We start from the raw sequence: 72,089 nt of genomic DNA on the forward strand, positions 1-72,089 counted from the left end.
AAAGAATGAATTTTTTTTTTCATTTATAGATGTCAAAAATGAGTAATTTATTCTTACCCCGCTCACTTTTTAAATTTACAAAAAATACCATGTTTTTTGTAGCACCGTCCTCACTCTCTGGCCTATTTACATCCGTAATCTTTTTTTTTATTCAAACCTTCGATTAAATTCAAAATTTAAAAATTAAAAGTAAACTAATTGCTACATCAGTCTTTTGTCTTTCACATTTTTTATCTTTTAGTCTCAAAATCAAGATATGTCATTTTGTTTCCATCTTTAATAAATTATTTACACTTATATCTTCCTTTCATGTGCATTTATATCTTATATATTTAATGTCAATTATGCACTTTATTTTAATGTTTTATATTTATTCACACTTGTATAATTTTTATTTATTCTTATTTCGTCTTTATTTATTTCCTTGTCTATTTATATTATGTTTTTTTACGCATTCTCCTTACATACATTTTAATATTATTTGTTTATGTTACTTTGATTCTTTTATTGTATTATGAATAAGGTGTATTATTATTATCATTATCATCATAATGTCGAGGCCTTATTTATTTCATTTATTTAAGTTTTTTTATTGTCCTTTTGAAAGAGTTTTAATTTTTCATTAACTTTAGTCAATTTAATTAATTTTCTTATTTTATTACTATTCATTTTCAAAGAGGAACTTTAGGTCATTTTTCCATCTTATAAATGTTGACATGAAGTTAATTAAGTAGGTGTTACATTTTAATGAAATCATAAGGTTTTTACATTTGAATTTAGGTTAGTCTTTAAGTTCTTATCTACCATTTACCCTAGAAAATTATAAATAATATGTAGGATATTTTTAGGGTTTTAAACTAATTTTAAATATCGTATAGGATTCTATTTTAGAATCTTAAATTAATTTCTAAATATTCTTTAGGACTTTATTCAAGATTAAAACTAAAGATTTCGTTTAGGTGAATTGTAAATCATGAGTAAGTCTTTCTTAGTATTTTATTTTAGAAACTTTTAAGAAAGTTAATAAATGTTATTTAAGATATATTATTTTAGGATTTTGACAAATTTAAACATTAAATCAAGAATTTTAAAGTAAGATAAATCATAAACCCGACATAGGATATTTTCGTAAGATCTTGATAGGTTTAACATTATTAATTAAATCTTTTAAAAATAATAATAAAAGTAAAATCTCTAATTTAAGTTTCAAATTAGATAAGTTTGGTGAACCATCTTAATCGAGTTACAAGAAACTGAAGGCATTTTCTTTAGAGTTTTTATTTAAGATTTCCATAACATTTTAACCTAGATTAAGACATTAATATGTTTAAATAAAAAAAAAAAACTAGCTCCTAAGACCCCGTAGAACTATCTCCGGATAGGCCTTGTGGGGGTGTTATAACCTTCCCCACACGTAACCATACTCCCGAACCCAAAATTTGGTGATAAGATCGAGTCTAGACTTTTAGGATTTTTCCATAGTATTAATTCTAAACTTTTAGATGATAGGTGGCTAACCAACCTAGCTCTAATTGGTTAGGGGCGACTCTACGTTAATTTAGACCTTCCGTGTCTAGCTTTGCTTACTAAGCCCTTGTACTTTTATGTAGGCAATGTTATGACAACCCCTATGTTCAAAACTAACTATTTTCACTTTACAATGTAGTCCTTTTTCATTACTAAGCTTAAAATCTAACCAAATAACATAAAAAAATTTAATAAATCATTAATGATAACTTTTAAAAAGTTTAACAGTTTTGCAAAATAATACTTGGGCTAGTTAAATCAAGTTCCCAAAATCTCAAAAACATAAAAATTACAAGAAACAGACTAAAAATGGCTTACCAATTTTGAAGAACAAAACTCTGAAGTTGGGGAGGGGGGTTTCTTCTTCCTTTAGAACTAGTTTGGGTGAAAAAGATGATAGGCATAGGTTTTATTTTCTTTATAATTTCCTTTTATACTTTAATTAAAACTAAATAAACCTTAATTAATCTTAATCTATTCATCATTAAACTAAAACTAAGTAGATGATGGCATCATCATCCACCATTCACAACTCAAAATGGATCTAATTATTCAACTGGTCCTTAACTTAAATAAAAATCCATAGTGATTGAACTTTTACCACTTATATGATTTAGTCGTTATATCTTAATTAACTATCTAATTGAAAAAATTAAAGGAACAAACTTTAATTAAACTTTATACTAACCTCATAAATATTAATAATAATATTTACGGCTCACTCGTCGGAAATGAGATTTCGAAACCACTATTTTTTACACTATTGGAAAACGGATTGTTACAGAGTCAGTCCACTATAGTACTATAACTTAACTCTCTATTATTATATGCCATTACGAAAGTCATTCAATACGTGCTCGTCCAATGACCTTATCATAAGTGAGTTACCTTTATAGGATATCTTTAATCTCTTTGGGATAAAATTCGTTCGCCCAATTTGATCTTATTTTATCTCATGGTTTCGATTATATCTTCCGATATGACTAAGTTAATTACTAACATATAGTAATTAAATCATTCGTTTTATAACAAATGACTCGTAATCATGTTCCTTTTTCAATAATCATGTAATTCCAATGAGATGATATCATATATCTTTGTAGGGCTATGATTCCACTATTGCGGAATGATGCTACATCATGTAAAAGTCGTATACCCAACATAGCTTTAAGTTCCTTATCTATTTAAACTCAGGCTTTTAATACATCAAAGTATACGAGTCACACATACATAGTCAATCATCCACTCAGGAGTAATGTATACCACATTATGAATATCACAAGTGAATAAAGTAAGCCTGAGCAAAAAAATCGACCAAGCCAAGAAACCTAGTCGAACCAATAATTCAGTTAAGGTTTTTTATAGTTCAGTTTGGTTTCGATTAGATGATATCATTGAACCACATCAATTTAATTCAATTTTGATTTATTGTATTGGACATCGAAAAGTCCCCCAAAAACCGTTTAGAATTCCACAAAAAAAAGAGCCAAATATATAAACACCTTTAAAGCCCAAAACAAAACCCATTGCTTCTAAATTCTAAATATAGCTTTTATTATATTTTTACATATTCTATAAATAAAATAAAATATAAAATACAAATTCTAAATCTAATTTTAGTTTCAATCTCTCACTAATTCATTGCTTATTTATTATTGTTGTTAAAACTTCAAAGAATCCAAGTGTTCATATGTTTTTGCTTACTATGTACAATGTTCTTTTTCTATTATTATTAGTGTTAAAACTCATAAAATTTTGGTTATCATTATTAACATTTCCAACTTGGGTTTTTTTTTTTTTTTTTGTAATTACACCTTAAGAGTTGAAAAATATAAAGAATTTAACATTTAATTATGTCCAATGAAGATTGAAGGTGGTTAAATCAAAATTTAATTAGACTTTTAATAAACATTTATAATTATAGATTTTACAAATTATTTTTAGATAAATATATTAATTTAGATTTTAAGTATGATTGAAAAAATTAAATTGTAAAATAGTGTCTAAGAAACATAAAACAAAGATAATATTATCTAATAAAAGTTGAAAAGTCCAAACTCAAAGACAATTTTGTCTAAATAAAGTCCAAAAGCTCCAAACCCACAAACAATATGGAAACCCAAAACCTGAATTGAACCAATTTAGTACGGTTTGGTAACCATTGGTTTCTTATGTCCATTGGTTCAGTTTTAGTTTGAAAAATAGAAAATCAAATACCTTGGCTCGGTTAAAAGAAAACAAACGGAATCAATCTGATATCACCTCTAAAATAAATCCATAAATAGATCTAAGATAAATTCAACTTAGGTCTAAGTATTGTCAGTCCAGACAATCACATTTATGCCTCTATCTTCTAAGTGTCATCCGCTCTGATACCTAAGATAAGATATCTCCCAAATTGGACTTGATAGACGATATAATAGTCTTTCAATTAATTTGCTTAATTTTGATTAGACTATGAACTGTTTAGATTATCAACTAATATAAGTTTTCTTTTTGCATTATGATTTGACCACATAATGCAACCTAGTATTAGTTAAACATTAGATAATCAATGAGCCAATATTTACTTATATTTTGTTTTGCATGTGAAAACTGTTGAAAACAAATACAAATGATATTAACGAGTAATAGAAATTTTTTAAAACCAATCTATTTGAAAAATTACAAGTATGAAATGATAAATACAGTATACTTAAGGCATTAAATCCTAATAGTTAAAGGCCTCTATTTCTTACTCTAATAGGCTTAGGGACCCTAAAAACCTATGCTCATTTTAGATAGTATGAATAGGCCACTTATCTAGCTTGAAAGAAGTTGAATGGCCACAAAACCATATTTTCACTACCTCTTATCAATAAAAAAGTTGTTCAAAAGTTTAAGAGAAAGATGGTAGAGATAATAAGAAACTCCAAAGCCCTATTTCTCTTAATAAAATAAAATGCTAAAAAAAGACCTACGATGAGGGGAATGTTCAAGAGTTCGCAAAGCGTAATAATACTCATGATAATAATGCAAGAATTAGGTTGGAACTAGCTAATGGTGATGCTTATGATCTTGAGAAGTTTAACTATAAAAGAATGCAAAAAAAACCTAAAGTCAAACTTCAAGCAATCTACGCGAACAAAAAAGATCAGCCTTATGAGGATGCTAAGATACCATCTCATTGTAAGTAGGTTTTTAGAGGATTAATTAGTGGGAAACTTGAAAACTTGACAAATGTAGGGAATCAATGGGGGTGTAGCATATCAAATCTAGTTCCCCCAAACCATACCTGTTAGTTTACTTCACTTCCCCCAAAGCATTCTTATTAGTTTACTTCACTTCCCCCAAAGAATGCCTATTAGTTTACTTTACTATTTGCTAACTTAAGAAAAGAGAGACAATCTACATTCAAACTAGAGAAACCTTGATCAAACGATGTTTCCGCAATAGAGTATGACCCTAAAGGAATCATGACATAAAGTGAGCGTCCTTCAAGGCCTGTCACATTCCCTACAACTAACTTTAGATTTGATGAGATGTTGTGAGTGAAATGAACGGAGTTAGTGGAAGGGTCATATCAAGTGATGTCGCTGAAGCCATGATGATCAATTCCTTGTGGTGGTGACAACCTCTTTACAACTACTCCTATTGCCATCATCTACTTATCTCTTCACCTCTACCCTCTCCTTTTCTTGTTTCCTCCCTTTGCCCCTCCCCCTCCCCCTCCCCCTCCCCCATATAAACCTTCAACCTTTCCCTTTTTTTATTCTTTCTCGAGTTGTCAATTAGTCTATGTTAACATTTGTGTCACTTTTTATTTATCTTTTTTGTTAGTTCACACTATTTTTAAGTTTGAGAGACACTTTTTTCAGAATAATAAATCTCTCTCTCTAACCTATTATGATTTGAGTACTCTCAAATTCACATTAACTTAGTTTGTCTATGCTTAACTTATGATAAGAATGCTTAACTTTATGACATTTGGGTTCTTACAAATGTTTTCCTTGGACACTATAGTCTTGAGTGGAGCATATTTCTATTATAATTTGAGTTACGATTAGATGAGAATATCAATTTCTTTGATGTCTTTTACATATAAAAGATAATTTCTATTTGGAAAAAGAAATCATTATTAAATTATTGTTTTGTGGTAAAGCTTGGCAGATCATTTCTATTTGGGCAAAAGAAGATCAACATTAAATTATTCTTACAAAGACGCAGAAACATTGCATTACAGCGCTCTCTCTTTCTCTCTCATATGTTCCAAAATGGTCCAACATAGACCCACCACGTGCGTAACGTACTGCTCCCGAAATCATCGCCATCACATGTGAAGCAAATTTACCGCGTTACGCCCCATGTGTGCTTCTTTGATCTTTCTTTATTCAATGGCCGCCGCCGACTCTCATGAGATCCAGCTTCGCACCACTTACTAACATCCCTCTCTACTGTATTCCTCTGTTAGTAGTAAAATTTCGCCATTTTTAAAGTCACAGAAAAGAAAAACATATTTGGGCTATAAAAATCTCATCTTTCTTTGTTCACTCCCTCTTTTCTCTTCCTTTGTTTTGAGCAGCTAAAAATATTCCTAGTGTAGGACGGGAATGGATTTGTTCCTAAACGCCAAATCGGTGCGTCTACGCAGCCACCACGACAAGTATCTGGTCGCGGATGAAGACGAAGAATCCGTCACTCAAGACCGAAATGGATCCTCCAAGGCCGCTCGATGGACCGTCGAGTTCGTGCCTGGATCTCAAACCATTATCCGTCTAAAAAGCTCTTACAACAGGTATCTTACTGCTTCCAACCAGCCCTTTTTACTTGGGATGACGGGTCGAAAAGTGATTCAGACACTGCCTAGGAGGCTCGACTCGTCAGTCGAGTGGGAACCCATTAGAGAAGGGTGTGAAGTCAAGCTCAAGACTCGGTACGGGAACTTTTTGAGAGCTAATGGAGGGTTACCACCTTGGAGGAACTCGGTGACTCACGATATTCCTCATAGGACCGCTACTCAGGATTGGGTGTTGTGGGATGTGGATATTGTGGAGATTCAAGAGAAGCCCTCAGCGAATATTCAACACCCTCCTCCCATTCCTCACTCAGATTCATTGGACTTTGATTCACCTTCTTCAATTTCAGGCAAATCTGCCCACTTTTCAAGACAAGAGGTTTGAAGATCTCAACTTTAAAAAAAGAATCTAACTCTTGGATCATTTGGGTTGTTTTTAATGGTTTGATTCAATTTACATTTTTTTTATTTGTAGTCAAGTGATTCTTATGTGGGTTCCCCACCAAAATCCGAAGGAAGGACAATATACTTCCATGTTGCAGATGACAGTGGGGAGGTTGATGATGAGGCAATTGAAGGGTACTCTTTTAGTTTCAAGGGTAATGGTGTGGATGAACTGGCTCATAAATTAAAAGAAGAGTCTGGCCTTGAGGATGTTGTGGTGTGTACTCGGAGTCCTTTGAATGGGAAGCTCTTTCCTCTTCGCTTGCAACTTCCTCCCAACAATGCTGATATGCATGTTGTGTTAGTTCCATCAGCATCAAAAGGTTAGACGTCTCTTTCAGCTGCTCTGGTTTTTATATTCATCCTAATTGCATATGCATTCCTTTGGTTATTTCTTTTTCTGTTCATATAGCATTTGTGTTCTATTTGGTGATTGCAACTTGCAACGTCAAGAATTTGCAAATGTGATTTTTTTGTGTAGATCCAAATGCAACATCTTCTCAATCGTGTCACCAAATATATGATGTAGCATTAAGAGTTGAGGTTTTATAATCAGTACTCGAAACATTTCTAGCTCAAAATGAACTGCCTTTTCATTCTTGTCGTAAGCACACATTATCTGAAGTGATTTTTCATGTAAATGGAATTGTTGGACGTTGGACCTTTGCTAGTTTAAAATTTTGTTTTGGGGGTTTAATTTATGTACCTAGGATTCTTGATCTTGAGTTTTTGGTAGCTTGCCAAATTCGTAGTCGGCGTTGTTATCTTTGTGATTGATTTTATTGCTCATATACAATTAACCCTACTAAATGGAGGGTATTTTAATGCTATACGGCTAGTTTTTGAGAACAACATTTTGTGGGAGAATTAGCCCATATGATGTGCCATTAGGCATGCTAAACTGAGTTAATCTACTGCATAAACTAAACTCTGGTTTTGTCACCAGTATGATGTTGCACTAGTCTACTAAATAGAAAGTTAATATACTTCAAAAACTAAAATGAGTTGTTTCATCCTTTGGACAATTTTGTTTTTGGAAATTATTGTATGAAAGCCAATTATATAAACTTGTCATGATAAACCTAAATTTTGATCGGAATTAGCTCAATTGTATATAACCCTTGATGCAAGGGTCTGATATGAACATGCTTAACAGTTTTATTAATGAGCACTGTATCTCATTAGGTAAATATATCAAGTACCCCTATACCATTTTATTTATGGTTAAGTCTTTCGGTTTTGTTTCACATTACATGGTTTCTAATGATCTATGCGACTTATCTTTTGGTACATTTTTTTTCCAGTGGCAAGAGACTTTGTAAAACTAGGAATAAATCCATGAGCTACATTGAGGGAATGTCATAGGTGTTTCAGAATCAACATGCTTTGTACATCCTACTCAGACTCTTCAAATATAAGCTAGAAGTTTTCATCGAGTCTCCTAAATCCCACTGCGGTTTTTCTAACGATAAGTTGGGTAAAGTTAGTATCGAGTAATGTTCCTGCCATGAAAGAAGGTAATCATTTCAAGCTTTTCGAATTCAAGCTATAGATGATCTGATTGCTTCTGTTCTAACTTCTCGCAGTTTTTAATTTTGCTCCCTTATGGTCTTGTAGAGTTATTTTTGTTACAATTTGTTGCACGCTTCTTGAATTGAATTATTGAGGATGTTTTCAACTCCTTCTCTGTGAACTTGAAATAATTATGTTGTTATTGCCATCTGGAACATAAAACTTGTACAGCAGACTGCAGAAATCAAGTGGCCTCAAGCATTGTAAGAATGGCATCATCCATATGAAAACTTAATGTTGCCACAAATAATAAAAGGTGACAGATTTCATTGACATGTGCATTATGTAATTTACTTGTTACTAGCTATACACTTGGAACAATTATCACCAATAATCCGAGCATGAGCAGAAGCCATCTTTAAAGTGATGAAATCTGGCACGATCTCGTACTATAATCTCGACATTGAAAACTCTGGAGATCAGTTTCGTTACCTCATGACAGTCATTGCATACCCTAAGGTTTTTAAAAATACGTATTGGCATACCTGGTTGCAACTTCAAAAGCCCCAAAGCAATGGCTAGTCTTTCACTGTGCAGCTTAAGGGAATGTTGTTTAGTTTCATTAAGTTCGTCGATCATAGGTGCTTGTGAATAGTCAGGTGAATAACCAACCGATTCTACTTTTTCATCAATCACCTTTAGCATCTGGTATATTTCTTTAGTTTGAGGATGAGACGTATCTCCTGCAAAGAGTTCATGAGCAACACCATTGATCTCGATCGAGCTGCATCCAGGCTCTTTCTTTATGCCTTTATCGGTCATTAATTTCCTTACCAATCCAACATCATCCCACCTACTAGCTGATGCATATACTCTTGATAACAGCACATAAACACCACTGCCAATGTCTCCTTCCGATTCAACGACTTGCCTGGCCAACTCTTCACTTAGCTCAACACTTGTATTCTTCTTAGAACAAGCATCAAGAAGGCTTCTCCAGATGACTGCATCAGGTCTCATAGGCATCGTTGATACAAGGTCAAGTGCTTCATCAATAAACCCTGCACGGGCTAGAAGATCAACCAAACACCCATAGTGCTCTAATGCAGGTTTAATCTTGTAATCAATAACCATCATGTCAAAATACAGACGACCTTCAGAAACCATGCCTTTATGATTACAAGCACTCAAAACGCCAGTGAACGTAATGGAATTTGGTCTGAAACGCTCTGTCCTAATCATTTTATCAAAACATCTAATTGCTGCCTCAGCTCGACCATGCATTGCAAATCCTCGGATCATATGATTCCATGAAGTTAAATCACGTTTTGGCATCCTCTTAAAAACCTGGTGAGCTAATTCTAAAGACCCACATTTGCAATACATATCCACCAAAGAATTGTTGATGAAAACATCAATGGACAAATTAAAATCACACTTCTTCAACAAATAAGCGTGAACCCACGCACCCAAAGAGAAAGCCCCAAGACCAGCACAAGCAGTTAGAATACTTTGCAGTGTATACCCATCAGGATCGAACGTATTCCGCATTTCCCTGAACAGATTTAGAGCACTATTGAACTTACCAAACTGAACAAAACCTTCAAGCAACACATTCCAGGAAACCAAGCTTCTTTCAGGCATTTTAACAAACACTTTTTCAGCCAAGTCCAGAAACCCGCAACTTGCATAGAAATGAATCAAACTGTTATTTACATAAACATCGGAACCGAACCCATGTTTCAAAGCATGGGCATGAACTTGTATCCCTTCAGATACATCTAACAAGTAAGCACAACCTTTCAAAACAAATGGAAAAGTATGCTTATCAGGAGAAACCAGAGCTTGCTCTAGCATCTCGAAATAAAGCCTCATGGCTTGTTCTTTGTTGTTAACATCATTGGCACAGGCTCTTATAAGTGTGTTCCACATGAAGGAATTGGGGTTTTGAATTTGATTGAAAAGTTGAAGTGCGTAGTTTAAGTCAAGGAAGGAAGAGAAATGAAGAAGCTGAGAGTATAAAAAGAAGGTTTTTGGATGGTACGGTGAAGTGGAACGAAGGGTCAGGGCGTGGATTTGTTTGAGCTGAGAGATGTGGGTACATTGTTTCAAAGAATTGAGGATGCGACTGTGGGGGTCAAATGAAGGAGGGTTCGGGATGTTGATGGCTTTAGATGGAAGAAGCAGAGGAGGTGGACGTGGCGCTGTTGCAAGCGCCATATTTTGTCGTAAGAGTAGGTAGTTCAGTTCCAACTCGGAATTAAGAGCGGATGCTTTGAGTGGCTTTCTAATGGATGACAGGTTTCCGGGAACCCCCCAAAACAAAAACGAATCTTGATATTTCAGTGGTTGGGCTTGTTAGGCCAGATATGTAGTAATGGTGGATGAAAAGTGCCAAGTTGAAGGCCTAAGTTGAAAAACAAAATTCAAGAGTGTATCAACAATTGCAAACTTTAGGGTTTAATTTGAAAAAAAAAAAGTTGAGGTCGAATGTAAAAATAATTGTTAAATTCAAGCTCAAAAAGTGATTTGATCTTAAGATAAATTATATTGATTGATCATCTGAATCACCCATCTATTAATTAGTAATGGAAAAATTATGTGTCCCATTCTTAGTTAAATAAGACAATTTCAATTCATCTATATATAACATGGTAGGTTTGTTCGAGAACTGAGTTAGTTGCCCAATCTTGATGGTTCACTCAAACTTGAAGGGTTTAAAAAAAATATTAAGCTTGAAAAATGGGTTTGAGTAAAAAATTAAGTTTATTTTAAGTATTGGATAAGTTTAGACTCTAATATTCAACGCTCAAGCCTAACCCTACTCGACCCACTTTCAAGTTTATAATATATTATTATTTTCTTTTCTCTTATGTATTATGTGATTTATCATATATAAAAATAAATATACTATAATGTAAATATTAAAAAATATGGTAAATTGTTTTTTTAAATAATAAAATATTTATCTTAGTAAAGGCTGAGATCGTAAGTCCTTGGGTACCCAAATTCTAGACTTTTAACAACATGAAGTATATGTTTCCACCCCAGCATTTGAGGATCTAATGACAGAGTTGGTCGCATTGAAGCAAACAGGGCCTGTTGAACAATTCAATGAAGAATTTGCAAGTGTACTCAACCAGCTTTCCCTTTCTAATTCATATACCTTAAGCATTTTTCTTAGTACTTTAAGTTGCTTAAGCCAAAGAACTTAATTGATGCCCTTCACATGGCTAGGCAAGCAAAACCTGAAGTCCACACTAACTAGAAATGAAACTACACTACTTTGCATAAATCTGCTAGTAACTATCATGAATACTAACTCTAAATCACATTATAATCCTAGTCAGTTCTTTCAGAGTATAGCCAATCCTAAAACTAATTACTCTCCAAATCAGTCTTCTCAGAGTACAACTAAATTTTTTGGTTTTAATCATTCTCAAACTGTTACCAAACCTACCTTTACCAATGTTCCCATACCTAATACCAAATTTCCTAGCCTTACTAAAATTGAGGATCAAAAAATATGGTTATGCTTTTGTTTTAGGGTTCAATGCAGTTACGAATATACATGTACTAGATCCCAACTCTATTATATTTTGTTAAAAGAGAGGATAGGGAGAATGAGTCCGAGTCATTTGTAGATTGTTCAGATGATCTTGAACCTTGATGTCTGGGATGGTGGTACATGAAATAATTTGAGTCTGAGTACTTTGAGTTTGCTTGTTTGAAAATAATGTCAAACAATGATAGCCATAGTTAAAGGGGGGTTGAAGTTTTACTAGGGATTGAGTAAAGAATTCCTTAGCAATGTCAAAGAGGTTCACTTCTCTACTAATTTTTTGGTGTTACCTTTAAAGGGATGTGGTATTGTATTAAAGGTTCAATGGTTAGTGAAATTGGGACCCAGCGTGGGATTTTATTGCTCTCGTAATAAAATTTCAATTACACTATAGTCAGTGGAGTCAATTGAGCGGTATATAATTTAGTGCAATTAATTTGATGAAAGCTAGGTTGTGTTCGAAAATATTACAACTTATGACTATAAAGATAGAGTTATATCGTTTCTCTTATTTAATAACTATCCGCACACAATCAAAGGTTAAGGAGAATTTAACGAGGAAAAAAGGGTTGCTAGAGTTGTTGGTAGAATTTGAGGATATTTTTGCTAATTCTAGAGAGTTTCCACTTAAGAGAATCCTAGACCATAGGATTCCATTGAAGAATGAAAGTCTTGCTGTCAAAATAAAGTCATATAGATATCTTACTATCCAAAAGATTAAGGGCTAATTTAGTATTACTTTTGAAAAGTGTAGTGGAAAAACGTTTTTGAGAAGTTTGATTTAAAATTTAAGTGTTTAGTATTGCTGTCGACAAGTACTTTTAAGAAAAAAAAATGTCAATTTTAGACATGATAATATAAAGTAATAAATATACATTTAAATAATATTCAAATTAGTTAATATTATGATAATTTAGCAAGAATACAAAAAATAATTTATTATAACTTATTATTAATATTTTAATATATAATATTAATTTTAAATATTTCTAATTAATTAATATTAATTATTTATTAAATTTAATTAGAATATATAAACTTATTTTAAATATTTAAATATAATTATTAAACATTTGTAATTAAATATTAACATAGTTGTATTATTTAAAAAATAATTTTTTAATTTTTAAATTAATGATTTTAACACATTTTTATTATTTTATTTTAAAATATAATTTGAATATATAACCCATATTAGTTATTAAAATAACATAAAAAAACAAAAACCTAACAAATTAAAATATTACATGTATTTGGTTAAAGTTTCAAAAGGGATAATATTTATATATCAAATATAAATACTAAAAATTTTATATTAGCATTTACAATTCAAAGTAAAGTAATTAAACTAGAAGCTATATCATTTCTAGTTAATTCCATTTCAAAACCACTTGAATTGTTTGATTCACCATCATCATCATTATCACTTTCTCCATCATGCACATTTTCTAAATCAATAATATTCTCATATGCCCTGTTAATATTTTCATATTCCATAAAAACTACATCATTTCGACCAACATATTTTCAAATAGGTTTGTGTATCACCATTGTAGTAACAACGATCATCGTTTGCTTTTTAAAACTATAACTTGACCTTTCTGTCATAAAAAATGTCTTACAGAAATGAAATGCCAGCGTTTTAAGAATTTACATGACTTATCACTTGAAGAACATAGAGATGCATAACGTTTCCAGCTATTTGTTAGAACAGGAAAATATCTTCCAGAATTTGTTGAAAAATCAGTGAAATGAAAATAGTTAGTGGATTTCACAACTCACATGGAGTCAAATTTTTGAATGAGTTCATATTATTCCCTAAAGATTTTATGAAGGCATGTTTAAGAACACCAAGCTTTCTTAACATTTAAACAATTATTATAATCTCTAATAAGTTACTAACATCAATGTAGCAACAACTAAACAACATTATAATTGCAAATAACAACTGCTCAATTTTGAAATATAATTGATTCTTCATCTTAAAACAAAAGACCAGAAAAACTTCAATCAACTTCAGCGCAAGTCACTCTCTTTACAAAACACATGCCTAGTATATGTTCCTAAATCCACCTGCAAGCAGTACAATAGCATTTTAGAAACCTCATGTGTAGTACACCCAACTTTTTGAAAAATAACATTACTATTTTGTTCGTCAAAAAAACCTACGGCCAAATGAATGAACTAGAGATTATACCCAAAAAAACATTCATCGCTAAAACAGATACCATCATTTTAATAGTTAGTGATAGTCTTACTGCTAAACTTGCAAGTTACTTAGAATTTCTTTTCTAACTAAGCTGAATATCGACATATAAGACAACCCAATGTAACACAAAATGATATTTTCACCAAAAAGGAATGTTAACTAACCTCATAAGCATTTATATCCGAGAAAAAAACCTACAAAAGTACAGGAATTCTTTTAGATTGTATTAGAAGAATAATTACATACGAAAATGACAGCATTTTGATAGGCATCACTTAGCATGAGATTGCTCAAAAAATTCCAAAATTTGTTTACCTTATTTCTAGGCTCCACTTTTCCTACTTCGGCACCGACCGAAACTAACTGAAGTTGAAATCATAAAATGAACTAAGATATCTCAAGCATTCATTTGAAAAGGGGAAAAAGGTGTTTAATAGATTGTCATCGTACCTCCCCATCAGGTACCTCTCAAACTTGACAGCTGATTTGGGCAACAAAACTCCACCAGCTGATTTCTGTGGTATAAAAATTGCAATTCATTGTCTCAACAATTGACAACAATAGGGGGACAAAACAGAAGAAATTCATCACATGAGACTGGCACAAAGTAGATAATCTCTCAAAGGGAGCCTAATGAGTTACAAGTTTATACACCACAGCCTAGAAATGTGCATTCATCCACCAATAGGTCATAATGTAAATATACTTCTATGCTTAAAGTGTTTCACTGAGTTAATGTCCTGAGTTAACAAGATATAAACTTACTTCATGAAGCTACTTAACAATCTAAATATAAAGTAGTGAAACCAACATCAATTAAAAATAGCAAACTTATGAAACTCAATCATCATATAAACATAGAGAACAGAGAATGGAAATGAAAAACAATAAATATAAAAGAATAAAAATAAAAACCCTTCAACATCATCATTATCCTTTGAAGGTAAAAGTTTTGTCACAAGAAAAGCCACAAAAAAAATAATGATCCCCATCTCGTTTAAAAAAATCAAACAATCAATTGTTATAAGATTTTTTTTCTTGTTTCATCATAAGAGATTGAAATATCAATATCAAGAACTAAAAAACCTGATTCTTTCGCAAGCCAAAAAAGTCGCAGAAAACAACTACACTAAGCATAAGGAACAACTTGAAATGGGAAAAAAACAAAAAAATTAAATAGAGAGTTAAAATGAGAAGATAAGATTAGGGGAGTAGAAAGAAAAAAAGAGAGAGAGAGAGCAGCAATAATCTTGAAGAAAATGGAAGAATTGAGGAAAATAAAAGAGAAGACAACCAAAGAAAAAAAAGAATTGAAAGAGAAAAGGAAGAAAAAATTGGGATTCTACCGTGTGTTTTGAGAGAAGACTAATGGAGGATAAAAATGTAATAACCAGCTAAAAGCACTTTTAGCTTAGGAAAAGCTAAAAAATTCCATATGAAGAAAAACACTTTTTTTAAGTTAAAATTCTCACTCAACCAGTGTTTGTTTAGCAATGCTTTGGAGTGAAAAGTGCTTTTTGAGGAAAAACTCCTTCTTAAAACTTAAAAGCACAATTGGACGGGCTCTGGGCCCTAAGTTAGAAAAGATGATGCAATAGATGTTGGTTGCTAGTATCATTAGAATTTAAAAATAGTAGTAGCTCCTTTTCCTCACCAATTATGACGGTGAATAAGAAAGGTGGGTCTTAGAGATTATGTGTAGATTATAGACAACTAAGTCAACTAACTTAAAACGAAGTTCTCATCCCGATTATTGAAGAGCTAAAAGATGTTTTTTTTTTTTCTTCTTTTCTAAGTTAGACTTGAGGGATGATTATCATCAAATTAAGATGTGAAAGCCTGATATTCTCAAGACAACCTTTAAGACACATGAGGGGCATTATGAGTTTTTCATGATGCCTTTTGGTCTCATTAATGCTCTTTCTACTTTAAGGATTGATGAATGTGGTATTAAAGCCATTACTTAGGAAGAGTATCAAGGTATTTTTTTTATGATATTTTGGTGTTTTCTTAGGATTAAGACACATACTTGAAGCATTTAAGATAATTCGAGATCATCAGTTGTTTGCTAAGAAAAGTAGATGTCAATTTGGGACAAAGGAGATTTGAGTATTTAGGACATTCCATTTCTTAAGGAGGGGTTCCAATGGACAGGAGTAAAGTAGAAAGTGCCTATTGGCCTATTCCTAAGTTTGTTAAAGAACTTTGAGGATTTTTTAGACTGCCGGGTTATCGAAGAAGGTTTGTTAAGGGTTATGAGAGCATTGCTAAGCCCTTAACTAAGCTGTTAAAAAAATCCGAACGGCAATGGAGTGATAAGCCAAGCTCAGGCCATTTATGAAAAGATGTTAGCTGTGTCATTAGTAATTAAGGAATGGAATTGATATTTGGCGAGGAGACACTTAAAATCAAGATAGACCATACAAAGTTCGAAGCTTTTAGTTAGCAACCAGGCCACTACATCTTTTCAACAGTTATGGGTCACTAGAATGTTGGGGTATGATTATGAAGTGATCTATAGAAAAGGTACTACTATTACTGTGGCATATATGTTGCATAAAAACCTTAAATTCAGTAAACCACAATTGATGCAGATATCATTAGTGTCGCTGATTTGCTGTCTAGAATTAACTTGTCTTGGCAGTAGGATGCAAAGATCCATAAGATTGTGGTTGAGTTGAATGGGAATTTATATCCTAAATATTCTTAGGATGGCAGACTTTTGAAGGGGAATGGAAAGGTTGTGGTTGGGAATGATCTGAGTTGAAATGGGAATCATTTTTCATAACAAATCCACTGGGGTAATTTTGGGGTGGCAATAAAAAGTTGTGAAGAATTGAGTTTGTGACTGGCCAAAAGAACAAACCTGAAACACAAGCATTTGACATCTAAACAGCTAAAAGACCACCTATTGACGAATCTATAAGAACAGGCATTTCATCATCCCTCTGGAGACTCTTCACATAATATTATTGAACTAAACTACAAAAAAGTTATATGGGGTGTTTCGGATAATTAGATATCAACATCAACCCACATTCAGAATATGTTTCATGCAAAAAGAACAAAAAAAGTACATTTCTATCACTGATCTGGAAAAATGGACCTGGAGGACACGGTGTAATGTGGTCATGAGGCCACACCAACATCAGCAGAGGGGTTCCCGTCATGATTGTTGTAAGCATGGCCACCACCTCCTCTACCACCTCTGCCTCTATTGTTATAATGGTTCCTAGAATAATGATTGGCAGGCTGATCATAATATTGGTTGTGCCCATTCTGGTAGGTTACACCTCCCCTTCCACTGCTTCGACCTCCACGACCAACAAAATAACCCCTACGGCCACCTCTTTGGTTCTGATGTGGTCTTCGAGGCACATACAGTTGTTCCTTGGATTCTCCATTATCAACCTGTAGCTTGCCATGTTCTTCTTCTTGAACTGTAATATCCTCTTCCTGATTTTCTTTCTCCAAATTATCCTGGAGAGCAGGATCCTGTAACAATATTTTAAAACAAATCAAGTAAATAGAATCCTAAAGGAACAAATATAGTGTTAAAACTAACTGAACGCACCTTCCGGAGTTCCTCCGTAGTACTAAATTGATTGTCACCAGTTTCAGTTTCTTGATAATTTGATGCGTCTTCTGCCTGCATAAAATAAGAGAATAACTTGAAAGAAAAATACCAATTGGATAATAAAACTAATAGGTGAAAAGTTCCTAATGAAATTTAAACATTTATGTTAATGCCAAGACAAATAACTTGTACTGTAGCAATAGAATTCCCACTTACCTAAAAAAAAGTGAAGTAATCCTAAACAAGAAAACATCAAGTTCAAAAAAGGAGAACTAAGAGTCATCACATTTCATGTCATGCAATTACTACCTATGAAGTCATTCCCACTTCACAACCATATGATAATCTGTAAGCATAAAAGCACGGTCCAACAAAGCCTATTAAAACCAAGGCAGGAAGAACTACTAACTTGAGTTCTTTTATTCTCAAGACAAATTGACCAGAATCAAAGAATCATGAAATACCAAGGTACCAATCATCGAACCTCACTTCAAGATTCTCAACTACACTACATTTCTAATTTCACACAGTTTATTGGGACAATCCTCTGCACTTTTCTGCATTCCTTCTCAACAACTTGAATACCTTTGGCATTGTAGATTCAGTTGGGTTAGTATACCTTTAAGCCAAGGCATGAACTCATCCTACACAACCCAACCCATTATTCATTACCTTGTTGCATTGAAAAGAAATCATGGGATCAATTGCTTCAGCTAAATACGCTGCCTCACCAAAAGCTTTGGCCATCTATTCTTACTGAGTCAACTGCAGATTTCACAACTATAGAAGGCAAACTTGTAAACTTCTTTTTGGAAAAAAAAAAAAAAAATCTAAAACAAACTTGTCCTTTTCCAGATTTGTCTTATATGAAACATGCCTTCTTAGCACCGATTTTACCTCGAACTACCAAAGCACAGCATATCTCTTGGAAAACAATTCTAAGGGACAGGATGATCACTAAGCAAAAGTCATAAGTAAAAGAAATGTAAAGTATTTAAAGGGAAAATGAAAAGAATGAATTCAATCAAATATGCCATCCATTCCAACAATCAACTGAATGGAATGAATAAACTACAAGATAATAAGATTCCCACTGCTGGAGTTATACATGAAACAAATAGATATAGTTCATTATGCTTTATGGTCAAGCACTCAAGCTCCACACACAAAGAGGAATATAGTAGTACGTACAAAGAGACAATATGAATGAGCAAGAAATCCTATTGCCAAAACTTGGAGTTTGAAACATATTCAACTTGAAATTTATAAAAGAGCCAACCTTTGGATGACTTGGACATAGCACAGCCACCAATAACTTAGGTGAACCCAGCATCAATGATATTTCATAGCTACTACAAATCCTTAAATATACCACAATTAACAGTTTTGGAGAAAAATGGGCCAGTTGGTCCCAACGGCTTTTTGCTAGAGATTGAGAAACAATTTTCAAATGCAACACATATATGGTGTAAAACAACAAGGTACAAAGGGGAGTTAGGGCAACCCCTGTCAATGAAAATGGGCCATAGAAACAGCCAATGGGAAACTAACAAGATAAAACTGATCCTCAAAGGCACATGTAGCCAAAGTTCAGAGATCAATTCAGGATTGAATAATCCCCGAGTAGAAAACCCTTCTTATCATCCCAGCCTTGGAGCGTAAGCTTTTAACTGCACTTTTTAGGACTAGTTCTGAATCAAATTTGAAATAAGGAAGTAGAACATTGTAACTCTATTAATATGTGTACTACTTCTGTGCACTAATAAAAAACTATTTCATGAGATCTTTTAGCCATTCTGCCTGCAAGGTTGTTAACTACTTCAATCTTAGGTAATTTATACATTCTGTACCAACATTTTACAAATCTTGCCTCCCCAACCCCAAAACTTTCTCCTGTACCTCCATCTACAAATAATTCATGTTTAGCAGTCTTAGACTTGGTTTCATTCAACAATAAAAGAAACTTGCTTAAACAACCTCATTCCTTCCAAGAAAAAAAGGAGGACACTATACAAGGTAGATTTGCTAATACACTAGAAACATTTGTGTGTGTCTTATTCATAAGAAAAAGAAGACTAGACAGAGTTCACAATGTTGATGTCTAAAAAATCTAGCAACCAATGTGAGTTATTAATATTTTCCTCCAATTGCAAAGCATAAACGATTTATAATTTCATATAATACCAAAACAACAATGATATTAACCAACACATAAGGATCTACAGCAAGCACGATTATTCACTGTTTCAAAAATTTTATGTGCTGTTGCACATAGGGGGAAAAATTCTTTCTGAAGCAAGAAACACAGCTCCTCACTGTTTCAACATGTATTTGCTATGCACATAAGTACAATATTTCTTTCTGGACATAATGGCTAAATTCAAATTTAATGAGCTCATATTTAAACAACATTTTGTGCATAAAGGAATATAGATTGAGGGTCTAATTCTATTTGCAGGCTACAGATACAGAAACAAATAAAATTGATGTTGGATAGACAATTAGAAAATCCAAAATGCTATTAAGGAAATTAAACTCTCTAATCCCGCTGCAGTAACTCTTAACTTCACAATAAACAAAAATTAACAAATAATTTAGTGGGTTGCTGGCATAATAAATTTTGTTTCTCCAACTTTCGTTTACAATTAACTTATATATAAAGAAACTCTAAGAATTCTCTGATTTTCTTTCCCCCTCTCTAGGTTATATAGCTGAAAACCAAGACCTCAATGTATTTGCATCAAACAAAACAAATTAACAATCATTTCGGTAATGATAACTGTACAGAACAAAAGGGAAACCAAAGTTTTTATACTAAAACATATATCAGAAACAAAATGCAAAAGTAAAATACACTAACCACAAAACCCCACTCCTTTTATTTTGAACTAAAACAAAGTTAATACCTTCTGCTGGTACTGCCCAACCGAGTCTTCCACCTGAACAGGCACGGAAGTGGGCACAGCGTGCACCGGAACCTGGAAAGAAGTATAAGTCCCAGCAGCAGCAGCAGCCGCCACTTCAGCAGGATCCTTTATCTCCGGCGTGGTTGTAAAATAATCCAAAGCCATAATCTTGTTAAGCCTCTCTCTCAACCCAGCATCTGCAGCAAAGAACTCTCAAATCAGAAAAGCTAGAAATTGAACAATAAGTACATAATTATAAGAGCTACGAAAATGATTAGAGCGGATGAATACATGAAACGTCGGCATTGGGGTCAACAGGCTGGTCAGAGTTAGAAAGCCAAAGCATAGCATGCTGGATACAACGGTGCAAAGCGTTCTTATGAGACAAACTGGAATCAGCCGGCCGCGAAGTCAATAGTCCACTCAGCGTCGAAATCAAATCCAAATCTTTCTCGTTAAGCAGATCGGTAGCGTCGTCGGTAACGTAATCGTAAGTCAAGCAGCAGCCTCTCTCGTGGGTCCTCGTCAACATGGTGGAGGTAAAATCACTCTGAGACTTGACATCGAACAACGACCCGAAATAGAGAAGATTGAGGAGATCCTCAATGGCATGATCGGGGACATTGGGTAGTTGTTCTTGGGGTTCAGTCTTGTCAGGTTGGGCTTGAGAGGTTGTTTCTGATGATGAAACGGTTTGACGCTGTAAGGCGAGTGAGATTTCTTCGGAGACAGCGGAAGAAAGAGGCTGGCGAAGCTTCTCGAGTTCATCGATAAGGGCAGATACGGTGGGTTTGGAACGGAGGACATCTTCTTGTTCTTTGTTCAAAGTTTTGCCTTGGGAGACCGATTCTTCCATTTGGAGAATGCGGTTGTATTTCTTGCGTAGGGCACGGAGGCGTTTGTTGATGAAGCTAAGGACGGGGCCGTCCGAAACTGTGGCTAGAGAGTCGGAGGAAATAGTTGCTGCTGCGGCGGCCGCCATTGCAGGGTTGGTGTTGTTAGCGGTGGGTGATAAGAGTTCAGAGAGAGCACCACAGGGGAGGGGAGGTAGTGACGGGGGTGGAGCGGCAGGATGGGGTACTTTTGGAAAGGAAGCAAGTTAAACGGACCTTTTTATTTGAATATATATCTTTTAAGCTTAACTATACTCCATTTTCCATTATGATATATTAAATTTATGTATATAAAATTAAATGATTTTTACTAAATATTTCAATTATTAAAATATATTATCTTAAATTGTTAAAATTTATATAAATTTTCTAAACTTTCATAAATAATATTGTTAAAAATATAAATTTTAATTTTTATAAAGATAATTCAAATTCAAATTAATATAAATTAAGATAAAAAGAAAGTAATATTTAAAATAAACTTGAATGATTTGATAATAATTTTAGGGTTACCCATAAAAAAAAGTTAGAATATATATTAAAGATTAAAAGAGAAAAATATATTTATATATTTTTCATAACCTATGATTAAAATCAATTATAGTGGAGATTATTGACATTAGAGGTGTGCATGGCGGTGCGAAGGCCTTAGAAATGTGGGAGGTTTGGGAAAAATATTGGCCCAAAAAATGGGCTTGGGCAAAAAAATAAGGCTGTTTAAAAAAAGGGCTGGCATCTGTAAGGCATTTTTTTGCCTTACGTAATTAATTCACTAAATGAAAAAAAAATTAATATTATTTTCTCCCAATTTGCTACTATTTTACTATTATATTGCTATTATTTTGTTGTTATTATTTGGATATTATATAAAACTTATTTTATTGTTAATTTTTTATTATTTTAAAGACATTTGCTAATTTTGCTATTATTTTAGAGGCATTTGCTTGTTAAATTGTATCTATTTTAGTGTTATTTAAGTATACATATTTTTAAAATTTATTTTCAATTTGTTGAAAAATATTTATTTTGATATTTTTAGTATTTTGATGGTTTATATATATATTAAAATTATATAAAATAATATAAAAATTAATATGGTATGGTCGGGTTGGCTCGGGTTTTAACATTTTTATTAGGGCCGAACTTGGGTAAAATTTTACGCCTATTTTTTGGGTTGGGCCAGGCCTGGGCCTAGCAAACGGGCCTAAATTTTTAGTTGGGTCTGACCCGGCCCGACCCAGACACACACCTCTAATTGACATGTATGTTCTTTATTATATTAATGGGTATTTAATGTTGATATATTTTTATAAGGAGATTAGATTGAAATAATATTTATTTTAAACTTTAGTCAATAAAGTCACCTGACAAATGACTTGCGTGCCAAATGACCTTTTCTTGGCCGTGCCACATTGGAACGCTTTCTTTAATTGTAACTTTAAATTGCTATAGTATATATATATTAGACCTGTTCATAGGCCGAGTTCAAAAAGTGGGAGGGTTTGGGCAAAAATATAGGCCCGAAAAATAGGCTTGGACAAATATAAGGCTCGTTTTAAAAATGGGTCAGGCCTCAGGTAAGACATTTTTGGCCCGAGCCTAGCTTGAATTTACTAAATGCCAAAAAAAAATCTGTGTAACACCCCTAACCCGTATCCGCTGCCAGAACAGGGTTTCGGAGCATTACTACCATTTGCAGATCACTTAAAAAAAATTAAAATACTTACCGATCCAATGCATCATATAAAATAAACATATTACCATTCAATCAACAATTTGGCACTTGTATAAGCATCAAACAACAACATTGTTAGTATACTTGCACATATCTCATATAAATTCAACATTGATATATCTATTTTCTCGATATGTCGCACTTGAGTTTAATAATAGTCTCAATTACATAATTTCCTTGTATCAACATATCAAAGATAATCATATATGTACATGTCATGAAACATATCATGCTCTTACTGCTTTCTTCACAAGCATATATCATTCATTTCATTATATCAATATTTTATGCTTCATCATTTCCATATATTTTATGTATATTTATTCGGTAATAGCTTATATCAAACTTAACATAAATTATATTCCATGTACTTATACTTATTTCGTTTATCCATTTTCATAATTATTTCATACAACGCTTTTGTACATATATTTCCATATGACCAGTTCTTATAAACATTTCACACAACCATTTCATATAACCATTCGTCATCTGATACATTTTACCTGAATATCAATTGTTCAACAGATGTTATAGCGTCTCCCATCCACGGTCTTATTTATCTTTGACGTGATGCCATAGTGTCTTTCAACTATGGTCTTACTCATTTTCTGTCATGTTGCCATAGTATCTTTCAACCATGGTCTTATTCTTTTCATGTCACGGTGCCATGGTATCTTTCAACCAAGGTCTTACACATCTCATATCAGGTTGCCATGGTATCTTTCAACCATAGTCTTACACATTTCATATCAGGTTGCCATGGTATCTTTCAACCATAGTCTTACACACAGGTTGCCATGGTATCTTTCAACCATGGTCTTACACATTTCATATCAGGTTGCCATGGTATCTTTCAACCATGGTCTTACACACAGGTTGCCATGGTATCTTTCAACCATGGTTTTACACATTTCATATCGAGAGTACACTCCCATGAACCTCATCCTTACGGTGGGATAACCAGTCCGAGCTAAATCTCAGTAATATAAACTTATAGAGTATTGTCGGGATTACCGGTCAAAGCTAAATCCTCGCAACGACAATTACTCTAATGAGCTTGGATCCGAATTACAGTCAAAGCTAAATTCAGACCTAATTCGGATTACCCATCCGGCTAAATCCATTTTACACATATTCTTCTGGAGGGCTATATCAGATAGGATCACCCGTCGTGCTAGATCCTTTTTACCGTCAATTCATTTTCAGAGATCCATCGAATTTTCCTTTCATTCAACCGGGATTTCTTCTCCTTTTATCAAATTTATCAATGTTTCATAAATTTTCATACAATGAACATTCAAATCATATTCACATAAATAACATACAATCTCAAGCATTTAAGAATACAATTCAAGTTACACGAACTTACCTCATTGCTTGTTTGTGTTTATAATTTCATTAATCTTATATATTTTCTTTTCCACGATCAAGTCTCGTATTTGAGTCGTCCGGATCTTTATAAATAAATTTGATCATCATTTTCATTCATTTCATATTCTAATGCATTTAATTAATGCTCTAGGCAAAATTACCATTTTGCCCCTAAACTTTTAATTAATGACGATTTCATCCTTAGGGTCAGGAAAATAAAATTCTTGCAATTTAATCCTTATTTCCAGCTATTATTCTCATATATATTGATAACAATCCATGAACTCTATAAAATATCAGAATTTTTCATAATTTCAACACTTTTCAATTTAATCCCTAAAACATGTTTTCCCCCGATCTTGAACTAAATTAATAATTTCATTCAATTTTGTAATTTAAATAATAAAATAATCCATTTCATGCAATTTGGTCATTTCTGACATGTTTACAAAATTGCCCATAAAGTTTTACTTTTATTCAATTTAGTCCCTGAGCCTAAAATATGCAAATTAGCCATGCTAGATGAATATTCATACATATTTTTCCTCCTCCTCCTCTCCATTCCACATCCTTAATGTAGGTAACACACTTGTAAGTAACATTATCCATAATTTTTATTATTTACTTTTATGAATATTCAAGCTGTCTATCTGCATCATAGTCACTAAATTATTTATATCTGGATCTATAGAACTCCAAATTAATATCCAATAATTTTCCCTGAATCTAGACTCATATATATTCTTACCATAAAAATTTAAGAATTTTGGTTTAGCCAATAAGTACAGTTTATTCTTTAAAGTTACCCCTGTTCTGCTGTCTGACAGTTCTGACCCCTCTTCACCAAAAATTAATTATCTCCTCATACAGGATTCAAATGATGTTCTTGTTTGTTTCTCTTAAAAATAGACTCATTCAGGATTTTTATAAATATAAATTTAAGCCCATAATTATTTTTATTCAATTTTTTATGATTTTTCAAAGTTAGAACAGGGGAACCCGAATTCATTCTGACCTTGTCTCACAAAATTCATTATATATCAAAATTTACAAATCCATTGCTTACAATATTTCTTCTATGAGAAACTATACTCAACAAGATTTAATTCCATATTTTTTTCATCTTCTAATTCGATTTCTAAAATTTATGGTGATTTTTCAAAGTTAGTCTACTGCTGCTGTCCAAACTGTTTTTGTGCAAGCTATTAATTACCATGTTATAACACCCTTATTTTCTTTTTCTACACCATTTCTCATCACTTTCTCTTATTTTCTCTTCACTAACATACCAAAAACATAGGACCTTATGTAAGAAAACTCTACTATAACATTATTTCCATGCTTTGTCAATAATAACAAACTTAAAAACATATTGAAATCTTGATATACTTACCTTGTTCTATTGATACTAATCTTTAACTTGATTTTCTCTCTCCTTCAGCTTCTATTTCTTGAATTCAACTTGATATTCTAACTCCCCATGCTCTCCTTAACATTTTTGTCTCTTGGTAGCTATGGAAATTCATTTGATTTTTGGGTGAAAATGGTGAATTTTTGGTAAAAGGACCAAATTGTAAAGAAAGCAAAACTTTCTTTCTTCCTCTCTTTCTCTTACGTTAGTGCATGGGAAAATATGGATGAGAATATCTCTTCTTTCTTTCTTTATATACTAATAAAATAATAATAAAATATCTTATTAAAGTATTAATAAAATAATATTTATCTAATTAAATAATTATAAAATATCAAAATATCTCTAGCATCATTATTACTTTCTAGATTTCTCTCTCTTCCAATTGACCATTTTGCCCTTCATTATTTTTTAAAATTCCATCCTTGAGTCATCATTTAATTTGGTAAAATTATAATTTAATCCCTCATAGTTCTTTATCTATTCAATTTGGTCCTAATTCATCCATTTTCCTTAGTTTCTAGATCATTCCACTCTTAAATTATTTACACTATTGGTCCTTCAAATTTTTCATATTTACACTTTAACCCCTCAAATTATGAATATTTACTCTTGTGCAACAAAACTTTTCTCACTTTTACAATTTAGTCCTTTCTTGAATTAATATATCATAATATACTTCTCAATATTGACATAACTCAAAATTTTCCTTTTGTCCCTTTATTTCCTTATTTACTATATCAAGGATAATATCTTCTTGTAAAAATTTTCGAGGTATTACAATCGCTAATTTTTTGTTATTTTAATGATATTTTCTTATTGTTTTCTCCATATTTTGCTACCATTTCACTATTATATTACTACTAGTTTGTTACTATTTTGATATTATATAAAACTTGTTTTATTGTTAATTTTTATTATTTTAGAGACATTTTCTTGTTAAGTTGCATCTATTTTAGTATTACTTAAGTATATATTTTTAAAATTTATTTTTAATTTGTTCAAAAATATTTATTTTACTATTTTTATTATTTTTATTATTATATATATTTAAAAGTTATGCAAAAAATAATATAATATAAAAAATTAATATGGCGGGCGGGTTAGGCTTGAATTTTAGCATTTTATCCTGGTCGGGCTTGAACAAATTTTTTAATTTGGGCCCGAGGTTAACAAATGGGCCTTAATTTTTGGCTTGTGCCCAACCTAAATCCGACCCACCCATGATCACCTCTAATATATATAATTTATTGTGTCACCAATTTAAATATTACTATGATTAAGTTTTTATCTTATATAAAAATATAAAAAAAACACCTTTATAATAACATAACTTATTTTGTATATAAAAAGTATTTTAATAATTCATCATTGATTAATCCATAACATTAACTCAAGAAAGGGTTTAAATATAAGTACAAATAAATTTTTTGTCCCTTTAACATTTGAACTATCCTTTTCATTTCAATTTACTTCAAACTAAAAAAAAATCAATAAAAATATGGTACGTGGTGATGTTTTTATTAGATTCAATAATTTTTGAATAAAATAAGACAAAATGATATTTTAGATATTGAAATAAAAAAATTAATACTAAAATAAGAAAAAAAAATAACTTAAAGGCCCTTTGTCACCATATTTATTTGTCATGGGTATAGAGCGCTTGGGACATAAGATTGATGAGGCAGTTCAGTGGGCGTTGGCATCCTTTTCGCTTTGTAAGAAATGAGTTCTGTATTTTCCTTTTTTCCTTTGCAAATGATTTACTGTTGATTTGTGAGGCTAGCCTTGGCAATTCATTGGTCGTCGAGGACATTCTTCAGGAATTCTATTGTTTTTTTGGGCACTGTGTGAATGCTAGGAAATCAAAAATATTTTTTGCCCTTAAGACGCATCAGTATATCGTGAGGAGATGAGTTGTCAGCTTAGTTTTCAAGTACTAAATGATAGGTGTCGAGTTCGCAAAAAATAATATTATTGTGCTTAAATAGTAAATAAATAGTAATATAGGGAGTAGGATCGATTCCACAAAAGCTGGGATATTTAAAATTATTGTTTCGATTTAATTAAGTTGCGTGTCTAGACAGCTGTTGTGCCCACAACGTCTGACGGTCTATGCAAAAATAAAAAGAGGAATTTAAATCTAATAAAAGAAAAAAAAATAGAAGTAGTTGAAATCAAAAGAACAGTGAAAATAGACAGAAACAAAATAAAATTAAATAAATCGAGGTTCGATTTTGCTCCAGTTCTGAACCGGTCCTTGATAACAAACCTTTTCTTTCAACCAATAAGTTAGTTATAGTGATCAAGGATGCCTCAAACCACCAACCCTTCCATATGTAGATTAATTGCGAGAACACCCAGCAACTAACTCTTACCAAACGAACAACTACGAAACACGCATCCATGATTTTGCTCTTCGGTAGCCTTATGATTTAGAAAGGTCCAACTTGAACCAACGACCTGAACTGTGTAGGTCTTTTAGACTCGATTTAGCTCTTTGATAGTCTAGTGTTCATTTTTTTTAGTTTTTTTTTCAAAAATTAAAAAGCTTATCTAGAGTGTCACTAAATCTTTTTATGCGAATAAGGATGACAACCCAAGCATCTTACCCCGATTACTCGATCCATCACATCACTAAATGGCTACTAGCTCTACTCATAATTATTGAGATCAGTGGACTAAGCGAATAACTTAGAATTTTGCTCAATCTTTTGACGCGAAGACAAATGATAACCGAAGCTCCTAACTCCGGTTACTCAATTGATCACGATTCAAAGACTTTACTCATAATCTAAATAACTAGTGGAGTATTTATTGACATTTTTCCTTTTTATTTTAATTTTAAATTTTAAATCGTTTTCCTACACAAGATAAAACAAAAGCTTATTTATGGAAAAAGGAATTCATGCAAATAAGGTATCTTAATCAATTTTAACACAAAACAACATTATAGAGTATTCAAAGTGTTTTCTTGTTAGAATCAAATGATAAAATCAAAATTTTCCTAGTGTTTAAATGTTTAAAGAATTGAGAAAGTAGTCATTGAATTTTTCTTTTCAAATGAAAGTAGCATGCAAGGGCAAAAACATAATTAATACTCAGGACAAAGCAAACAACAACACAATTTACCACAAATAATTAAAAAAATATAAATTAACAATTCAGTACAAACGCTCCCCCACTTAATCCATACATTGCCCTCAGTGTATCACAATAAAATTAAATGAATGAATTAAGTATGAAGAGGAAACTTCTCTATGGCTGTGCAATGCAATAAGTCGTTGATGCAAGGGACCACAAGAGTCCAATCCTATTGAAGAAAAACAAAATAAATTAGAAATAACTAGAATTAAAAATAAAAATAAAGACAAAGAAAATTACTAAAACAAATAAGAAAATAAAATAAAATTGGGTTGTTTCCCAAAAACCACATTTGTTTAATGTCATTTGCTCGACAATTTTCATTGTTCGGCTCAAGGCAGATATTTAGTTTGAATTTCTTCCATATCTTGAGGGGGAATCTTTCAATGGTCTCTTGATAAGAGGTAGTTGAGGAGACCATGACGATCAAATAGCGGTTCCGATTCCCACATCAGTGCTTACAAAATAGGCGGCCAAAGTTCAAAATAAACGAGTGGTTGGTTCGTATTGTCGATGACTTCCTTTAGAGGCTTCAGTACCTCTGCCTTTTGCATTAAGTCCTACAATTTTTCTTCAACCATAGTGTTAGAATTAAGTGACCCAAATTCTTATTTAAATAAAATACGATGGAAAATAAAATAAAAGTAAAATCCATATAGAACTAGACTTCTTTTATTTTATTTTAGAATAAGGTTTTTAAACCTTATTAAACTCCATCTATTTTATATTGATTAGGATAAGGTGTTTCAATCCTACTAGAATATGGCTTTGCAAGCCTATAAATAGACATAGTCTATTCCTCTTGTATTTGAGTAAAAATTTTTCGACATAGTGAATTTTCTTCTCCTCGCCCGTGGTTTTTTTCCGAAAGGGTTTCACGTAAAATTTATGTGTTCTTTATTTTATTTATTTTATTCTATTTATTTTTCACAAATTGGTATCGAGCTTAGGGTTATTCATCTCGATCACGGTAATGGCGTCTTTGAAGTATGAAATTCATTGTTGGATCGCAACACAGATTTGCGTTGTGGCAAATTAAGATGCAAGCGTTCTTGCAGATGGATCTAGAGGATGCCCGCTAGGATAGATAAGATGCCTTCGACATTAACAGATGAAGAGAAGAAGCGTAAGGATCGAAAGGCATTAACACAATTACATCGCATTTGTCCAACGAAATTTTGCGAGGATGTGATGAAAGAGAAAACGCCATTGCATTATGGAAGAGGCTAGAACAAATATGTATGTCGAAAACTCTAACAAGCAAGTTGCATATGAAGCGGCGTCTTTATGCTCATCGTTTGGAGGAAGGTGCGTCGTACACGAACACTTAATGATGTTTAAAGAAATTCTCTCAAACTTGGAGGCCATGGAGGTTCAAGATGATAAGGAAGATCTAGGGTTGATTCTACTTTGTTCGTTGCCCGTCTTATTAACCTTTAGAGACACGATTTTATATAGCCGCGAGTCTCTCACGGTTGATGAGGTTTATGATTCTTTAACCTCGTATGATAAGATGAAGCATCTTGTGGTTAAACCCAACTCTCGGGAGAGGGTCTCATTGTTCGTGGGAGACAAGACCGGAATGTTGATGATGATCGTGGTAGAACACGAGAACGGAATCCTCGTGGTAAATCTAAGGGTAGATCGAAATCTTCAAACAGAGGTAAAACTTGCAACTTCGCAAGAAGAAAGGGCACATTAAATCTGAGTGCTATAAGCTACAAAATAAGATTAAAAGGGAGGCTGCGAATCAAAAGGAAAACAACGAGAAAATTCGGTGAAGTCGATGTTGTAGAAGACTACAACGATGGTGAACTTCTAGTTGCTTCATCAATGATTCTAAAGTAAGCGAGGAGTGGATACTTGATTCAGTCTGCACCTTCCACATGAGTCCCAATCGGGATTGGTTTACAACTTATGAAACGAAGATCTGAAGGTGTTGTTTTGATGGGAAATAATGCTTCATGTAAAATCGCGGTGTTGGAACAATTAAAGTTAAGATGTTTGATGGAGTTGTCGAACACTTAGTGACGTCGGCATGTTCCGAATTGAAAAGAAATTTAATTTCGTTGAGTACTCTTGATTCAAAAGGGTGCGGATACGGTGAAAGTGGGGTTTTAAAGATTTCCAAAGGGTCCCTTGTTGTGATGAAAGGCTAAAGAAAGATTGCCAAGTTATATGTTTCTGTGGTTCTATCATATGGTGATGCAATTGCCGCTTCCTCTTCCTTGTCGATGATGATATTACTAAACTTTGGCATATCGCCTAGGGCATATGAGTGAGAATGGCATGGCGAATTAAGCAAAGAGGACTTCTTAATGGGCAAGGAATTTGCAAACTGAATTTCTGTGAAACCTTGTGTTTTTGGGAAGCAAAAGAGAGTTCGATTCACTAGAGGAATCCATAACACGAAGGAAACATTGGAGTATATCCATTACGACCGTGGGGGCCGTCCAGAGTGCCTTCGAGAGGTGGAGCTAATTATATGCTAACCTTTATTGATGATTTTTCCGAAAAGTTTGGGCGTTCTTCCGAAGCGTAAAAGCGATGTGTTTTCCACATTTAAGTCTTGGAAAATTATGATTGAAAAAGCAGACGGGAAAGCAGATAAAATACCTCCGCATGCACAATGGCTTAGAGTTACATTCGATGAGTTTAATAGATTGTGCAAGTCGGAAGGATCATGAGACACTTGACGATTCGTCATACTCCACAAACAAAAGCGGCGTTGCGAGCGAATGAACGAACGATCATGGAGAAGGTTCGATGTATGTTGTCAAATGCCAAGTTACCGAAGTCATTTTGGGCGAAGACCTCATCGCATGTTTTTGATCAACCGATCTCCATCCGCTGCCATTGAGAAAAAGACTCCACAAGAGGTATGGTCGGTAATCCCGCTAATTATTACGATTTAAAGATTTTTGGGTGTCCTGCGTATGCTCATGTTGATAATGGAAAATTGGAACCGAGATCTATTAAATGCGTTTTCTTGGTTATAAAGTGGTGTAAAAGGCTATAAGTTATGGTGTCCTGAAAATAGAAAAGTTGTGATTAACAGAGATGTTGTTTTGATGAAACCGCTATGCTACCTAACTTATCTCTTAAAGACTCTTCCAATAAAGAAAACCAAAAGCGGTGGAGCATCGATTAATACGTAATCAACTCCTCAAGCCAAGACAAAAATTGAGAATAGAGTTGCTTCTTCACCGCAATACTCTATCGCCAAAAACAGACAAGAAGAGAAATTAAACCTCCAAAGAAGTATGCCGAGGTTGATCTAGTTGCTTATGCTTTAAATGTGGTGAAGATATAGATGCGAATCAAGAGCCATTTAATTATTCGAGGCGATTAGCTGTGAAGACTCGTAAAAGTGGATGTTTGCTATGCAAGAGGAGATGGAATCACTCCACAAAAACAGAACATGGGATCTTGTAAAACTTCCTAAAGGTAAAAAGGCATTCGTTGTAAATGGGTGTTTAAAAGAAAGAAGGGACTCCGGAGTTGAAGAACCCGGATATAAAGCAAGGCTTGTTGCAAAGGGTTCTGATCAAATTCGAGTGGACTTCACAGATGTGTTCTCTCCGGTTGTTAAGCATAGTTCGATTCGAGCTTTGCTTGGTATTGTTGCCATGCATGATTTGGAGCTTGAGCGGTTAGATGTAAAACCGCATTTTGCATGGAGAACTTGAGGAAGATATTTACATGCAACAACCGGAGGGTTTTATAGTCTCGAAAAAGAGGACTATGTTTGCTTTTTGAAAAAGTCCCTTTACGGTTTGAAACGATCGCCAAGACAGTGGTACAAGAGGTTTGATTCCTTTATGACTTCTCATGATTTCAAAAGAAGTAGTTTTGATTGTGTCTACTTTAAGAAAAATGTTGATGGTTCTTTTGTGTATCTACTTCTTTATGTTGATGACATGTTGATAGCAAAGAAAAGATAAAGAGAGATAAGAAAGGTTAAAGCCCAACTAAGTGAAGAATTTGAGATGAAAGATTTAGGACCAGCAAAGAAGATACTTGGTATAGAGATTCTCGAGATAGAAAAGCAAGTAAATTGTACCTAAGTCGGAAGGGTACATTGAGAAAGTTCTTTTGAGTTCAATATGCAGAGTGCTAAGCTGTTAGTACTCCTTTAGCGACCCATTTCGGACTTTCATCGGCCTTATCTCCTCAATCGATAATGAGATTGAGTACATGTCACATGTTCCATACTCTAGTGCAGAGGATCTCTCATGTATGCTATGGTTTGTTCACGCCCGATTTATCATATGCGATCGGTCAGATTAGCGAGATACATGGCGAATCTGGTAAAGAACACCTGAAAGCGATTCGATGGATTTTAAGATACTTACGAGGCACTACTAATGTTTGCTTACAGTTTGGAAGAACTAAAGATGGAGTTATAGGGTATGTTGATGCTGATTTTGCTGGAGACCTTGATAGAAGAAGATCTCTCACGAGTTACGTCTTTACAATCGGAGGTTGTGCAATTAGTTGGAAAGCCACTTTGCAAACTACGATCGCTTTGTCTACCAATCGGGTTTGAGTACATGGCGATTCTTGAGGCTTGTAAAGAAGCTATTTGGTTGAAGGGACTATTTAGTGAACTCAATGAAGACCTTCAAATCAAAGACATGATTTTGTGATGATCGAGTGCCATCTTTCTTACAAAAGATCAAATGTTTCATGAGAGAACAAAACACATTGATATTCGGTATCATTTTGTTCGTGATATTATTGCTCGTGGTGATATTGTTGTGAGCAAAATTAGCACTCATGAAAATCCTGCAGATATGATGACTAAGTCACTTCCTATAACCAAGTTTGAGCATTGCTTAGACTTGGTTGGTGTTCATTGTTGAAGTTAAACCCTTAAGGGGTTTTTTGGAAGAGGTGAAGAACTTGTTTATTGAAAGTTCGCGATGAAGAACTTGTTCATTGAGAATTTGTGTCAAGGTGGAGATTGTTAGAATTAAGTGACCCAAATTCTTATTTAAATAAAATACGATGGAAAATAAAATAAAAGTAAAATCCATATAGAACTAGACTTCTTTTATTTTATTTTAGAATAAGGTTTTAGACCTTATTAAACTCCATCTATTTTATATTGATTAGGATAAGGTGTTTCAATCCTACTAGAATATGGCTTTGCAAGCCTATAAATAGACATAGTCTATTCCTCTTGTATTTGAGTAAAAATTTTTCGACATAGTGAATTTTCTTCTCCTCTGCCCGTGGTTTTTTTCCCGAAAAGGTTTCCACGTAAAATTTATGTGTTCTTTATTTTTATTTATTTTATTCTATTTATTTTTCACACATAGGATGTTCTCCAAATTGACTCAATTTTCCTCATTGACATTCCTACAGGGCAATAACATTGATTAGGTTTCATCGTGTATGTCCAAAGAATCTTGTGTCATAAAATCAATCGTATCCTCACTGCATACCTCAAACACTTTATTAGCATGTTCTAACGAATCATAAAAATTAAATTTAATAACCTTAGCATTAAACTCCATAGTAAGTGTACTGTTAAAAAAGTTTATTTGGGTTCTTGCAATCTAAGGAACAGTTGTCCCAATAGAATGTCGAAAGCATCCAAAGAGTCGTCATCCTCCCTATATACAATATAGATATTTGCAGGAAATATTAAGTCATTAACCTTAACCAAAACATTTTCCAACACTTTATTTAAGTAGACTATAGAGCTATCCGCCAAATGGAGGCTAATCTTATTCACAATTTTTATTTGAATGGGGCTCTGGAACTGTTCTACTTTTTTGAGTCATCAAACTCATGTTTTGGCCTAGGTTAAGCTTTACTTGGATTGACAAATTCTCTTAGGAGTCACATTCACTCATTGGGATAGTAAGCTGAATCATTAGGCTCTTTAGTTTCGCCATTCTTGCCTTTTTTTCTTGATGGAATTCAAGAGTGTCAGCGATTAAAACATTGAGGAGTCTTTCTAAAGACATACCTGAAAACCATGATTGTTGCATTTGTGGACTAGGTTGATAATATGGATCGAATTGAAGTCTCAATCCATAGCCTAAATCAGAGTGATCTCTCCACCCATAATTGTATGCCTTAAAGAATGAGTCGTATCACCCTTGAGGTGGGCCATGAAAACTTCCTACGATGCTACAATGCTAAATTGTCTTGGATAATAATCCTCCTAGACAGGACACGCTTCTGCTGCATGGCTAGGTGTAGTACATATACCATATACCGTGGTCGGCATTGTATTTCCTGTACTAATGTGATTAACAATATTAGCAATATCATTAAACTTACTTTCCATAGAAGATATATTTACCTCTTGTGCTTTTATATAGAAGATATATTTACCTCTTGTGCTCTTATTGGGTAATTAGACATAAACCCAAACAATTAATAATTTGTGGCTATAACGACATACATTCAAATGCTTATAATTTTTTCACAACCAGTCTTCTCTACTTCTAGATTGTGCTCAAGTGGTTGGTATGTCCAGACTAAGTAAAAAAAAACACAAAATAGCCAGAAATGAAATGAAATGAAATTAATCGATATGATGAAATTCATGCTTCAAGCTCGATTTTGCTCTGATTTTGAAATGATCTTTGATAACAAATCTTCCCGTTCAATTGATAAATTAGTTATAGTGATTGACGACACCTTAGACCATCAACCCTTCTGTGTGTAGATTAATTGCAAGAATGCCCAACAACTAACCCTTATCGAAGGAACAAACACACTTACTGAAAGAACAACCACGAAACACGTGTCCACGATTTAGCTATTAGGTAGCCTTACGAACTACAAAGGCCCAACTCGAACAAATGACCTCAACCACGTGGGTTGTTTATATTCAATTGCTATTTTCCTTAATGGATCCAACTAACTACTTAATTAGACATGTCAATGTGTTCTTCGGTAGACCAAATATAAAAGACGATCGATTTGGTACTTCCAACTGTACGTCTATAAATATCAAATCAACGAGTTTGTAACACCCCTTATCCGTATCCCACGCCGGGACAGGCTACGAGGCATTACTGGACTTATACACATGCATACAAACAATTTTGGGTCATTGAATTTTGCTCAAATTTAAAAATTTCAAACTTCCTCTTAACGCCCCTAATATGAACCTACGAGGCCCAAAAACACGCTTTGGAAACGATTCGGGAAATAACTGAACACTTTGAAAACTTTGAATAATTTCAATCAAACAAGGGCACAAGCACGTGTGTCCTTTTAACATGGCTATGTTGAAGGCCCGTGTAACTCACACGGCCTGAACATATTGGGACACGTCCGTGTCCCTATCCCGTGCAAATTTATTTCTCAATTAGACCTTACAGGGGTTTTCACATAGCTTGACACACACCCGTGTCCATGGCCCATGTCCCTCACACAGCCATGACATGCCCATGTCTCAGCCCGTGTACAAAAACCTTGACATTCTGTTTCTGACATCATCAACCATTTAGGGTCACACGGCAAAGGCACATGCCCATGTGCTAGGCCGTGTCCTCCACACAGTTGAGACACACGACTGTGTCTCCGCTCATGTGGTTACTACTAGGCATTCTGTTTTGCCAAATTTAGGTACAGGGGATACACAGCCTGACTACACGCCCATAGGGCAAACCGTGTGTCACATACGGTCTAGACACACGCCCGTGTGTCTACCCGTGTGGACAAAAAACAAGGTTATTTACCAAGCCTTTTTGTCACCTTTACTTTTACCCACCTACAAAAACATCAAACAATACCAATGCCACATAAACACATGACCATTTCAGCTAATACCTAGCATCCATACATCATTTCCAAGCTATTTCCTATCACATACAACATCTCCTACTTATCAACACAAACCATACAACAAACACATCCATGAGAATTTTCATCAAATGCATTTAATAATAATCAGTATTAACCAACATCAATAGCCTATACAAAATGAATATCACATGCATATGAGCCAACACTTGTGGCTAAACCAACATGAAACTAAACAAAAAGTCCAAGTTCTTATACATGCTACGCTCAAAACATTTAAACTAACTATACCAAAAACTTTAGGTGATAGTGTGATCAATGCCTCTGACGTCCCTTGATTCCGAGCTGGCTTGGCGACACTATAAGAAAAATAGAGAAGAGAGGAAGTAAGCATAAAACTTAGTAAGTTACTAGTAAATAATTAACATCATTTTACCAAATAACATCATACTTATAACATATCATACACTTGCACAAGATTCTCAAATGACTATAGACATAACTTACTCATTTTCATCCTTACTATTCATATGCATAACCCGAGCTCATTCTTATGAGTTTCGTGTAGATACCTGTACCACTTGCAACATAATCATAACTTTTCTCAATCATGATATAATCTTTAAATTACTCATTGAACCAGTTGGAAAAATAAATAGATACCCGATAAGCCTTATACGAAAGGGTAAAATACCAATGCCATGTCCCAGACATGGTCTTACACTAGCTCTCATATATCAGTGTCGATGCCATGTTCCAAACATGGCCTTACACTAGCCCACATGACGAAGCCGATGCCATGTCCCAGACATGGTCTTACACTGGCTCTCATATATCGGTGCTGATGCTATGTTCCAAACATGATCTTACACTAGCCCACATGTCGAAGCTGATGCCATGTCCCAGACATGTTCTTACACTAGCTCTCATATAAATGTCGATGCCATGTTGGAAACATGGTCTTACACTAGCCCACATAACCCTAGTATCACGGCATGGATATCTGATCTATTCCTACGATTCAACCGGGAGTTTTTACCACATCAAATCTCGTCATCCATATTCGTAACAAAATCAAACATTTCATGCAATATCAATTATTTAATGCATAATAACAATAGAATTATGATATTTACATGCAACTTACCTCGATATACAAAATATGAGCGACTAGTTGAATTAGTCTACTAGCTTGGTCTTCCCCCGGTCTAGGTCCGGATTTCGTATTTCTTGATCTAAAATGATAAAATTCGCTAATTTAATCATCACATTAATCAAGATATTTCATAATTCTTATTTTGGAAAAATGACCGTTTTGCCCTTAAACTTTTACAAAATTATGATTTTGCCTTTAGGCTCATAAAATGATTTTAATCGAATTTCCACATTAACCTAGCCTAGCTGAAACTACTTTAAGCCTATAGCATCTCACAATTTCAATTATTTCACACATTTACTGTAACGACCCATATTTCACGGGCATCGAAAAAGTGAGTTTAGGGCCTCCATCTTAGGAAAACGAGTCTGTAAATATTTATTAAAAATATTTATGAAGTTAGTTATGGGTTGAATTAGATTTTGATTAGGTGAATTTAGTTTAATTAGAAATAATTATTAAAAAGGATTAAATTGAATAGAGTGTAAAAGATTAATTATAAAATAGAGAAAATGACAAAAGACTAAATTAGTAATTAAACCAAATTAGTGACATGTGTAAGATAGAGAATAAATACATGTGTATTTAAATTATTAGTACAAATGTATGTTATATATATATTTACTTATTTATTAAGTAAAAGATATTTACTTATTATTATTATTATTATTATTATTATTATTATTATTATTATTATTATTATTATATTTTATCTATTAATTGAGATAATGACAAATGTATGGTGATAAATAACACATGTGTACATGTGTGTATAAATACACATGTATTATTTTTATTTGTTATTATATAGATATTTTATAATTAAATATTAATTAAGTAAATAAAATGAAATAAAGAATAAATAAAATAAAGAAACAAAAGAAAAGAGAAATAGTTACAAAGAATCAAACGAAATAGAAAGAAAGAAAGAAGAAAAGAAAAGAAAAAGGAGAAATTAGGGTTTGAAAGCTTGGAAGTTAAATTGGTAAGTCAATTAAGTCCATTTCTTTGTGATTTTGATGTTTTTGGAGTCTTAGAGTAAAGTACTCTTGAATTTGTGTGGAAATATTAAAAGTTGATAGACTTTTGAGTAGGGTTTATGTTGAATAAATGATGAAATTAGGGATCAAATTGATAGAATTGTTGATTAAAATTGATTAAAGGACTAATTTGTGAACTAGCCTATAAGTTTTGAATTTTAGGGGTTAAATTGGAAAAAGTTTGAAATTATGGTAAAATGATGAAAATTTGATGGTTATATTGAAGTTTTGATGGAAATTGAATAAGAAAATGATGTGAATTGTAAAAAGGAAGAAGATGAAAATGGTTAGGACAAATTTAGGATTTAGGTAAAAGTTGCATGAAAAGTTAGGATTTTATATAAAATATGTATGTTATTAATTAATTGTACTTATGCTAATTTTCGTATCAAACAAGGAAATCGAGACGTCGAATACGAAGGGAAAGGAAAAAGTGATCGAGGAATAGCTCGAGAAAAATATCGGTTTGTATTATCATAATTCAAGTTATTTCTTATTAAATGTTTAATTTTAAAATAATGTGTATGGAATTTGAATGTGAGGTAAGTAGTGGTATTTGAATTGAATGAGAATTGGATTGGATTGATGAATGTATACATGTGTGAAATTGAATTGTATAATGATTTGTGGTGAAATTAAAATTGTGATTGAATTGTTATTGCGATGGATTTGAATTCGGATGATTACGATCAACTGAAAGTGAAAGTGATATGAATATGTGATTTTGATATCCTATTAACTAGTCGGGCTAGGGTGGATATAGTTGGCATGCCATAGGATAGGAAGAGTTCAGGGATTCTTCAACCTCGAGTCGATGAGACACTTGGTGTGTCATATTTACTTCAGATAGATTCGATGAGGCGTTGGTCGCCACTTTGCTTCGGCTTAGCCGATGAGACGTTGGTCGTCATTTATTTGCTTCGAACTATCCGATGAGGCGTTGGTCACCATTCTGGTGTGTTGGTCAGATCCGTGTATCCGCCAAAGTCTGAGTCATGTTAATAGGGGAAAATAAGTGAAATAATAAAATCAAATGAATTTGGTTAATTGAGCTATTGAATGAAAATAGAAAGTGATATCGTAAGAGGGAGTGTGAAATGAAATTTGTAAAGAGATTGAAGGCATGAACCAAAGGTTCATGAAATGTTCAGATTTGAAATGTGAATTGAATAATTATATGTGGTTGAGAGATGAATCAAAGGTTCATGAGTTAATTGAAATCTCATTGATGATTTATTGGATCTAACATTAGAAATGATATAATGGAAATATGATAGTTTGGTATGAATTTATATGTATGATTTGTATGTATGATTTGCTAATTATCTATATATGTTATGATATTTTATTGTTGTTATAATTTGAATTATGATAATACCACTGAGTATTTCCAATACTCAACGTACAGGTTAGGTAAAGTTGAAGTTCAATCAAGCATCCGAGTCAATCCCACCTCAGCTCAATTTTGGTGATACATCTATCTTTTAGATATGTGGCATGTACTAGGTTTGGTGTTTTTCACTTGTAAATGTTTTATATTTTGAATGTAAATGTGGTGCATAATCCTTAAGAGGTAATGAAATGAATGAATGAAAATTTGCTAAGTTTGAAAGGTTTGATGAATGTTATTTGATCAAGATTTATAAGTAAATATTTTGGTTATGAATTAGGTGTGTTTAGTATGTGAAAATACCTTAAAAATGGTGAAAAATCATGTTTTCACATGGCCAAGTCACATGGGAGTGTGTCCAGGCCGTGTGGAAAGGTCAGACTTGGCCACAGGTTAGTCCCACGGCCGTGTGAATAAGTCAGAATCTGCCCACGGGTAGGCCACATGGGCGTGTGCCCCTATTCTGAAGGAAGAGTTTCCAAAGTTCCCGGTTTAATCCCAGAACACTTCCTAAGTGTATTTTGGGCTTCGTAGGTCCATATTAGGGTCTTAAAGATGGAATTTAAGAAATTTTAAATTGAATTATAGATTTATAACTCGGTGTTGTTTGTTATTAGTGTTTAATTCTGATAATGCCTCGTAACCCTGTTTCGGTGACGGGTTAGGGTTAAGGGGTGTTACATTTTTATTGGTATCAGAGCTATCAGGTTTAGCTGATTCTCGGACTAAATTGGGCTCGTAAGTGAGTCTAGAAGTACATTGCCACAGTCAAGTCAAAACTGAGTCGGGATTTTTGGATGCTGACCTATCTAATTGATTTTGTTTTTATAGATTAAAGATGTTTGATGAACACCTTGATGAAATAAATAAAGAAATGTTCACTGGGGATGAAGAGTCGTATGATTTAGATGAAACAGAGTCAGCTACTCCCAGTATAAATCTAGTTAGAAAGCAACCCCCTAATGTAGAAAGAGATGAAGAAGGTAGAAATGAATCTGAATTAGTAAAAATATTAGCTGATGCACTTCAACGAGTAGTGGAGTCTATACCTGCTACTACGACTGTATCTGTTCCTAGACGGGCCCCAATTAAGGAACTAAGAAAATACGGTACCATAGAATTCTCGAGTCTAAAAAGAGTTGAACCTTCCATAGCTGAAAATTAGATGTAGTCGACTAAGAGAGTATTGCAACAACTAGAATGCACCCCTCTGGAAAGTCTGTTATATGTTGTATTATTACTGCAAGGGGAAGCTTACGTATGGTGGGAATCACTGGTTCGACATTTACCCGAGAATCAGATAACTTGGGATCTATTTCAGAAAGAGTTTCAAAAGAAATATATCGGAGATATGTATATCGAAGACAAGAAGTAAGAGTTTTTGGCGTTGAAACAGGGTGACATGTTAGTAATAGATTATGAGAGGGAATTCTTGAGACTCAACAGATACACCTCAGAGTTTATTCCAACTGAAGCTGACAGTTGTAAGAGATTTTTACGAGGTCTACGAGATGAGATCAAATTACAGTTGGTATCTCAACGTATCACTGAATTTGTTGATTTGATTGAACGAGCCAAGATGGAAAAGCAAGTTTTAGAATTTGACAAAAAGTCCGAAACTTCTAAATTGGTTGGGAAATGTATGGGAACTGCAAGTTCAAACCCTTTACCTAAAAGATCCAGAGATTCTTGAAGTGGATAGAGATCTAGTTTTAGATCAGATAAAAGAGAAAAGAGTCAAGGGAAACAAACTATAGTATCCATCGGAAGTGTAAGAGGTCCGTCCTGAGATGTTAATATTCCAGATTGTGAGCATTACGGGAAAAAGCACAGAGGTGAATGCTGGAGATTGACCAGAGGGTGTTTTAAATGTGGATCTATAGACCATTATATTAAAATTTCCTCGAAGAATGATAATGCTACACCTGTGACACCACAGAGATTGGTCTCTACTGCTAGAGGCAGAGGATTGGATAGAGGTGGATCAGTATCTAGAGGAGGAGGTACGAGAAGAGGGAATGACATAGTAACGTAGCAGTCTGAAGCTAGGGTGCCGGCTAGAGCATATGTGGTCAGAACCCGCGAAGAAGGTGATGCTCATGATGTGGTAACATATATATTTCTATTATATTCTAAGCTTGTTCATGCTTTAATTGATCCTGGATCTTCGCATTCCTATATTAATTCAAAATTAGTTGAATCGGGAAAATTAAAATCTGAAATATCTAGAGTGTCTATTGAGGTGTCGAGTCTGTTGGGGCAAACAGTGTTAGTGAACTAGGTTTGTCCAAGATGCTTGTTGATTATACAGAATAAAACTTTTCCGGTTGACTTGTTGATTATGCCATTTGGAGATTTTGATGTAATATTGGGAATGGATTGGTTATCTAAACATGGAGTGATTTTTGATTGCTATAAAAAGAAATTCAGTATTCAGACAGTGAGTGAAGGTCGGGTTGAAGTAAATGGTATTCGTACTAGTAGACCAGCACGAATTGTTTCTGCAATGAAGGCTAGTAAATTACTTCAGTAGGGTTGTTCAACATATTTGGCATATGTTATTAATTCAGATTCAGTTGGAAGCCAGTGCAGTAAAATTCAGACAATTTGTGAGTTTCCTGATGTATTTCTTAAAGAATTACCTGGTTTACCGCCAGATAGGGAGGTCGAGTTTACTATTGAGGTTTATCCGAGCACAGCTCCAATCTCTATACCTTCGTATCGGATGTCACCTACAGAGTTAAAAGAGATAAAGATACAGTTGCAAGACTTATTAGATTGTGATTTTATTCGATTAAGCATATCACCGTAGGAAGCTCCGGTATTATTTGTTAGAAGAAAGATGGCTTGATGCGACTCTGCATTGACTATAGACAGTTGAGTAAAGTAACAATCAAGAACAAGTATCCACTTGCTCGCATTGATGATTTGTTTGATCAGTTGAGAGGAGCTTCTGTATTTTCGAAGATTGACTTCAGATCAGGCTACTACCAGTTGAAAGTAAAAGGAAGCGACGTTCCAAGGATAACTTTCCATACAAGGTATGGTCACTATGAGTTCTTAGTAATGCCATTCGGATTAACAAAGGCTCTAGCTGCTTTTATGGATCTCATGAATCATATCTTTCAACCATATTTAGACCAGTTTGTAATAGTTTTTATTGATGATATACTAGTCTATTCGAAGTCAGATTCAGAGCATGATCAGCATATTAAGATTGTACTACAGATATTACGGGAAAAACGATTGTATGGAAAGCTTAGCAAATGTGAATTTTGGTTGTCAGAGGTTGTATTCCTGGGTCATGTAGTATCTGCAGATGGAATCCGAGTTGATCCAAAGAACATTGAAGCGATTGTACAGTGGAAACCACCAAGAAATGTATTAGAGGTACGTAGTTTTCTTGGTTTAGCTGGGTATTGTAGAAGATTTGTAAATGGATTTTCAAAGATAGCTCTGCCGATGACCAAACTGCTACAAAAGAATGTACCATTTGTATAGGATGATCAGTGTCAAGAAAGTTTTGAAAAGTTGAAGCAAATGTTGACAGAAGAACCAATTTTGACGTTACCAGAATCAGAAAAAGATTTTATTGTATACAGTGACGCTTCATTAAGTGGTTTGGGCTGTGTACTAATGCAAGAGAGGCAAGTAATAGCTTATGCATCTCGTCAGTTGAAACCACATGAGCGTAACTATCCAACTCATGATTTGGAGCTAGCAGCAGTGATTTTTGCCTTGAAGATTTGGAGACACTACTTATACAGTGAAAATTGCTATGTTTATACAGATCATAAAAGTTTGAAATATCTACTTTCCTAAAAAGAATTGAATTTGAGACAGAGCCTATGGGTCGAGCTTTTAAAAGATTATGATTGTGTCATAGATTATCATCCAGGAAAAACTAATGTAGTGGCTGACGCTTTAAGTAGAAAAGCCGCAATTGATTTGAGAGCAATGTTTGCACGGCTCAGTATCTGTGATGATGGGAGTTTGATAGCTGAATTGAAAGTTAAACTAGTGATGTTCGACCAGATTAAATCAGCTCAAATGAAAGACGACAAATTGTTGAAGAAAAGAGAGATGATACAGACTGGTACGGTAGAAAATTTCTACATTGATGCACATGGATGTTTAAGGTACCGAGATCCAGTTTGTGTTCCTGCTAAATCTGAATTGAAAGAGTTAATACTCCGAGAGGCATATGATGGTTCATTTACTTTACACCCGAGAGGCACAAAAAAGTATCGTGATCTACGAGATCTGTATTGGTGGCCCAGAATGAAAAGAGATATAGTTGAATGTATTGGTAAATGTCTTACATGTCAGCGAGTAAAGGTAGAACATCAAGTTCCTACTGGGTTACTTCAGCCGATAAGTATTTCTGAGTGGAAATAGGATCGCATCACTATGGATTTTGTTACGGAATTACCACTGTCGGCGAGCAAAAAGAATGCTATTTGGGTAATAGTTGATCGGCTTACAAAATCAGCTCACTTTATAGCAGTCAGAATAGATTGGTCATTGCAGAAGCTTACAGAAGTGTATATTCGGGAAATTTTTAGATTGCATAGTATTCCAACATCTATAATTTCAGATCGGGATCCTCGATTTACATCAAGATTTGGAGACAGTTACATGAGTCACTAGGCACACGACTTAATTTCAGCACAACATTTCATCTGCAGGCTGACGGACAATCCGAACGGGTAATTCAAATATTAGAAGATATGATTCCGGCTTGCATCATTGATTTTGAATCAGGTTGGGAACGTTATTTACCTTTAGCTGAATTTGTGTATAATAATGGTTTCCAATCAAGTATTCAGATGGCTCCGTATGAAGCATTGTATGGACGAAGATGTAGATCACCTGTGTGTTGGACCGAACTGAGTGAAAGAAAAGTGATTGGACCGGAATTGATTCAAGAAACAGAAGAGATAGTCAAGAAAGTACAAGAAAGATTAAAAGCTGCATTTGATAGACAAAAGTCCTACATTGATTTGAAACGACGGGACATTGAGTATTCAGTTGGGGATAAAGTATTTCTTAAAGTTTCTCCATGGAAGAAAGTGTTGAGATTTGGTCGGAAAGGTAAATTGAGTCCATGATACATTGGACCGTATGAAATTGTAGAGAGAATCGGACCAGTTGCTTATTGATTAGCTTTACCTCTGGAATTACAGAAGATACACGATGTTTTCCATGTTTCAATGCTACGCAGATATAGATCAGATCCTTCTCATGTCATTTCTATTGAAGATATTGAGATTCATCCGGATTTGTCTTATGAAGAAGAACCAATTGAGATTCTAGCACGAGAGATAAAAGAATTAAGAAATAAAAGAGTTCCTCTAGTGAAAGTGCTATGGAAAAGTCATAAGGTGGAAGAAGCGACTTGGGAACCAGAAGAAACTATGAGAGCTCAGTACCCCCATCTATTCTCATGTAAATTTCAAGGACGAAATTTATTAAGGGGGAAGAAATGTAACGACCCATATTTCACGGGCACCGAAAAAGTGAGTTTAGGGCCTCCGTCTTAGGAAAACGAGTCCGTAAATATTTATTAAAAATATTTACGAAGTTAGTTATGGGTTGAACTAGATTTTGATTAGGTGAATTTAGTTTAATTAGAAATATTTTTTAAAAAGGATTAAATTGAATAGAGTGTAAAAGATTAATTATAAAATAGAAAAAATGACAAAGGACTAAATTAGTAATTAAACCAAATTAGTGACATGTGTAAGATAGAGAATAAATACATGTGTATTTAAATTATTAGTACAAATGTATGTTATATATATTTACTTATTTATTAAGTTAAAGATATTTACTTATTATTATTATTATTATTATTATTATTATTATTATTATTATTATTATATTTTATCTATTAATTGAGATAATGACAAATGTATGGTGATAAATAACACATGTGTACATGTGTGTATAAATACACATATATTATTTTTATTTGTTATTATATAGATATTTTATAATTAAATATTAATTAAGTAAATAAAATGAAATAAAGAATAAATAAAATAAAGAAACAAAAGAAAAGAGAAATAGTTACAGAGAATCAAACGAAATAGAAAGAAAGAAAGAATAAAAGAAAAGAAAAAGGAGAAATTAGGGTTTGAAAGCTTGGAAGTTAAATTGGTAAGTTAATTAAGTCCATTTCTTTGTGATTTTGATGTTTTTGGAGTCTTAGAGTAAAGTACTCTTGAATTTGTGTGGAAATATTGAAAGTTGATAAACTTTTGAGTAGGGTTTATGTTGAATAAATGATGAAATTAGGGATCAAATTGATAGAATTGTTGATTAAAATTGATTAAAGGACTAATTTGTGAACTAGCCTATAAGTTTTGAATTTTAGGGGTTAAATTGGAAGAAATTTGAAATTATGGTAAATTGATGGTTATATTGAAGTTTTGGTGGAAATTGAATAAGAAAATGATGTGATTTGTAAAAAGGAAGAAGATGAAAATGGTTAGGACAAATTTGGTATTTAGGTAAAAGTTGCATGAAAAGTTAGTATTTTATATAAAATATGTGTGTTATTAATTAATTGTACTTATGCTAATTTTTGTAGCAAACAAAGAAACCGAGACGTCGAATACGAAGGGAAAGGAAAAAGTGATCAATGAATAGCTCGAGAAAAATATCGGTTTGTATTATCATAATTCAAGTTATTTCTTATTAAATGTTTAATTTTAAAATAATGTGTATAGAATTTGAATGTGAGGTAAGTAGTGATATTTGAATTGAATGAGAATTGGATTCGATTGATGAATGTATACTTATGTGAAATTGAATTGTATAATGATTTGCGGTGAAATTGAAATTGTGATTGAATTGTTATTGCGATGGATTTGAATTCGAAAGATTACGATCAACTGAAAGTGAAAGTGATATGAATATGTGATTTTGATACCCTATTAACTAGTCGGGCTAGGGTGGATATAGTTGGCATGCCATAGGATAGGAAGAGTTCAGGGATTCTTCAACCTCGAGTCGATGAGACACTTGGTGTGTCATATTTACTTCGGATAGATTCGATGAGGCGTTGGTCGCCACTTTGCTTCGGCTTAGCCGATGAGACGTTGGTCTTCACTTATTTACTTCGAACTATCCGATGAGGCGTTGGTCGCCATTCTGGTGTGTTGGTTGGATCTGTGTATCCGCCAAAGTCTGAGTCATGTTAATAGGGGAAAATAAGTGAAATAATAAAATCGAATGAATTTGGTTAATTGAGCTATTGAATGAAAAGAGAAAGTGATATCGTAAGAGGGAATGTGAAATGAAATTTGTAAAGAGATTGAAGGCATGAACCAAAAGTTCATGAAGTGTTCAAATTTGAAATGTGAATTGAATAATTATATGTGGTTGAGAGATGAATCAAAGGTTCATGAGTTAATTGAAATCTCATGGATGATTTATTGGATCTAACATTGGAAATGATATAATGGAAATATGATAGTTTGGTATGAATTTATATGTATGATTTGTATGTATGATTTGCTAATTATCTATGTATCTTATGATATTTTATTGTTGTTATAATTTGAATTATGATAATACCACTGAGTATTTCCAATACTCAGTGTACGGTTGTTTCCCGTGTGCAGGTTAGGTAAAGTTGAAGTTCAATCAAGTATCCGAGTCAATCCCGACCTCAGCTCAATTTTGGTGATGCATCTATCTTTTAGATATGTGGCATGTACTAGGTTTGGTGTTTGTCACTTGTAAATGTTTTATATTTTGAATGTAAATGTGGTGCATAATCCTTAAGAGGTAATGAAATGAATGGATGAAAATTTGCTAAGTTTGAAAGGTTTGATGAATGTTATTTATCAAGATTTATAAGTAAATGTTTTGGGCATGAATTAGGTGTGTTTAGTATGTGAAAATACCTTAAAATGGTGAAAAATCATGTTTTCACACGGCCACGTCACATGGGCGTGTGCCCAGGCTGTGTGGAAAAGTCAGACTTGGCCACTGGTTAGTCCCACGGTTGTGTGAATAAGTCAGAATCTGCCTACGGGTAGGCCACACAGGCATGTCCCAGGCCACACGGGCGTGTACTGCTATTCTGAAGGAAAAGTTTCCAAAGTTCCCGGTTTAATCTCAGAACATTTCTTAAGTATATTTTGGGCTTCGTAGTTCCATATTAGGGTCTTAAAGATGGAATTTAAGAACATTTAAATTGAAATATAGATTTATAACTCGATGTTGTTCGTTATTAGTGTTTAATTCTGGTAACGCCTCGTAACCCTGTTCCAGTGACGGGTTGGGGTTAAGGGTTGTTACATTTACTACTCATTTTGTAACTTTTACAAAATGGTCCCTTTTTGGTGTTTTCATGAAAACCCCTTTCACTAAAGTTGTTTATTTAACAACCATGATTCATTTTATTCTATAAAAATTTAGCAACCAACATGAGTACTCTCATGTAAAAACCCTAATCTCTCAACTATTTTGCAAAATAGTCCCTCCCATTAGTTAGCTTAAACTACAAGGGCCCTAAAAATACAAAAATCATTAAGAAAGACCATGAAAATCACTTACTTGCAAGAGTCTAAAGTTGCTAAAAATTTCTAGCTCCCATGGCCTTCTTTCTTAGAGAAAATCGGTGGAGAAGAAAGAGAGAATGGAAAAGATGAAAGCTTCTCCTTATTTTATTATTTTCTAGTCAAATTAGTCACCAAATTTCACCGAACTTTGACCCTACAAATTCTTTGTCTCCATGTTCAGCCACTAACACATTTGTGGTCTATTTACTCAATAAAGACCTCTAATTTAATGTTCCATAGCTATTTGATACCTTTAGCTAGTAGAACAAAATTTTTACACTTTATGTGATTTAGTCCTTGTTCAAAATTAAGCATGCAATCACTGAAATTAATTCACCAAAAATTTTGAACATTCATATAATCATACTATAACACATAAAATAATATTAAAATAATTTCTCCGACCTCAAATTTGTGGTTTCAAAACCACTGTTCCGACTAGGCCCAAAATCGGGCTGCTAAAGAGTTGTTTTGACTTGATGCCGATTCAACTTTGTGAGACAATAATGTCTATCTCCTAAATCAGAGAAACAACAAATATCACAATTAATATTTTTAAGTGTAGGTTTAGATCTCATAGCTTTTTACTGAATTGTTTACCAACCTAAAGCTAGATGGAAACTTAGCTACTAACCACTCAACGAAAATTTTTAAAAATATTAATTAAAACTAAAAAAATAAAATTGAAAAGAAAATGCACAATGTTGTGCAGGCCAAAGAAAGGCAAAAAAAAAAAATGAAGAAATTGGAATTGAAATTCAATTTAAAGTACAGGGGCTCCCCCTCTTCTTTTGCCCGCGTATATATATATATATGTAATATAATATAATATAATATAAAAATCCTAATTTATGCTTAAAATCATCAATCTAATATTGTGGAGTTATCAAAAAATAAAATAAACAAAATGAAAGATAAAATACTAAAGTATGGAAATATTATCCTGAAGATAAAATACTAGAAATAAAGTATGAAAAATTAAGAATATTGATTTTAAAAATAAATTCAAAAATAAAAGCTTCCAATATAAATCATTATACATCAACTTTGTTCTTTGGTCCAAAACTTTTAAGACAGTCGACATCTTCGACTATTTTTGACTTTTTGATTTTTGCCTTTGCACCTAATAAAAAAACTAAATATTAAAATCAAAATTAATGACATTTCATTCAATAATTTATCAAAATTAAGTATAATAAACACTTAAAAGCGTATTATTAGTGGACGATTTGGGCATTTACTGCGGGTGTCGCTTTTTCACAAACTAGTTGGTCGTGGTACGTACCAGTTCGAAATTGATAAGGTGCACCAGAAGTTTAATGGTTACAATGCAAGTTTGCTTTGTATGGCTGGAAGACTCACTCTGGCTAAGTCTATCATTCTAACTATTCCAAATTACTTTATGCAGAAATATTTGTTGCTTCTTTGGATCTGTAAGGAGATTGAGAAGATAGTCTAGGATTTCATTTACGGCACGATGAATAGGACTGAGCGTATAAATCTAGTGAGTTGGGAAGCTTGTTGTCAACCTTTGAAAAATGGTGGCTTGGGGATTTGGAATCTAGTTAGTCAGAATAAGGCATTTTTATTAAGCTTAGGTATGGTTTGATTTTGAAAACCAAGGCCCTTCGGGTTTGATTGTTACGAAAGAAGTATGAAGTTTATGACTTGGTCCCATGAACATTGATAAATCGAGGAGCTACTATGTTTGGTGATCACTTTTACAAGTGTGGAAAGAGGTGTACGATAGTGTCATTTGATTGGTGGGTAATAATCGCACTTGTTGATTCTAGTTGGATAGATGGATCATTACTTTTAATTCGCTTGTTAACTGTGTTGAGGGTCAGGTTAGTAGGGTGAATGATACCACAGTTGCGGACATAGTGGGCTTAAATGGTAAGTGGTGGATAGATATGCTCTTAAGTATTTTGGGGCGAAACATACTTGATCGAGTACAGGTATGTTCGGTTTCGTCTGACGTACTTGGAAGAGATATGATTAGTTAGGGCAATACCACATCAGGCAACTCTTTTTACCTTACTCATATTAGGCCTTTGCTAGTAACAACTAGAGGATAGATCGATTTGGAAGTAAGTTCAGAAACTGGTTGTGCCGCAATGAGTGCGAGAATCCTTATTAATGAGGAGTGTCATTATTTCAGGTTGACGGATAACCAATACTGTAGCCTACGCTAACAGTCTGCCAAGTCGGTATTATATGCCATTCGTGACTACAAGTTTGCCAGGGTGGTTTGGCGTTTGGTTGTCCCGGTTGATTAGCTCAACATGTTTTTTTACTAGGCTAGCAGCTTGCTTAGATAGAGGAGAACATTAGTGAAGCGGCTCACATTGTTTCCCATAATGTCTTGTGGGGGTCTTTATTTGGAATAATGATGTGACAGATTTGGAAGAGGCGAAATAGGTGTACTTTTTAGAATGAAAGCAAGCTAGAGTATGTGGTTGTTAGGCATTGCTGTGTAGAGGTAATGTCTTATGGGGTGGCCATGGTACAAGTTAAACCTATTGATGGGGACGTGAGCGGAGCTAGTTGGTGTGTACTGTCGAGCGGTTGGTTCAAGGTGAACATTGATGCTGTTGTGGATGCTGCTTCAGTTGCGACTGTTGTAGGGGACTGATTCGGGACTTTTATGGGAATTGGTTGTCAAGGTTTGAGCAAAATAGTAGATAGATCCTTATATTATGGGAGGAGCTTTAGGCAATGCTTGATAGCCTGCGAGTAGCAAGAGGTAAAGGGTACCATTGAGTGATCTTGGAGAACGATAAGTTGAAAGCTACACGGGTGATAACAAATGATTTTGTTGGTGTCACTGCTTGTAGTTTGATGTGACACATTCAAGGTTTGTTGGCATTGCAATGGGAGGTTTTGGTGTGGCATATTGATTGTGGGAATAACACGGCTGCAGACTATGTAGCCAAGGCATTTCGCAGAAAAGGCATTGTCTTTCACCAATTTCACAATCCTATACCAGGGTGTTGGTGTAACGACCCGATTGCTAGAGGTGTCGAAAAGTGCATTTTCGAGACTCCATTTTTCGTAAATTAGGCTTGTAAATATTTTTAGTTGTGTAGTTAATTAGGTTTTGGTTAAGTGAATTTGCATGAATTGATAGTAATTAGGTATAATGACTAAATTGCATATAGGGTGAAAGTTGAATTATAGATTAAAGAATAATTAAAGGGACTAAAGAAGCAATTATGCCATTTTTCTTTAATGAGGAGGCATAAGGTGTAAAATTATTATATATATTATTAATAAATTAAAGTTAATATATATATTATAATATGTTTTACTTAATATTTAAGTAAATATATATTATAGTAATAAAAGAAAAAAAAGAAAGACAAAAGCAAAACGAAACAGAAAGAAAGAAAAACAAAAAGAGAAAAAAAGAAGATTGGTTAGTCAATTTAGCCCTATTTTCTTGTAATCTTTATGTTTTTAGAATCCTAGTGTTAAGTACTATTTGACTCATGTCGAAATTTTAGCAATTATTAAGTTTTTAAATGTTGTCGATGTTGAATAATTTTAGTATTAGGGATTAAATTGATAGATTTTTAAGTTAGAAATGAAAAGGATTAAATTTTAGAATGAATCGTAAATTTTGAGAAATAGGGACTAAATTGTGAAAAATTCAAAATTTAGGGATTTAAATGAAAATAGGGAGTTAAATTTAGTTTAAAGTGAAAATTTTATGAAAATATAGAATTAATTGTGAAGAATAAAAATTAGTCTCGGTTTAGGGACTAAATTGGAATTTAGGCAAATATTGAATAAAAATTGAAATATTCAATATGAAATTGAATTGTGTTGTATTGATGAATTTTAATCTAAAATCCTCAACTAAAAAGGGGAAAGATAAAGTTGACGTGGAATAGCTCGGAATTCCTAGTTTGTCTTTCTATAATCTGAAACTAGTTATTAATTGTTGTATTTTTTTTATTTAATGCATATGGTAAGTATTGATGTGAGTATTTGGCACTTTGACATTGAATTGAATTAAAAGTTTGATTGAATTGATATATATATATTATGAATATATTGATTATTTGAATTGAAATGAATATATATGTGCAAATATGATAATTGAATATTGACTGTATTTGAAAAGTGAAATTAAACCCTATTAACTGTATCGGGCAGAGTCGGACAAAGATGACATGCCATAGGATTGGAAGATTTCAGAGATTTCTTCAACTTCGAATCAACGAGGCACTAGGTTCCAATTTACTTCGGTTTAACCGATGAGACACTGGGTGTCAAATTTATATAGCGCTGGACGCAGTTATTACTTTGGATTTATTCGATGAAGCACTGGGTGCCAAACTGGTGTGTTGGTCGGATCCGTGTATCTATTCGAGTCTAAATCGTGTTAATAGGGGTAATTAAATAAATAGTGCTATGATTGATATTGGATGATATTGTATGTGAATGAAAATGGGATAGTATATTGAAACATGAAAATGAGACACATGAATTACGTATTCATGAATTGGATATGGATTGAATAATATTATTGTTTAAATGACATATATATATTAAATTGTGAAAAGCTATTATATAGCAAGTGATGAGATTTGAGAATGGTATGAAATGATGTATTTATGAATTGAATATTGAATGACAAATGTCATTGTAGGAATAAATGTGGTCTTAAATATTCAAATGTGCTTATAATTAAAATATGCATATTATATTATCTTGTCTTTAAATATTCGGATTTTAGAAATACCACTGAGTTTTACTCAGCGTACAATTTTTTTTCCGTACGCAGATTAGGTACTTCAATTTTGATCGTCAATTCAGCATCCAACAACGCTCCCGAACTCAAATGTGGCGATGTCTATCTTTTGTGTCGGCATGTATCTAGGGTGTCTAAATAATAGTTATTTTGTGGATTAAATGTAAATGAGATTATAAGTTTAATATTGGTTGGTTTTATACATATAAATATGTGTTTGTTTTTGAAGCCATATTATGGCATGGTAAATTGAACTAAATCTAGATAGGTGCATGTGAATTTAATTCTATGTTTAAGTGCTTATGAACTAGGCAAATTGATTTGGATTTGGTATGTTTATAATCTAGTTTAAAATGATGCTTTGATGACTTTTTTTGATGATATGAAATGTTTGAGAATTCTGCTTGTTTGATCGATAAAATTGGGTAGTGCTTCGAAACTTATTTCGACAACAGATATTGGTTAGGGGTGTTACATTTAGTGGTATCAGAACTTTTCAGGTTTAGCCAATTCTCGGACTAAATTGAGCTCGAAATTGAGTCTAGAGGTACATGTCATAATTGAGTCGAATTGAGCCGAGATTTGGATACTGATATATTTGTTCTTGTTTTATAGTTGAAAATGTCAGATGATTATAATGATGATGCTGATCAAGAGATGTATACCAGGGATGGTATCTCCAATGAGTTAGATGGAATCGAATTGGTAACACCAAGTGTTAATCGAGTTAGTACTCAACAACCTAACCTTGAACGAGGTAATATTGAGGAAATAGATGATTCACAGTTACTTATAAATATTACTGATGCTCTCCACCGAGTGGCGGGAACCACAGTTGCTACTACATCTGCACCTACTACTTTTCGAGCTCCAGTTAAAGAATTACGTAAATATGGTGCAATTGAATTCCTAGGATTGAAAGGAATTGCTCTTTCCACAGCTGAAGTTTGGATTGGATCCACTAAACGCATCTTACAACAACTTGAATGCAACCCGCGTGAAAGTGTAATATGTGCTATTTATCTACTACAAGGAGAAGCATATACTTGGTGGCATTCAGTGATGCATCATGTATCCATAGGTCAGGTAAATTAGGAATTCTTCCGAAAAGAATTCCCCCCCAAAAAAGTGGGTGAATTGTATATTGAAGACAGAAAACAAGAGTTTTTGATACTGAAACAAGGTGAAATGTCTGTGGTTGATTATGACTGAGTGTAATGACCCAAAATTCACGGACACCGGAAAAGTGAGTTATAGGGCCTTCGTCTTAGTGAAATAAGTTCGAAAATAATTATTAACAATATTTATGAGCCTAGTGGTGTGTCTAATTAGGTTTTAATTAGGTGTATTTAAATATGAAATTGTATAAATTGTGATATTGGTTTTGAATTGGTTGCGATTTGAATATGTAGGGAAGGTTAAATATTAATAAAAGGGTTATATTGAATTTTTTTTTCTAAAAGAAAAAAAAAGAGTCAATTAGCAAAAGTTTTATATGAACTTATGATTATATTATAATATGTTCGATAATTATTTGAATATTAATTGTAAGTGATCCGATTATTCGTTAATGTCTCGTAACCCTGTTCTGGCAACAGTTTAGGGTTAAGAGGTGTTACAGTTGTTGGTACCAGAGCTGTCAGGTTTAGTCGATTCTCGGGCTAAATCGGGGCTCGAAAGTGAATTTAGAAGTACATGCCACTGTCGAGTCAAAATTGAGTCGGGATTTTGGATGCTGACCTATTTGTTTGTTTTATTTTATAGATTAAAGATGTCGAATGAAAGAATAAATGATATTGATGAAGAAATGCATACTAGAGAAGAATAATCTTAAGGGTTAGATGAAACTGAATCGGTAACACCTAGTATTAACCCGATGAGAAACCAACATCCTAGAGAAGAAAGATGAAATGATAGAGATGATTTTGATATATTGAGAAAAATTACCGGTGCACTACAAAGAGTAGCGGAAACTATTCCTACTACGACTTAAGTTCCAACTCAAAGACGGGCCCCAATAAAGGAATTGAGAAAGTATGGTGCCACTGAATTTATGTGTCTAAAAGGTGTCGATCCATCAACTGCTGAAAATTGGATAGAATCAACTAAGAGAATTTTACAGCAATTGGATTGTATCCTTGGGAGAGTTTGTGCTGTATCATTACTGCAAGGGGAGGCTTATTTATGGTGGGAATCAGTGGTTCGACATTTACCAGAGAATCAGATAACTTGGGATCTATTTTAGAAAGAGTTTTAAAAGAAATACATTGGAGAAATGTATATCGAAGATAAGAAGCAAGAGTTTCTCATGCTGCAACAGAGTAATATGTCAGTTATAAATTACGAGAGGGAATTTTTGAGACTTAGCAGATATGCCTCCGAGTTTATTCCAACTGAAGCTGATAGTTGTAAAAGATTTTTATGGGTTTACGAGACGAGATCAAGGTACATCTGGTATCACATCGTATTACTGAAATGGTAGATTTGATTGAGCGAGCTAAAATGGTAGAAAAAGTGTTGGGCCTTAGTAAAAAGACTGAAAGTGTTCGACCAGCTGGGCAGCGTATGGGAACTACCAGTTCAAATTCTCAGTCGAAAAGATCAAAGGAATCTCAAAGTGGATGGAGATCCAGTTTTAGATCAGATAAAGGCGGCAGAAGGAGGAGGAAACAGACAACAGTATCTACTAGCAGTATGAGAGGTCACTATCGAGAAATAGAAATTCCAGACTGTGAGCACTGCGGAAAGAAACACAGAGGAGAATGCTGGAAATTAACTAGATGTTGCTTTAAATGTGGTTCTACAGACTATTTCATCAGAGATTGTCCGAAAACCGATAGTGCTGCACCTGTATCATCGCAAAGATCAGTATCTACCACAAGAGGCAAAGGGTTAGGTAGAGGTAGTTTGGTTGCCAGAGGAGGAGCTGGTAGAAGGAGCAGTGATATTGTTACTCAGCAGTCTGAAGCCAGAGTACCAGCTAGAGCTTACATGGTCAGAACTCGTGAAGAAGCAGCTGCCCACGATGTGGTAACAGGTATATTTTTACTGTATTCTGAGCCTGTTTATGCTTTGATTGATCCTGGATCTTCACATTCTTATATTAATTCAAAATTAGTTGAGTCGGGAAAATTAAAATTCGAGATGTCTAGAGTGTTTGTAGAAGTGCCGAGTCCATTGAGGCAAACAATATTAGTGAACCAGGTTTGTCTGAGATGCCCATTAATTATACAGAATAAAAATTTTCCTGTTGACCTGTTGATTATGCCATTTGGGGATTTTGATATAATACTGGGAATGGATTGGTTATCTGAACATGGAGTGATTTTGGATTGCTATAAAAAGAGATTCAGCATTCAGACAGAGAGTGAAGATCGGGTTGAAGTAAATGGTATTCGTACTAGTGGGCCAGCATGAATTGTTTCAGCAATAAAGGCTAGTAAATTACTTCAGCAGGGTTGTTCAACATATTTGGCATATGTTATTAATTCAGATTCAGTTGGAAGCCAGTGCGGTAAAATTCAGATAGTTTGTGAGTTTCCTAATGTATTTCCTGAAAAATTACCGGGTTTACCGCCAGATAGAGAAGTTGAATTTGCTATAGAAGTTTAATCGGGTACAGCTCCAATATCTATACCTCCATATCGAATGTCACCTACAGAGTTGAAAGACCTGAAGATACAATTGCAAGACTTATTAGATCGTGGTTTTATTCGACCGAGCATATTACCGTGGGGAGCTCCGGTATTATTTGTTAAGAAGAAAGATGGCTCGATGTGACTTTGTATTGACTACCGACAGTTGAATAAAGTAACAATTAAGAATAAGTATCCACGGCCTCGCATTGATGATTTGTTTGATCAGTTGAGAGGAGCTTTTGTATTTTCGAAGATTGACTTAAGGTCAGGCTACTACCAATTGAAAGTAAAAGAAAGTGACAATCCAAATACAACTTTTCGTACAAGGTATGGTCACTATGAGTTCCTAGTAATGCCATTCGGGTTGACAAATGCTCCAGCTGCTTTTATGGATCTCATGAATCGTATTTTTCAACCCTGTTTAGACCAATTTATAGTAGTTTTTATTGATGATATACTGGTTTATTCAAAGTCAGATTCAGAGCATGATCAGCATCTCAGGATTGTACTATAGATATTATAGGAAAAACAATTGTATGGAAAGCTCAGCAAATGTGAATTTTGGTTGTCAGAGGTTGTATTCCTAGGTCATGTAGTATCTGCAGATGGAATCCGAGTTGATCCAAAGAAGATTGAAGCGATTGTACAGTGGAAACCACCAAGAAACGTATTAGAGGTACGTAGTTTTCTTGGTTTAGCTGGGTATTATAGAAGATTTGTAAATGGATTTTCGAAAATAGCTTTGCCGATGACCAAGCAGCTACAAAAGAATGTACCGTTTGTGTGGGATGATCAATGCCAAAAAAGTTTTGAAAAGTTGAAGCAAATGTTAACAGAGGCACCAGTCTTGACATTACCAGAGTCGGGGAAATATTTTGTAGTGTATAATGATGCTTCTTTGAGTGGTCTGGGTTGTGTACTGATGCAGGAGGAAAGGTAATAGCCTATGCATCTCGTCAATTGAAGCCACATGAACATAACTATTCGACTCATGATTTGGAACTAGCAGCTGTGGTTTTCACTCTGAAGATTTTAGAGACATTATTTGTACTATGAGAAATGCTACATCTATACCGATCATAAAAGTTTGAAATATCTCCTCTCCCAAAAAGAATTGAACTTGAGACAAAGACAATGGATAGAACTCCTAAAAGATTATGACTGTGTTACAGATTACCATCTGGGAAAAGCTAATGTTGTAACTGATGCACTAAGTAGAAAAGCTGCAATTGAATTAAGAGTAATATTTGCACAGCTCAGTATCAGTGATGATGGGAGTCTTTTGGCCGAGTCAAGAGTAAAGTCGGTAATGTTTAATCAGATCAGATCACCACAGTTGAAAGATGATAACTTGTTGAAAAAGAGAGAGATGGTATAGAATGGTACAACAGAAAACTTTAGTATTGATGATCATGGTTGTTTGAGATTCTAAAATCGGATTTGTATTCCAACTACTTCTGAGCTTAAAGAGTTAATTCTTCGAGAAGCTCACGATAGTCTATTTGCCTTACACCCTAGAGGTACGAAGATGTATCGTGATTTACGAGAATTATATTGGTGGCTTGGACTGAAAAGGGACATAGTTGAGTATGTTAGTAAATGTTTGACATGTCAGCGGGTAAAAGCGGAACATCAGGTTCCTACTGGACTACTTCAGCCTATGAGTATTCCTGAGTGGAAATGGGATCATATCACGATAGATTTTATTACGGGATTGTCACTGTCGGCGATCAAAAAGAATGTTATTTGGGTAATTGTTGATCGGCTTACAAAATCAACTCACTTTATAGCAGTCAGAACAAATTGGTCATTGCAAAAGCTTGTAGAAGTGTATATCCAGGAAATTGTTAGATTACAAGGTATTCCGGTGTCAATAATTTCGGATCGAGATTCTCGGTTCACATTGATATTTTGGAGACAGCTACATAAATCATTGGGTACTAGACTTAACTTCAGTACGACCTTTCATTTGCAAACAGATGGACAGTCCGAACGGGTAATACAGATATTAGAAGATATGCTTCGAGCTTGTATCATTGATTTTGAATCAGGTTGGGAACGTTATTTGCCATTAGCTAAATTTGTCTATAACAATAGTTTCCAATCTAGTTTTCAGATGGCTCGGTATGAAGCATTATATGGTCGAAGGTGTCGATCACCAGTATGTTGGATAGAATTGAAGGAAACAAAAAAGATTGGGCCAGAATTGATTCAAGAAACAGAAGAAACAGTAAAGAAGATTAAAGACAGATTGAAAATAACCTTTGATAGGCAGAAATCATATGCAGACTTAAAACGGCGAGACCTTGAATATTTTGTTGGTGATAAAGTATTTCTCAAAGTATCACCTTGTAATAAAGTTTTGAGATTTGGCCGAAAGGGTAAATTAAGTCCACGTTTTATTGGACGGTATGAAATAGTAGAAAGAGTTGGACTGTTTGCTTACCGATTAGCTTTGCCTTCAGAGTTACAGAAGATTCACAATTTTTTTCATGTTTTTATGCTTCAGAGATATAGGTCGGATCCTTCACATATCATTTCCACTGAAGACATTGAAATTCAACCGGATCTGTCTTATGAAGAAGAGCCAGTACAAATATTAGCTAGAGAAGTAAAGGAGTTGAGAAACAAACGGGTTCCTTTAGTAAAAGTGTTATGGAGAAATCATAAAATGGAAGAAGTAACTTGGGAATCGGAAGAAACGATGAGAACACAATATCCTCATCTTTTCTCAGGTAAATTTCGAGGACGAAATTTATTAAGGGAGGAGAAATGTAATGACCCAAAGTTCACGGGCACCGGAAAAGTGAGTTATAGGGCCTTCGTCTTAGTGAAATAAGTTCGAAAATAATTATTAAAAATATTATGAGCCTAGTGGTGTGTCTAATTAGGTTTTAATTAGGTGTATTTAAATATGAAATTGTATGGATTGTGATATTGGTTTTGGATTGGTTGCGATTTGAATTTGCAAAGAAGGTTAAATATTTATAAAGGGGTTATATTGAATATTTTTTTCTAAAAAAAAAAGAGAGTCAATTAGCAAAAGTTCTATATGAACTTATGATTATCGATAATTATTTAAATATTAATCGTAAATTATCTGATTATCCGGTAATGCCTCGTAACCCTATTTCGGCGACGGTTTAGGGTTAGAGGGTGTTACAGTTGTATTATCTAATTTTTTTTCAAAAAAATCTGATAATTTATTTATTTAATTTAATAAATATCTTTAACATAATAATAATTAATAATTATCTATTTTAATATCAATTACCTATGTTACATTTGTACACATATAAATATGTACACTTGTTATATAATTATTAATTTACTTAATATTAAAGTAAAAGATATTTTAATATATGATATTAATATTATATTATGTTAACAAAATAATAAAGCATAAAAGAAATAAAGAAATAAAGAAATAAAGAAACAGAGAGCATTTCGAAGGTATCAGGAAAAGAAAGAAAGAAAAGAAAAGGAAAAACTAAGGGTTTAGGGTTTAAAGCTTTGATAGGTAAGTCAATCAAGCCCTTTTCTTTTAATTTTGATGTTTTAGAAGTCTTAAAACAAGATTTTGATAGAATTAAGTTGATATTTTGGAAGTTGATAAGTTTTTAAGTATAATTTATGTTGAACAAAAAGCGAATTAGAGATTTAATTGAATGAATTTTAAGTTAGAATTGATTAAAGGATTAAATTATAAACTAGTCTATAAGTTTTATGTTGTATGGATTAAATTGAAGAAATTTCGAAATTAGGAAAAATGCTGAAAAATTAATAGTTAAATGTAAGGATGGAGGAAATTTGAATAGAAATAAAGTATGAATTGAATTAGAAAAGTAAGTAAAATTATTTAGGATTAAATTGGGATTAAGGTAGGAATTGATTAGAAATTCAATTATTTATTTTAATTAGTGTTGTAATTAATAGTATAATTATTTTAATTTTGATAGCTAACAAAGAACTAGAGATATCGGCTCAAAAGGAAAGGAGAAGATTACCGAGGAGTAAATCAAGAATTTCGGGTTTGTATTACTATAATTCAAGTTATTTATTATTAAGTATTAATTTTAAATTTATTTATTTTATAGTAAGTAAATAATGAGGTAAGTAATTTTATTCAATTGAATTTAGAAAATTGAATTGAATGAGAAATACGTGTTAGTATTACTATAATTGAATTTAATTATTATTAATTGTTGAATTTTAAGTTAATATGCATGGTAAGTATTAGTATTAAATTGTATGAAATTAAATTGAATTGCGATTATATGTGAATAATTGAAATGCATATTAAATTGAGAAAGTGTATTGAATTATGAATATGTGAATTGAAAATTGATTGAAAAGTGGAAAATGATTGAATTGAAAATGTGAGAAATTGCGGCTGAATTTAATTGAGATTTATATGTGATCCGGAAACCCTATTAACTAGTCAGGCTGAGTAGGATATAGTTGCCATACCATAGGATTGGAAGTGCTCAGGGATGCTTCGATCTCGAGTCGATGAGACACTGGGTGTCACTATTTTACTTCGGATAGATTCGATGAGGTACTGGGTACCACTTTACTTCGGCTAGGCCGATGAGACACTGGGTGTCAACTTTGCTTCGAACTATCCGATGAGGCACTGGGTGCCAAATTGGTGTGTTTGGTTGGATCTGTGTATCCGCCAAAGTCCAAATCTGTTAATAGGGGTAATTAAAAGAATTGTTAAGTTGAATAAAATGAATCGGTTGAGCCACTGTAAAAGAAAAATGTAAAACTAGAATATGAATTGAAAATATGATTTGAATGTGAGTATGAGAATAGAAAGCATGAATTAATGGTTCATGGAATAGACAATGGCTCAACATGAATGTTTATGATTTAAATTGACGAATAGCTAAATTCAATTGTATGAATATATTGAGAATGACAAATTTATGTTTGAATTGGTTTAGTAAATATTAAAGTTAGATGATTTAATTTACATGATTATTATGTTTATAATTTGAATTATGGTAATACCACTGAGTATAAAATACTCAGCGTACGGTTGTTTCTGTGCGCAGGTTAATAGGTATTTAGAGTCTTGGTTCAGCATCCAGGCGATCCTGACTCCAGCGCAAAACTCGGTGATGTATTCTTCTTTTGGCAAAAGTGTCATGTACATAGGTGTTAATTTGGTCGCTTTAAAATGCTATATAATTTTTGTTGTAAAGAATGGTAGTGGTATTTTGGTATTTAAACTAATGAAATAGTATGAAAATTTATATGATATATTTGGTATAATTAATACTAACATGATCTTTTGATACTTGGTTTAATGAAATGGAAATAGAATTATCATAACATATATGGTATAGTTGGGAACAAGTTGAAATAGAATGAATGAAGTTTATTTAATTAAACAATATATGCGAATGTTTACTTAGTAAATTACTAAGTTGATGTTGAACGATGTTTAGGTGTATTTAAATATGAAAATGTATGGATTGTGATATTGGTTTTGAATTGGTTGCGATTTGAATTTGCAGGGAAGGTTAAATATTTATAAAAGGGTTATATTGAATTTTTTTTCTAAAAAAAAAAAAAGAGAGTCAATTAGCAAAAGTTTTATATAAACTTATGATTATATTATACTATGTTCGATAATTATTTGAATATTAATCGTAAATTATCCGATTATCCGATAATGTCTCGTAACCTTGTTGCGACGACAGTTTAGGGTTAGAGGGGTTTAGGGGGTGTTACACTGAGAGTTTTCACAACTTAGTAGGATGCTGTTGAATTTGTGCCGACTGAAATTGACAGTTGCAAGCGATTTTTACGTGGTTTACACGATGAGTTGCGAGTACAGTTGGTACCGCACATAATTACTGAGTTTGTAGATTTAGTTGAACGGGTAAGAATGACAGAACAAGTTTTGGTTTTGAAAAAAAGAGTGAGAATACTCGTACCATTGGAAAGCGTCCTAGAGCTGCAAGTTCAAATCTATAACCGAAGAGATCAAAAAAATTTCGTGGTAGTTGGAGATCAAATTTTTTGTCAGATAGAACTAAGAGAAATCCTGATAGACAACCGACTGTGTCTACGAGTAGTGTGCAAGGTCTATCCAGGGATACTAATATTCCGAATTGTGAGCATTGTGGGAAAAAGCACCGTGGTGAATGCTGGAAGTTAACTTGAGGTTGTTTTCACTGTGGATCTATAGACCATTTTGTTAGAGAGTGTCCAAAGAATGAAAATACTACACCTGTTACTTCTCAGAGATCTATGCCTGCTTTTAGTGGTCACAAGTCGAGTCAAAGTGGTTAATTTTCAAGAGGTGGTGCTAGTATGGGAAATGATGTTACTCAACAGTCAGAGGCCAGAAAACTAGCTCGAGCTTATGTTGTGCGGACTCATGAGGATGGTGATGCTAATGATGTTGTGACAGGTATATATTTATTACATTCAGAATCTATTTATGCTTTGATAGATCCGAGATCTTCGCATTCATATGTTAATACTAAATTGGTTTAGTCGGGAAGTTTAAAATCTAAGATGTCTGGAGTATCAATAGTGGTGTCTACACCATTAGGACAATCTGTGTTAGTGGATCAAGTGTGTAGGAGATGTTCGTTAGTGATACAGAATATAATCTTCCTTGTTGATTTATTGATAATTCCGTTTGGTAATTTTGATATAATTTCGGGTATGAATTGGCTTATAGAGCACGAGGTGATTCTAGAGTGCTATAAAAAGAATTTTATTGTTTAGAGTGAAACCGGTGATATGATTGAGGTGAATGGTATTCGAACAAGTGGTTCAACTTCGTATCATTTCAGCAATTCAAGCTAATAAACTTCTTAATCAAGGTTGTGAAGCTTTTCTAGCTTATGTTATCAATTTGAATTCTGTTGATAGCTAGTGCAGTAAAATTTGAATTGTTTGTGAATTCCTTGATGTGTTTCCCGAGGAATTACTGAGATTACCACCAGATTAAGAAGTTAAGTTTGCAATTGAGGTGTTTCTTGGTATGACTTCGGTGTCAATGCCCTCTATCGTATGTCACCTATGGAGTTAAAAGAATTAAAAGTACAATTGCAAGGCTTATTGGATCATGGTTTTATACGCCCTAGTATATCGCCTTGGGGAGCTCCGATGCTTTTTGTCAAAAAGAAAAATGGTTCGATATGACTTTGTCTCGACCGCAATTGAATAAGTTTACGATTAGGAATCAATATCCTCTACCCTGTATTGATGACTTATTTGATCAACTAAAAGGATCTTTTGTCTTTTCAAAGATCGATTTGAGGTCGGGTTACTATCAGTTAAAAGTGAAAGAAAGTGATGTACCGAAGATAGTATTTCGTACACGATATGGCCATTATGAATTTTTAGTGATGCCTTTTGGATTGACGAATGCTCCAGCAGCATTTATGGCTCTCATGAACCATATTTTCCAACCGTATTTGGATCATCTTGTGGTAGTTTTTATTGATGATATTTTGGTTTATTCGAAGTCTGAATCCGAATATAAGCAACACCTCAGAATTGTTTTGCAAGTTTTACGAGAGAAACATTTATACGAAAAGCTTAGTAAGTGTGAATTCTGGTTATCAGAGGTTGTATTTCTGAGTCATGTTATCTCAGCAAGTGGAATTAAAGTTGATTCAAAAAAGGTAGATGCAATTGTTCAGAGGAAAGCACTGAGGAATGTGTCAGAGGTTCGTAGTTTTCTTGGATTAGTTGGTTATTACTGAATATTTGTAAATAGATTTTTGAAGATAGCCTTGCCGATGAAAAAGTTGTTGCATAAGAATGTTCAGTTTGTTTGGGATGATCAGTGTCAAGAAAGTTTTGAAAAATTGAAGCAGAAGCTGACTGAAGCACCGGTTTTAACTTTACCAGAATTAGGAAAGTATTTTGTCGTTTATAGTGACGCTTCCTTGAACGGTCTTGGTTGTGTTTTGATGCAAGATGGGAAACTGATTGCTTATGCATCTCGTCAGCTAAAAATGCATGAACGCAATTATCAGATGCATGATTTAGAGCTAGCTGCTGTGGTTTTTACTTTAAAGATCTGGAGACACTATATGTATAGTGAAAAAAGTTATATTTATACCGACCATAAGAGTCTCAAATACCTTCTATCTCAAAAGGAGTTGAATTTGAGGCAGCGTCGTTGGGTAAAGCTTTTGAAAGATTTTGATTGTGTTATTGATTACCGCCCTGGTAAAGTTAATGTTGTAGCTGATGCGTTGGGTAGCAAAGCAACAATTGAATTGCGAGCAATATTTGCTCAGATTAGTATCAATGACAATGGAAGCCTATTGGCTAAACTAAAATTCAAACTAGTGATGTTTGATCGGATCAAGTCATCACAGTTAGAAGATGTCAAGTTGACGACGAAAAGAGAAATGGTTCAAAATGGTATATTAGAAAATTTCAGCATTGATGATTGTGGTTGCTTGAGAATTTATAACCGAATTTACATTCCAGATTTTTCTGAATTAAAAGAGTTGATGCTTCGCGAAGCTCATAATAGTCTTTTTGCTTTGCATCCTGGAGGAACGAGAATGTATCGCGATCTACGAAAATTTTATTGGTGGCCAGAAATAAAAAGAGATGTAGTTGAGTAAATGGCTAAATGTTTAACATGTTAGTGAGTTAAGGAAGAACATCAGGTTCGCACCAGATTACTTCAGCCTATTTCTATTCCTGAATGGAAATAGGATTGTATCACAATGTATTTTGAAACGGGGTTACCTTTATTAACAAGTAAGAAAAATATTGTATGGGTGATTGTTGATTGACTTACGAAATCGGCTCATTTCATTGCAGTTAGGACTGATTGGTCACTTCAAAAGCTTGCTGAAGTTTATATTCAAGAAATAGTAAGATTGCACGGTGTCCTTATGTCGATAATTTCTTATCGAGATCCACGGTTCACTTCGAGATTTTGGAAATAGTTACATGAATCTCTTGGTTCGCGACTTAATTTTAACACTGCTTTTCATCCGCAGACTGATGGACAATCTGAGCATGTTATTTAGCTTTTGGAATACATGCTTCGTACTTATGTTATTGACTTTAAATTAGGTTGGGAGCGTTATTTACCTTTGGCCGAATTTGTATACAACAATAGTTTTTAATCGAGTATTCAAATGGCTCCGTATGAAGCCTTATATGGTCGTAGGTGTCGATTACCTTTTTATTGGATGGAATTGAGTGAAAGACAAATGATCGGACCAAAATTAATTCAAGAAACGAAAGACATTGTTAAGAAAATCCGAGATAGATTGAAGACAGCTTTTGATAGACATAAATCATATGCAGATTTGAAACGTTGAGATATTGATTATTCTGCTGGAGATAAAGTATTTCTTAAAGTTTAGCCTTGGAAGAAAATTTTGAGATTTGGTTGAAAAAAGAAACTGAGTCCTCGTTTTATTGAACCGTATGAGATCACAGAAAAAGTGGGACCAGTTGCGTATCTTTTAGCTTTGCCTGTGAAACTACAGAAAATTCATGATGATTTTCACGGTTCAATGTTTAGAAGATATCGATCGGATCCATCTCATGTTATTTCGACAGAAGATATTGAAATTCAACTTGATTTGTCATACGAAGAAGAACCGGTTGAGATTTTGGTACATAAGGTGAAAGAGTTGTGTAACAAGCGAGTTCTGTTAGTGAAAGTGTTGTGGCATAGTCATAGTGTTGAAGAAGGGACTTGGGAGTCGGAAGAGATTATGAGATCTCAGTACCCCCCACCTCTTTTCAGGTAAATTTCGAGGACGAAATTTAATTAGGGGGAGAATTGTAACAATCGGATAGTCAGGGGTGTCGGAAAGTGCATTTTCAGAACTCAATTTTAGTAAATCGGACTTGTAAATAAATATTTATGAAGTTAGTTGTGTACTTAATTAGGTTTTGGTTAAGTGAATTTGCAAGAATTAAGAGTAATTAGGTATAAGGACTAAATTGCATATATGATGAAAGTTGAATTATATATTAAAGAATAATTAAAGGGACTAAAGAAGCAATTATGTCATTGTTCTTTAATGAGGTGGCATAAGGTGTAAAATTATTATATATATTATTAGTAAATTAAAGTTAAAAATATATATTATAATATGTTTTAATTAATATTTAAGTAAATATATATTATAGTAATAAAAGAAAAAAAAGACAAAAGCAAAAAGAAACAGAAAGAAAGAAAAAGAAAAAAAGAAAGAGAAAGAAAGAAGAACCCACAGCTTAGGGGTTTCAAAGTTCCAAATTCAATTGGTTAGTCAATTTAGTCCCCTTTTCTTTGTATTCTTTTTTGAAATCCTGATGTTAAGTACTACCCGACCCATGTCGAATAATTTTAAATGTTGTTAATGTTGAATAATTTTAGTATTAGGGATTAAATTGATATATTTTTAAGTTAGAAATGAAAAAGGATTAAATTGTAGAATGAATTGTAAATTTTGAGTAATATGGACAAAATTGTGAAAATTTCAAAATTTATGGATTTAAGTGAAAATAGGGAGTTAAATTTAGTTTAAAGTGGAAATTGTATGAAAATATAGAATTAATTGTGAAGAATAAAAATTAGTCTCGGTTTAGGGACTAAATTAGAATTTAGGCAAATATTGAATAAAAATTGAAATATTCAATATGAAATTGAATTGTGTTGTATTAATGAATTTTAATTGTTTTAATTCCGTAACTAATGTCGTACCGAAATCCTCAACTAAAAAGGGGAAGATAAAGTTGACGTGGAATAGTTCAGAATTCCTGGTTTGTATTTCTATAATCCAAAACTAGTTATTAATTGTTGTATTTTTTTTATTTTAATGCATATGGTAAATATTGAGGTGAGTATTTGACACTTTGACATTAAATTGAATTAAAAGTTAATTGAATGGATTGAATTGATATATATATAGATATATTGATTATTTGAATTGAAATGAATATATATGTGCAAATATGATAACTGAATATTGGTTGTATTTGGAAAATGAAATTAAACCCTATTAATTGTATCGGGCTGAGTCAGACATAGATGGCATGCCATAGGATTGGACGAGTTCAGGGATTTCTTCGACTTCAAGTCGATGAGGCACTGGTGCCAATTTACTTCGGTTTAACCAATGAGACACTGGGTGTCAAATTTATATAACGTTGGGCGTAGTTATTACTTCGAATTTATCCGATGAGGCATTGGCTGCCAAACTGGTGTGTTGGTTGGATCTGTGTATCTATCCGAGTTCAAATTGTGTTAATAGGGGTAATTAAATAAAATAGTACTATGATTGATATTGGATGATATTGTATGTGAATGAAAATGGGATAGCATATTGAAACATGAAAATGAGACACATGAATTACGTATTCATGAATTGATTATGGATTGAATAATATTATTGTTTAAATAACATATATATATTAAATTGTGAAAAACTATTATATAGCAAGTGATGAGATTTGAGAATGGTATGAAATGATGTATTTATGAATTGAATATTGAATGACAAATGCCATTGTATGAATAAATGTGGTCTTAAATATTCAAATGTGCTTATAATTAAAATATGCATATTGTATTATCTTATCTTCAAATATTCGGATTATAGAAATACCACTGAGTTTTACTCAGCGTATGGTTTTGTTTTCTGTGCGCAGATTAGGTACTTCAATTTTGATCACCGATTCAGCATCCAATAATGCTCCCGAACTCAAATGTGGCGATGTCTATCTTTTGTGTCGGCATGTACCTAGGGTATCTAAATAATAGTTATTTTGTGGATTGAATGTAAATGAGATTAGAAATTTAATATTGGTTGGTTTTATACATATAAATATGTGTTTGTTTTTTAAACCATATTATGGCATGGTAAATTGAACTAAATCTAGATAGGTACATGTGAATTTAATTCTATGTTTAAGTGCTCATGAACTAGACAAATTAATTTGGATTTGGTATGTTTATAATTTGGATTAAAATGATGCTTTGATGACTTGTTTTGATGATATGAAATGTTTGAGAATTCTGCCTGTTTAATCGATAAACTTTGATAATGCTTCGAAATTTTATTCTGACGATAGATATGGGTTAGAGGTGTTATAGTTAGACTATCCTAGCTCGAGATATAAGGTGTAGCCGTATGTAGTGGTGTCGCTACTTGTTTCATAAAAAAAAAAAGTCTAACTTAAAAAGCCAAATCATAACTTAAAAGCAGTATTTTTTTAGTTCTTCAAATATGTAAATGAGAATATTATTTTCCCAATTTTGGATTGAAGGGTGAAAACACCATGCACAAGTGAGGTTTAGAGAGAATTTGAGGTGATCTCACTATACACTACTAAGGATGTCGTTTTTTTTTTTTTTTTCTTTATACATCATTTAGTACTTCAATTTGATTTAATACATCATTTGATGTCTTTTTTGGTGAATATACTTAGTAAGTCTTCTTGTTATAAGAATTCAATTAAATTAAAATTTTTATTATTAAATGTAATAATTTAGTCCTTGCAATACTAAAAGTAATTCACAGAATGAAAGTACGTACAAGTATTGATACCCAAGTGATAATGTTCCTATTCTAAAAACCATATTATCTGTCACTTACCTTGCTCATAATTCATATCATTGGTATTACAAAATATTGAATAAATAAAATCTATAAATTTCTTTGATAGAAGATAATTTTATTTTAATGCAATATATAATTATTTTCTAAATTTTACATCATTTTGAAACATATTTTTATTGCTCTATTAACTATTAAAATTTTAAATATATAAAATTATTAAATATATTTAAAATGAAAGATAAAGTAAGTATAATTCGATAAATTTTAAATAATAAAAATTAAATCTCAATTTTCTAAAAAAAATTCATCAACTTATTCATCAATCATTTATTTTATTTCAATTTCTTAATATATATTTTTCTAAAATTTCATGTTTCTTTTTCGTTAAATATGATAAAGTACTATTAATATAATATTTAAATTAGAAATTAAAAATAATTATAATTATTTTAAAATTTACAAAATTACTTTAGATATTATTATACGATATTAAAAATATAAAAAACTTTTTCATTTAATAAAAAGTTTATCTTTGAATAGATAAAACGATTTGCACATTTTTTTTATTACTATGGATATTAAAATTAGTACAACGCCTATTATCTAAGTGTGTATATGGTTTTTATTTTCACATTTTTAGTAAATGTGATATAGTATTATTAATATAATGTTTAAAGTAAAAAAATTCTACATATTAAACTTTACTTTAGATATAATTCTACTAAAAAATTATTAGCCACTAATAACATTAAAATAAATAAAAAGTTTATCTTAAGTAGATAACTCAAAATATTTTCACATTGAATTTTTTTGAATATTTTATATATTTTGTTTATCTTTTAATACATTAATTATGTAAAATTAAACTTTATCTTAAAATAAATTATTTGTTTAATTGTAAATGGATTGAGCTTTTGTAAATGGGTTATTAGGTATGATATTTGGGTTGGGTTGTGTGTATTGGATTATAGTTATTTGGTTCCAAGAAGTAATCCCAAACAAAGTCTCCCATGCTTGCCAAAACAATTCATGTTAAGCTTATCATTAATATTATTAACTAAGTGGAAGGGAGAAGAAGAAATCTTATACCTCTCGCACTCCCACAATTCCTAAGAGCATGGAGGTTAGTTTCCGTAGCCGCCCCACATAAGTACCAAGATGCGGTCCGTCAACGTTTGAAGTTAATCAGTAGTCTCTCCCTCATTGTTGGCCAAAGAAATTGACGCGCCTGTTGCGGCCCCTTTAGTTTTCAAATCTTTTGCTGACAAATGCACTTTAATTAGAAGTATAATTATATGCCTCGGGTACTAAGAGTTTGCCTAAGTAGCTTCATGCCATATACTAACATCTATCCCCATATGCTCTTTAGGTGGATTTACCGAAGCAATCCTTAGTAAAGTGGTTCGGTCCAAGGATTTTGTAAATAGATCCCATCTCCACCTTTTAGGCTTATCAGCCATTTCAGAAACTCGAGTACTTTCGAAAAGTGGCCCTAATTTTGGAACCAAGGATCAACCCGAAATCTCACTCGTGTACCATCCCCTAACTCCCAACACATATTCTCTCTAATGTTCGCCCAAACCTTCGAGAAGGAACACTATACATAGGAGCAATTACATCTCATCAAGTTGCTAGGGAAATTTTTATATATATACATATATTATATTTAGACCTTAAGACTTGTACCCAATAAGCATCATATTCTCTCTAATGTTCGCCCAAACCTTCGAGAAGGAACACTATACATAGGAGCAATTACATCTCATCAAGTTGCTAGGGAAATTTTTATATATATACATATATTATATTTAGACCTTAAGACTTGTACCCAATAAGCATCATGGTTGGCCATACAGTTGAATCCCGTTTTGTACAAGAATGGCTTTTTTCTCAGTTTCATTGCCTTAAACCGAGACCCCATGCATTTGTGGTTGACAACGAGACTGCCAATCCACCAAAGAATTCTTCTTATGCCATTTGATGACTCCCACACAAAGTTACGGTTATTTTCTCAATTTCATTGCCAACCTTGAATGAAATAATTTGGAATGGCCATCAGAACTGCTTTTGCAGGCGTTAAACACCCTGCCATAGACAAAAGACTAGCATCATATCTATTCAACCTA

At 33.2% G+C, this 72,089-nt stretch overlaps 3 protein-coding genes and 1 long non-coding RNA gene across 4 annotated transcripts; 1 reads left to right on the forward strand and 3 right to left on the reverse strand.

The window, feature by feature from the left end:
- Positions 1–5,691: 5,691 nt before the first annotated feature.
- Positions 5,692–8,423, forward strand: LOC108460637 (uncharacterized). The gene is made up of 3 exons (XM_017760204.2): positions 5,692–6,680; positions 6,777–7,068; positions 8,050–8,423. Exons 1-3 carry the CDS (start codon positions 6,117–6,119, stop codon positions 8,085–8,087), a joined length of 894 nt encoding a protein of 297 aa, XP_017615693.1. The 5' UTR covers positions 5,692–6,116; the 3' UTR covers positions 8,088–8,423.
- Positions 8,424–8,518: 95 nt separating this feature from the next.
- LOC108460636 (pentatricopeptide repeat-containing protein At1g59720, chloroplastic/mitochondrial) lies at positions 8,519–10,663 on the reverse strand. The gene has a single exon (XM_017760202.2). It carries the CDS (start codon positions 10,475–10,477, stop codon positions 8,642–8,644), a length of 1,836 nt encoding a protein of 611 aa, XP_017615691.1. The 5' UTR covers positions 10,478–10,663; the 3' UTR covers positions 8,519–8,641.
- Positions 10,664–13,675: 3,012 nt separating this feature from the next.
- LOC108460657 (uncharacterized) lies at positions 13,676–15,550 on the reverse strand. Its single transcript, XR_001867623.2, has 5 exons — positions 15,375–15,550; positions 14,479–14,543; positions 14,344–14,391; positions 14,193–14,222; positions 13,676–13,892 (listed from the first exon to the last, which is right to left on the reverse strand). It is a non-coding gene; the product is annotated as an uncharacterized LOC108460657 (long non-coding RNA).
- Positions 15,551–16,963: 1,413 nt separating this feature from the next.
- Positions 16,964–21,666, reverse strand: LOC108460656 (uncharacterized). The gene is made up of 4 exons (XM_017760233.2): positions 20,803–21,666; positions 20,512–20,708; positions 17,603–17,677; positions 16,964–17,523 (listed from the first exon to the last, which is right to left on the reverse strand). Exons 1-4 carry the CDS (start codon positions 21,491–21,493, stop codon positions 17,158–17,160), a joined length of 1,329 nt encoding a protein of 442 aa, XP_017615722.2. The 5' UTR covers positions 21,494–21,666; the 3' UTR covers positions 16,964–17,157.
- Between the last annotated feature and the right edge of the window lie 50,423 nt (positions 21,667–72,089).

This window comes from Gossypium arboreum, chromosome 4, assembly GCF_025698485.1.
Source record: "Gossypium arboreum isolate Shixiya-1 chromosome 4, ASM2569848v2, whole genome shotgun sequence".
Taxonomy (NCBI): Eukaryota; Viridiplantae; Streptophyta; class Magnoliopsida; order Malvales; family Malvaceae; genus Gossypium; species Gossypium arboreum.

Excerpts from the sequence above, each read along its gene's own strand:
- LOC108460637 (XM_017760204.2), top strand. The coding sequence starts at position 6,117 with ATGGATTTGTTCCTAAACGCCAAATCGGTGCGTCTACGCAGCCACCAC. Across the intron at positions 6,681-6,776 it reads CCCACTTTTCAAGACAAGAG|TCAAGTGATTCTTATGTGGG; the intron begins GTTTGAAGATCT and ends TTTTATTTGTAG. Across the intron at positions 7,069-8,049 it reads AGTTCCATCAGCATCAAAAG|TGGCAAGAGACTTTGTAAAA; the intron begins GTTAGACGTCTC and ends TTTTTTTTCCAG.
- LOC108460636 (XM_017760202.2), bottom strand. The coding sequence starts at position 10,477 with ATGGCGCTTGCAACAGCGCCACGTCCACCTCCTCTGCTTCTTCCATCT.
- LOC108460656 (XM_017760233.2), bottom strand. The coding sequence starts at position 21,493 with ATGGCGGCCGCCGCAGCAGCAACTATTTCCTCCGACTCTCTAGCCACA. Across the intron at positions 20,709-20,802 it reads CCCCAATGCCGACGTTTCAT|ATGCTGGGTTGAGAGAGAGG; the intron begins GTATTCATCCGC and ends TCTTTGCTGCAG. Across the intron at positions 17,678-20,511 it reads TTGGGCAGTACCAGCAGAAG|GCAGAAGACGCATCAAATTA; the intron begins GTATTAACTTTG and ends TATTTTATGCAG.